General features: G+C 44.6%; 1 protein-coding gene across 8 annotated transcripts; it reads right to left on the reverse strand.

Moving 5' to 3' along the window:
* Positions 1 to 5,432: 5,432 nt before the first annotated feature.
* On the reverse strand, positions 5,433 to 37,384 carry tle3b (TLE family member 3, transcriptional corepressor b). 8 transcript variants are annotated; one of them, XM_072671786.1, is made up of 21 exons: positions 36,931 to 37,384; positions 35,973 to 36,087; positions 33,473 to 33,573; positions 33,040 to 33,103; positions 30,757 to 30,801; positions 22,476 to 22,538; positions 21,701 to 21,775; positions 15,673 to 15,874; positions 15,002 to 15,018; positions 12,186 to 12,305; positions 11,556 to 11,606; positions 11,165 to 11,317; positions 10,483 to 10,615; positions 10,215 to 10,375; positions 9,855 to 9,931; positions 9,366 to 9,615; positions 7,966 to 8,213; positions 7,409 to 7,556; positions 6,913 to 7,063; positions 6,380 to 6,456; positions 5,433 to 5,873 (listed from the first exon to the last, which is right to left on the reverse strand). In XM_072671786.1, the coding sequence occupies exons 2-21, from the start codon at positions 35,994 to 35,996 to the stop codon at positions 5,766 to 5,768; spliced, it is 2,268 nt and encodes a 755-aa protein (XP_072527887.1). In that variant the 5' UTR covers positions 35,997 to 36,087; positions 36,931 to 37,384; the 3' UTR covers positions 5,433 to 5,765. The 8 variants fall into 8 exon arrangements, with proteins under 8 accessions (XP_072527887.1, XP_072527885.1, XP_072527886.1 ...); XM_072671784.1 differs by having other exon boundaries at positions 10,215 to 10,378; XM_072671785.1 differs by having other exon boundaries at positions 15,673 to 15,877.
* Between the last annotated feature and the right edge of the window lie 34,705 nt (positions 37,385 to 72,089).

A 72,089-nucleotide genomic window follows, 5' to 3' on the forward strand; every position in this document is an offset into this window, starting at 1 on the left:
AGGGTCTGGTACTGTTAGCTTTTAGTCTAGCATCCAGCAACCCACTGCTTACTTCCAGAGACACTATAAATGAGGAGACCGGACACTGGTCGAGAAATGAACGGATTGAGACCTTGGAGCACCTGTTGGATAAAGTCTCACCAACATCATTTTCAACAAAATGAGCCAATCAGCTTGCTGGTTACACTGCAAGTAGAAGAACCCCTCCTCGATGTGGAGTAGCTAGAAGAACCTGAGAAATATAATTTTTTGGGCATTATTGAGCCAAACGCTACAAATGACTCATTAGATCTTTGTCAGATTTTCATTTGACTTTCAGATTCCAGTATTTTTGGTCTCTCCTTTCCATTCAGAGAGATAGAAGCCTGGTCTCGAATGAGTGGAAATAACTGCCCTGTGTTGTTGCAAAAATGTCCACCAAGTTACAGACATGCCTGTATAGTCTTTGTTACTTCTCTCTTGGCTGCGGCGCTCTTTTTTTTTTTTATCAGTATCAGGATTCTGTTTCTGTTTTCATTTTTGTCTCTCAAAGTTTCACTGTGCACTGAGCTGAGCAGCTGAATATTTTGTACAGGAGAGCTTAGCTAAAAGGCCAGAGCTGATGTTTGGAGCTCAGAGAGTTTTATACAGTGGCTAAATACGCTACTACAGCATTCCCTCTGTGACCACAGAGGAAAAGGACAGGTTTATTAAGACCAGGTTAGAGGTGGACTGACCATGTTGTGAAGTCCATATGGAGCTTTTCTGCTGGGCGTAAGCAAGCTTGTTTCTCTGGACATACTGAGAGAGCAGCACAGCGCCCTACTGACAGTGCATCAGCCCTCAGCAGGTCTATTTCTCAACAGAGAGACAGACAGTGAGAGAGAGATCCACTCAAGTCAGCACTGCAGACACCCCAGCCAGAGTGCAAATGAGTTCAAGGGCTGCCTGTGGCTTACTGAGAGACAGAGAACCCTGGGCTATGGTGGGATAAAGAGAAACGAGAAGAAAAAGAAAGGAAATGGGATAAAAAAAGGGAAACTAGACGTAGAGATGAAGCAGATGGATAAAAAGAGTGATAGAGAAACTGAAGACTGGTGGGTCTATAAGCTGAGTATGTAGACTGAGATAAGGATCACTGTGCTTCATCATATATTGTTATGTCTCTGATTAAAAGGGCTGCCATGATCTTCTCAATGCATCGATAATGATTTGTCAGTTTTCAGGATAATACATACATACAATACATAATACATATTTCACATTATTTTATCCAGCCCTCCTATAGTGAAGAACAGACCCTGTGGACTTTTGACAGTCATCAATATAAAGTGTGGACCACGCTTGCTTGGCTGAGGCAAGGAAGGAGAACTCGAGAAATTTAGGCTGGAGTTCTGGGGGGCCTCGAGCTGATGGGACCCAAAGCAAGGCCCCCACCTTGCCAGGCAGAGGTCAAGCATGATTGGACCATCAGGAGGAGCAGGGGTGTTGGTGGGGTGCGGATTTCCGTCACAAGAAGGAGAGGGGAGAGGAACGGTTGTATTGTAGTGTGTAGTAATTGAGAGGAGGAGTTTGGGCGTGGTTCTTCTCCCCAAACTTTTTCATTTTTACATAACGACACTGAAATGGCTTAAAGTCTCATGTACAGCAATGAGAAAAAATTTGGACACCCTATGAAGACGTAATGTGAAATGAAATAAATAGAAATGCAGTTTCAGTCTGAGGAAAAAGTCACTGAAGTCTTTACTGAAGACTTCGGAGTTTACCACAACTGGTTCGATAGTTTACCTGTGTTACCTGTGTTTTATGACGAGTCTAACCAAAATATGTCTTACTTTTATGCCCCAGGTTAGCATTATTAGCATCGTCTTAATTTAGCATTGGTAGCGAAACCATTGACAAAAACACATTTTGTTATTTCGCTCATCTTAACACCATGGAAACCAATGTGAGTTGGTCAGCACTGTGTGTATGACTGATTTAATGAGACACAATCAAGCCAACACGTCTATGTGGGACCTGTATGCGTAGCCCAACTAGGAGGTCCACATATGGATGCCCACCAGTGACAGAGTTGGGACCAAGAGGGGTTAAACATGGGCCACATCTGGGATGTACACTGCAACTGATCCGGTTTCTTCTGCACAGAAAACACTGAGCCTGCTAGACCCAAACCTCTTCAAGCCAGCTCACCGGACACACTTTCTGACCCCAAACTCCAGTTGAGCCAAGGTAAGGGAGAGCCTGTATACGTGTGGGTGTTAATGTGTGGGTGTGAGCATCTGTGACGGGAGGACTGCGGGGCAAAATTTGAGTCAGCTAGATCTGTGGTTACAGCACAAAGCTGAGCCAGCGGAATCTGTCTCTCTCTCTCTCTCTCTCTCTCTCTAACACACACACACACACACACACACACACACACACACACACAGCTACGTGTCTCAACTTCCCCTATCAGTCTTTTCAACAGCCTGACACCATGTTGGAATATTTACTTATGAGTCAGACCACCAATGCACCCCCCCCACCTTCCCCTCTCTCCCTCTCTTCCCTGTGCTGGAGCAGCAGTTGTCACAGCAGTGGACTCCGGTGCAAAGCCAACACACAGCCGCCCAGTCACCTTCTGACTCAAGCCGAATGACCCGTGGTTGAAGTAACAGTAAAAACAGCTGCAATTCAACAGTATGGAACAAACGCATCCGTGCAGTTGCACCCCCGGCTTCCTGACGTATCTGTAAGTGAAAACCCACCTCTTTTACACAGGTGTGTATTCTTGTTAACTTAAAGAAAGTAAAGCCGTAACGGGGGCATGTGCAAACATTTGGACACCCTTTCCCTGTTTATGAAGTTCTTAGGACTGGTTATAGGGATCGCCAGATGATTTCATAATCCCATAATTCCAGAGCCTAATAAATTCCCTGACTCATCAAACCATGTGCAAACCACATGCATCTACCAGGAGATCCTGCAAGCAGCTAGCAGAGGTCCATAAAACAGATCACAGACCACCTTCAGCACAGCAGGTAAAAGTGGCCCGACCTTTTTTCGTCATATGTGACACAGATCAGTCGTCGGTGTGAGAATGTGAGCAGCAACATACACACTGAATTAAACCTTTTCACTTCTGATTTGGGCCACATTCACAGCCAGATCGAAATTCATAAGACTTTTACGGCAGTTCAACTTAACATTCACTGATGAGAAGAGAAAACGGACGACAGCAGTGAGGGAGGTTTTCAGTGGTGGGATAGTGAGGTTAACATGACTCATAAATATTTGGAGTGACATCTCTACTACTAACTAAATCAGAAGGCCCATATTGCAACAGTGTTCCAACGTGTTTGAAGAAATTTCTAAAGAAATGTTTTAAGACGGCCACAAGAGGACGAGGCTGCAGTGTCAAAGTAAGAGAAAAAGCTTAAAAGCGAAGGCAGTGTTTAAAAGTGATCAAGGACGTAAACTAAAGAAGTGGCCAGAAGTGGTTGAATAACATGCCCTTTTAACAGTGAGCTCGAACATGTTCACGGTGATGAGCCCAGCTGACAGCCACTGGAACTCCTCGTTAGCTACTGTGATGCTGGCAAAGATAAAGCTGAAGATGATGATTAGTTTAGGACTGTTCATGAACTGTTCAGACAAATGTCACGTTAAAAAGATAAAAAAAAAAAAAAAAAAAAAACACGCACAAACATTGGATTTGGGACACACTGCTGCGTAAATGTGGCCAGTGATCCAAACTTGCAACTTCCAATGTTAAGAAATGGCAGTTGAGGGTAAATCAAGATTGGACGTCAAGGCAAGTTCTGGAAGCTCTCAGATAGAACCGCTTATACTGTGCTAGAAAGGCCACACAGATCCCCTTGAAAAAGCAAAAGACCTGTAGCAAAGGCCCTTGATAAGAAGTACCCTTTGCCAACTGTTAAGTACAGGGGTGGATCGATTATGCTATTATGATTGGGGTTGTGTGGCAGCCAGTGCAGCAAATGTATGCAAGTTCTGGAAATAGACGCAAAAAATCTATCAAGAAAATGAAGTGGAAAGAGAGGCTGAATTCTACCATAGGACAATTATCCATAAATATCCAGTACCTGCAAGCTGAGAGGTGGGCATTACTACTTAAATACTTAAGCATTTCTTTGCACCTTTTTTTTTTTTATAAACAATGCTTTTGTCAAACACCTGGTTTGAATCTTAGCTAATTTTAATTTAATGGACACTAGCAATTTTTATGCAAACCACCTTACCAATTAGTGCATGAGCTTATGAGCACATGTTTTTTAAAACACCACAACTTGGAATGCATAGCAGTTTTCTACTAAAAAAGATTTATTGGATTATTTATAGCTGTACACGTCCAGTGCTGACAATTTGCTACACACTTTGGTGTGGAGTCACCAGTCTCGTGGCAGACAGAGGCAGGGGAGTTTATTTGTTGGTGGCAAATTCAGAAGTCTGACTATTGTTTTCATCCTACCAAAACTCATTCCATGCTCATTCCACACCCCTTTAGCTTCTCACCAAAGCAAAGAGCAGGTTGTGAAAAAAAAATGTTCTCGGTTTTTATTATTATATTAAAAAAATCCCACAAAAAAAATAAAAAATAAATCAAAACTCAGGTCAAACGCCACCTGTGCTCTGCATGGATCCTGCTTTCAGTCATGAGGCTTCCCCACTCATCAGCAATTAACCCTGCTGCTGGGCTAGGTGGGCCAGTTTTCAGCAGATCCTCTGGGACGCAAGGAGCTGTAATCCACTGATGGTAGTAGTCATTAGTTAAGGTAATTTCGACCTTCTGCCCCCTACCCGAACCCAACAAGACACAAGATAGTGTCCCGGGCACAGAAAAGCAGTACAGTTAGTTAATTCTCCAAGTTTAATATTGATTTTAATTTACAAACATCTTTCCCACGATCCTCTGGGTGTGCTCTGGCACTTGGCAGGGTTCAACACCATTTGGCATTCGTCCATGGAACTACCATCCACAATGTCCATCAAAAGTTCAAGTGTCCACGGCTGCCGAACAGCTCATGTTCAGGCTTCTCTGCTCAACCATTCCAACCAAGCTGTCAAATGTCCTCTTTAAACGCTGCCTCAGAGACTTCCCAGTCAAATGGCAACCCAGAGAGAGTGCACTTACAAAAAAAGAAAAACAAAAAAAGGACAAATCCATCTTAAAAAAGTAGGTCCTAATCTACATTTATCAAGCATTGAGGACATGAGGACAAAGAAACCCATCACAAGTATACCAGGACGAGGAAATATATATATACATATAATCATATATATTTATAAAATGTTTTTATTACTCCATATATACACTTTTCACAAGTCGTCCAGGGAGCAGGAGGCTAAAAATGAAGCACTGCTTCATGTTGCATCACAGATCATTTGCTTTTTGAAGAAAGAAGAAAAAAAAAAAAAAAAAAAAAAAAAAAAAAAAAAAAGAAGGACAAATGAACGGAAGAATAGGCACACGCACCCAGCAAATCCTGTGAGCAGACTTGAAAGTAAAAGGCAAGACAATATCTACTTCTTTAGTGCCATCCGGGAGAGGATCCTCAGATACACCGGACTGGACAGCACAGCACGTCTCCAAAAAGGCCCTGGAGCGGACTGTTCCGGCAACGCAAAAATCTAGCAGATGCTTATTCCAAGTTGATAAATTGAACCCCGACAAAGTTCCCTGTTCGGAGGTCTTTGGAGGAAAGGGAAGGGGCTGCGTTTGTCCCAATTCAGCTTCCAAAGTGGCCAAAAAGAGCAGCTCCAGTCACAGGTCTCTCCTAAATCTAGTAGATTACTTCATAAACTGTGGCCTTCTTGTCACCGGATCCAGTCACGATGTATTTGTCGTCAGCAGAAATGTCACAGCTCAGGACAGACGAGGACTCCTTGGACTGTACAGAGATGGGGGGGGGGGGGATAAAAAAAGAAAAAGCTTAGTCATGCCATCATACTCGCAGTCATAATTTTCAAGTTTTCTACTTCCACACATCACCATACACCAGTCAAGTCCTATCTAAAACTGTAACACTGTAAATAACAGTAACAGTGCAATCACCCCTCCTTCAGTTTCTCAAATGCACAAGCAGTTTTCCCTCATTTGCACTTAGACTTTACACCCAGGTTGTCCTCATCATCATAAACACTCCTCTCAGTAAATGCATTAAAAGCATTCGAATTACCATCCCAGACTGCATAACTGCATGTAAAGAACACATCAATCACTGCCCCATCAGAGCTGCGCTGGGCCTATTGCTGACAAGCTGGGAGGAAGCCGGGGGTGGGGGGCGGGGGGCACCTGGCTGAGCCTTTACTTTGCCCTTCCGGAGAGGAGCACATTCTGAGCACGTAATGCTTCGCGTGGGAGAACAGGAGAGAGCAGGGATATTGACTGACGTACCTGGAAAATGCTGGCGCCATAGGGAGTCCTCCAGGCATTCAGCAGATTGTCCTTCCCTGTGCTCACGAACCATTTACCTTTACGGCGGAAAGGAAACACATTGGCAGTCAGTGCAGGGGAAAAGAACGAAGGCATACATACACCTGCGCTGAAGGAAAAAACACACACTCTAACGGGCAAGGACAGTGCCAAGGTGAAGTGGTATTTTATTCAATGCAACAGCACCTGCTTGGTATGGGTATAGACTGATAGTACGAGCAGTCGCGTGTGTGTGTGTGCGCGCATAGAAGGACAAAAGAGAGAGATCAATGGAGAAGAGACAGAAAGGAATAAATGGACTACTGCAGGTTGCTCAGATTTAACTTCACCTTAAAATAAGTCAAAGATTAAGTGGATATTTTCAATTCTAAACACCTTTAAAGCTGCGGTCATTTACGGTCTAAAAAAACCTCCAAAGGTTAACGATGCATGGTTTGTCATGGCTTTTTTTTTTTTTTTTAAGCAAATTAAAAGCAACAACATGAGCATCTTACCACAATAGGCAAATTTGAGGGAAAGCACACAGCTCTCGTGCAGGTGGAGCTGGTACTTGTCTGGCTTGGTGTGGTGAAGCACCTCCACGTTACTGCTCTCCATCCCTACAGCCAGCCACTCGCCAGTCGGACAGTAGCCCAGAGAGAAAATCTGCAGCACAAGTAGGAAATGGTTACTTCCAAACATACTACAGTCTGGACATCAGGGTCAAGCCTACACTCAGGATTACTGGACATCTATTGAGGCATCTGTTTCAGTCTGACTATACCTTCAGACCAACTGCTGGTACTAAAGAGCTCATAAAGTCATGAACACCACATGTACAACATACCACCCCATGGCGGCATAACGCCCTTCTTCTGCTCAAACACTTAATATTCCCATTACCTAAATCACCAACCCCTTCTTGAGGACCAGGAGAAAACCATGTGACCATGTTTTAAACTTATTTAAAGTACAGCTAAACGTGTGCATGTGTGTGTGTGTGTGTCTTACTTGTGAGGTGAAGTCATGTTGCTGGAGCTGTCGTCCCTCTCTCAAATCCCAAGAACGCACAGTATTGTCTAGGCCTCCTGTCCACAACTTGGTACCATCATGAGAGATGTCTATACAGCTGGCTCCATCTGTGTGCCCCTGGAACTGCCTGGAGGACCACCAGCAAAAACATTTCATTTCTGTATTATTTACTGCTTCAATTTATCTTCCTGGACAAGCCAGCACATCTACACATGTTAGGAAATCAATTTCCAATGCAAGCCCACATATTAGCAGCGGTCGACGGAATACTAGTTGGCACTGTGTGGCGTACAGTTACCAACAGAACTTGTAGACAAAAATAAGGACTAGTCACCACGCTGTTGTTCATACAGTGTCAGAAACCACAGCCAAGTTTGTTCTAAGTGGCACTATAAAAACTACAGAAGACCACACTGGTCAGAAAACACTTCCAGACCGGCCGACTACATTTAAGACCAAATGAAAATTGTGCAAATTTGATTTTTGCCTTAATCACCATGACCAGAGGAGACACAGAATGAAGGTACTACACCTACCTGACAAGGGTCTGGTTGTGGAGGTCCCATACCGCAATGTTGCCATCACTGCAGCAGGAGAAACAGACCTTGGCGTCAGGGCTGATGGCCAGAGCATAGCAGGCTGGGGCCGAAGAGGTCAGCTCGGCCTTGATGCGAGGTGTCTGAGAGGCTAGGTCCCAGATCGTCAGAGTGCTAGCCTCACCGCCCACGATCAGAGTACGGCCATCAGGGAGTAGCTTACATGAGCGAATGTAATTATCCCTGTTCTAAAGATAGAAAAAGAGAGGGAGAGATGGAGAGAATGTGAACACAAAATGAATGGGTAAAAAGGCTAGTTAGCAAGAGGAATTGTTTAAGAGAGAAATTGTTCAAGTACCCTGAGGAAATTTCTCTGTAATTTAATATAATTTTCCCCTTCCAGTCTTTTGTCACGCGCCTCCTTTTCTACTCTCAGCAATAATCGCCGCTTCAGAGGAGGTGAAAACAAAATGGCAAGGCTTCAAGCGAACCGGCAGCCTCTGCGCCTTTCTTCCCTCAGCCCTACCCACCCCTTCAGTGCTGTGATTATGAAGGTTAATGGAGAAGGAGAAAAGGCTGATAAGAGGTTGCAGAAGAGAGCACACTGGGGGGCGGAGAGCTTTTAAAAGGTTTCTGGTTGCAGTTCCAGATAGGATGCAGCACATTTTCAGATTAACAGCAGAAGGTTGGATCTCTCGCCGGGGCAGATCGATATCTGGGAGCTTTCAGACAAATTAAATCACTTTATGATGGCCACTGAACAGCTCATCAAATCCACACTGCCTTCCATCCATGCTGTGGAAAAACGGAAACCTAACACTCCAGAGGACTACAGCTCCATCCGCTGAAGAGGATAATGGAGGAATTATGGTCAATTAAACTGAAGAATTACAACACCATTATTACTCATTCATTTCAAAGAAGGGCCCATCCCCCATATCAATATAACAAAATACACAGTAACTGACTGATTGACAGCTAGATGGAAAAAGGCATGCATGCAAATGTTGAAGCAACAAAACAAGACTGCCATGAACTCATGCCCTCTTAATAAGGGCCATCTCTATCCACTGTGGCACCTTAAAATCAAAGGGTGGCTCATGACTACATAAATCACATAACAGGTCCTGAGTAATTATAGCTTTTACTGAATAATAAGCAAGATTAATAATTTAACAATAGGTTAACATTTTAAGGTGTTAAGCTGGCCTTGGTGGTACTTGCAGTGCACGATACATCACTAACCAATATACACCTTTCAATAAATGGAAAAACTTCAAATATTAATGATAATCAAGCCAATATTAGAATTAGTTGATAAATCACAACTGTACTTGTGTTTACATCTGGAGTCTTCCTCCATTTATTTATTTTCATTAATTTTATTAAAATATCTTTACCAGGCAGTCCAGCTGAGACACAGGGCTCTTGCTGCCAGGCTGGCTGATGTCCCAGATCTTCACACAGCCCTTTCCACCTGTGTAGACGTGACGCGTGGGGTTGCTGATGGTCACTGCGCACACCACCTCTCCATGGCTCAGTGTGTTGATCTGGCGGGCATGGCGAGGGATGCCTGGGCCGATCAGAGCATCTGGAGGAAAAGGCACCGGCTGCATCTGTCCATCTGCGCTCACGTGAAAGGAATATGCTCTGTTTTGGGACAGAAACAACAGGCTTGTTTCAACAAAGACTGCACCTCAAACAATATTGCAATGCAATCTAATAGTCATGTGCTCTAATGCTCGATCACTTTCACAATAAAAAAAAAAAAAAAAAAAAAAAAAAGACATGCCTAAGCACAAGTAATCAGTAGGATTCCAGAGAACCAAGTCCCATGTACAAATACACAAACACACCCACAACGATCACATTAACAGATCAGCACTCACGGTTTTCCTCCAGAGATCGACGTCAGGCTGGTTGGAAGCCCTGGAGCCCGCATGTGAGGATGTGGATCGAATCCCGGCTATAAAAACATAAAAACAGACGAATGAACAATATGTCACAGCTTGCATCTCCACCTTTCTCTCTTCATTATAGAAAGGCTTGTTGAAACATGAAGGTATCATTTTTCTGCCTCCAGCCTATTCACACCCACTTACAAGCCTCCAATTAACAGAGCTCCTTCCCCTGCTGCCAGACAGCACACCGTCAAGCGGTTCAAATGCAGAGGCAATATTTAACCAGTAAATGATCTCAACTATGCACAACAGGCCCAGGGTGGTGAGAGGACAGAGCAAAAATCTCACCATGGGCGAGCGGCCATAAGCGGCGGCGGCTGCTGCACTCATCTGAGGAGAGATGTGGAGGCCATAGACTCCTGGACTGGTCAGAGAGCCGTTCATCTCTGGGTGGTGACCCATCATCGCAAACGGAGTTGCGTAGGACAGAGGAGTCCGCAGGGCAGGAGCTGCTGGCGAGTTCACAACACGCACATACACACAAGACATGAATTCTTAGACTCAAGCTGTTGAAAGGTACTTTAAGATTCAGAATGCACTGAATGTGTAAGCTTACCCAAGGCCTCCATACCGAGAGGTTTGCTTGGGATGGGCCTGAGGCCAGGGGTGGTGCTGGTTCCCGGTGTAGGGGCGTCGTTACGTGGGGTGGGGGTGTTGGACTTCAGGCCTGGGGTTGAGGACTTATCGTTCTGTGCAAAGAAGTGATGGAAAGACAATTCTAACCACACATCTTGCCACATTGAGTGATAGCGAGAGGGACAGACGACAATAGGCAGACAGACAGAGAGAGGCGGAGGCAGAGAGAGAAAGACTAACTGACTATCAGAGCTCCCTTCAACTAATACAATCAAATCCTGACAGCTTATTATGACCAGGACAGAATCAAAAGCTCCCACACACTTAAAAGATGAGAGAGAGGAGGGAGAAAGGGAGAGAGAGAGAGATTCATCTCTGCATTTTTCTTTAATCCCACCCTCTCTCTCTCTCGCCTTCTCCAGCTCTTTCAGTTGCTCCCAGACTAGTTCAAGGCCAGTGAAACAACGGAAAAGGCTGAGACAGAAGACAAGCTCTTGTATCTGATGTACTTCCAGTCAGCACTGAACCAGACAGATGCTTAACCCAGAGCATTTATACCAAAATAAGAGGTAGGAAAAGCAGCAGAGCCCTCTAAATCCCCCTAAACTGCCCAAAGTGCCAAGACACAAGTAGTGTTGCCAATTTCTCAGGCCAGTCCTTACATGAGGGTGATCCTTGGCTTTGGAGGATGGGGTGCTTCCAGATGAAGCCACAGAGGCTGGGCTGTTGGGGGCATCTTTCTTCAGTGCTCTGGCTTTGTCTAAACCATTCTCAGGAGGGGAGTGAGCAGGGCTGACCCTCGGAGTGGCTGGGTCCTACAAAAAGAATAAAATATGCACATCAGCCTGACCAACACATGTCCACATAATGTAATTTCACTCATCAGGTCCATTTCTTTATTAAAGTAGAAGCACCCAGGACAATATAATAACTACATAATGTGGTCAATAAATTAATAAAGCTAAAGACTAATTAAGAACAAACAAATCAAGAAAAAATCCTAGAAAATAATTAAAGATTTGAATCAAGACTTAGTGATTCATATCAACATACCTCATTGGACACGTCAACCACCAGGTCATCACTTTTGTCCCCGTCACTGTCCTATAAGGCACATGGGATAGAGACAAAAACCCATCAGCATATATTACTGAATTTTTTTTTTTTTTTTCCCCCACTTTTTCTTCCCATTTTGGAACTGCCAATTAACCCATCCACTCATAACCCCCCCCCCCCCAGCACTAACAATTCTGACATTAGGAGGGTATAGAACACATCTTCTCAGATACATGCAAAGCCAGTTACAGTCTTACAGGGTTTTTTTTTGACATGCTTTGAGGAAAGAGCCGGGTGCCCAGCTCCACCACAACAGCTAACAGACACCTGTGCCGGCCAACATCGTTTAAGAGTGATGAGAGGGGGCAGTGCCATCTACCCAACCAGAGAGAGTGCGGCCAATTGTGCTCTCAAAGCGACATGGCAAAGTGACATGGCTCCAGATTCTCGAACCCTAGGCCATAGTGGCAGCACATTAAACCGCGGAGCCACTTGGAGCTCTTACTGATCATTTTAATTACCCTTATGAAATACATATCAAAAACTCACATTTTTATAGACCAAGTCTATACTAAAACATGCTGAAAATGACAAATTTGGTTGATCAAGGTGACCAAGCAGACTTACATATCTGCTCATGTTGTCCTTCTCCTCCATTTTGCGTTTCTTCGGGTCCAGACTGTAGTCAGACGATCCCCTGTGCTTTTCACTGGCCCGCAGGCTGTCTGACGGGGACACAGAATTGTTCTGCAATGATAAGAGCATAATTGGTGAGAATGTTTTATAGCCATGTTATAACTACACATGTCTTGATTTGTTAAGAAACACTCAATATTCAGTAGAGTTTAATGGAGCAGAGCCAAAAATAGCTACAAACTTAAAATACCACCCCAATACAGAAATCTCTTCATCATGGCTGCCTGGTCTGGAGTTGTAAATAGCCAGTAAAGCCCTGGACAGACCGGGCTCTCAATAGCCCTAACACAAATATCAGAGGCGACTTGGGGCCACCGGGGGCTTTGAACGAGGCGTGTGTGTTGTCGAAAGTAAACACGACTGGAGCGGAGGGTTAAGCTCCGCACCGTGTTGGATCAGCACTAGACTGGCAGCCAGGGAGAAGCTGTGTGTGCGTGCACGCTCACGCTTGGGTGTGTGTGTGTGTGTGCCTTCCTACAGAACCCTACAGGCCCAGTGAAGCAAAGCAGGCAGGACAGCTGAGCAAACTGGGGCTGAAGAGAGGAGCTCCCAGCCCAGGCCAACCGCACTGCACTTCAAACAGTCTGGCCTAACCCTACAGGCCTGGGCAACCGGCATGGAGCCTTATCCAGCCACAACAAGCCAACTGGACAGCCGCTTCGGGAGGAAAGTGATCCTGACAGCACAGGGACGGAGGGATGGAGGGATGACGAGATGGTGTGTGTGTGTGTGTGTGTGTGTGTGTGTGTGTGTGTGGGGGGGGGGGTTGGGGTTGTAACGGAGCGAAACACAAACAAGCTGAACAGAATCAACAGTCTCCCTCCCTCCCTGAGAGTTAACCAGCCAGAGGACAGCTTGTTTTCCTATCCTCTGGCAGGCCCCTTTAAAATCCCCCACACCAAAAACACAAGCCAACGGTTAACCTTTCTCTACACTTAGCAGGGCTGAGCAGAGAGGCAGCAGGGGGACAGCCTGTATGTGTGTGCGTGTGTGTTTCTTGCCCATGCTAGTCGGCCTTCTGCCAAGACCACTCACTCATTTATTGCTCTTGGTGGGTTTCCACCCAAGAAGGGGAGTGAAAAAAGTGACAGGAAGGGGGGGGGGGAGGGTTAGAGAGAGAGAGAGAGACAAAGTGGGCGAACAAGGAGGAGGAAAGAAACTGAATGAGGTACTTAGATTGAGTGTATGTGTGTGTGCATGCCTACTGTTTGAGTGAGAGATGCATACTAGAACACTGAGGCCCAGTATGGAGGAATCAGACAGAACTAGTTGATGAGCGAGGAGGAAAGAGGAGGAGGTAGAAAAGAAAAAAAAAAAAGGGGGGGGGGGGATTGGCAGTCATGTTGGCTGCCCATTGAGTGGCACTGCCTCTGTGGGCATGCCTGGGCAGGATGGCATCCTCTCAGAGCCAGAGAGACAGAGAGACACAGGGAGGAAGGCAGTGCCAGGGCACACATGCCAGGGCCAAAACCACAGTGCCAAGCCCACGCACTCTTTGCCTGACAGCCTTCTATTCATCCAGAGAGCGAGACAGAGAGGCAGAGGGAGAAAGAGGGATGAAAAGGAGGATGTGGTTGGGCCAGGGGAAGTGTTCTGCAGGCAGGAGGAGGAAAAAAAAGGGGGGGGATAAATAAATAAATAAATAAATAAATAAAAGCAATCCCTCCTGGACATGAAACAAAAGATGGCCCGGCGCAGACCGTCTCTGCCACTGCACAGTGCTGGCCAACACGCACTTCAATACGGTCCTTTGTCAGTGCGGCCCATCTCCGCTTGGGTTTCGTCCTTATCCTAATCCTCAAGTAATAAATAGATCTAGACTGCATCGACAGCACGAGATGAAGGGAGTGTGTGTTGTGTGCTTCTGTCTATGTGCATGGGGCTACTACTGCTCCACAGTCGGTTTAATTGGCTGCCTTTTTAAGGCAGGCTTAACATCACTCAATAAGCGAAGCTGGAGCAGCCCTATCAGATGACCCGTGACAAGCGGAAGACCAGGCAGCCGTAGAGCGGAATGGACGCCGCAGCGCTAATCAGCAACAGGCTCTGATTTCTGCAGACATGACTGCACCCATTCAGAGCGCACACACACATACACATACACACACACAGTCAGAGGCTTTGCTCGTAGCCAGCTTAATGGACAAAGAGAACACAAACAGGCATTTGGAGGATATTTAACAGATAAGGGCAGAAGGGAAGGATCAAATGATAAGACGGGAGTGAGGGAGGGGGAAGAGAGCGCAAAAGAGAGAGAACAAGAGTGAGCGAGAGCACGTGAGAGAGAGAGAGTAAAAGAGAGAACAAAAGAATGAACAAATGAATGGAGGAAAGGAGTGAGACTGGCTGAGACCAGTCTCCGACAGCGACAGTGGGGCGGAGACCAGCCAGAAAGAGAAAAGTGGAAGAGGGGGGTGGTGTGGGGAGGGGGGTAAATTGGGGTAGTGCAGAGGACAAATCCTTTAAGACACAGAGTCAAAGTCTTTTTTAATTGTGATGAAATTATAGAGCTGCTAATCCCTGGCCTGCGCCGCCGCTCATTTTTCACCTGGATTAAAGGCGGAGCGGGATTAAACTGCAGACTCCATTTCCCTTTCATTACTTTATTTAAAAGGGCTTAGTGTGCAGTAATGCAGCCGGGCCCTCTCCCGGCAGGCCTCGGCTCTCTAATGCCGCACAAAGAGCCCCCATCAGCAAACAGAGAGCCTCAAAGTCAATGTCAAGCAGACATCCTCACTGCCACTCACCGTGCTCGACTCCCGGTCTGCATCCGCGCCGGCGAGAGGAGAGGAGGACGGGATGGGAAAGAAAAGGGAAGAAAAATAATGAGAGACAGTAAGTACATGTCCTTCAGCGTCTTTATCTCAATAGTGATCTGTCTTTTGTGTGAGGATACCTGAGCAGTACTGCACATGGACCAATTAAATGGGACTAAAAGATGGCCACAAACTCTCAGCGAGCTTTTCAAGTCATAGAACTGGATCTTCATATCATAAGAAAAACATTGTAACACTGAAATGGTAGCATTACGCTAAGGATGTGGTTGTTCAATTAAAAGCATATGAAGGGTTTCTTTATAGGAGAATGCATTGAAGTCAATGAGCAGCTGCTTCAAAAATGGAGTCATTTTTCTATAGATTTATACTGATCTATTCACTACAAAGTCCTCAGGCACTAAAGGTCAGCTAGCATTTTCAAATGGTGTAAAGTAAATAAATATATAAAAGAAGACGTTTTCCAAAAGCAGCAACGACCGTATTCTCATGGTCTGCTCACATTTCTAAACATTTCCAGTAAATTCTTTAAATTCTTTACTCCACTATTAAACCACAACCTTCAAACATTCAGCTTCAAGTCCTTATAACAGTGTGTGTGTGTGTGTGTGTGTGTGTGTGTGTGTGTGTGTGTGTGTACATACCTCTGTGCTCCAGATCGTGATGGTTCTTCTCGTCTTTGACTGGAAGGTGTGCCTGGCTGCCCAGAGCTCCCAGCGCTAGAAGTCCAGAGCTGGAGCCTGTGACTGGGGGGATGCCCGGGGGCTGCAGGCCCGAGGGGTGTGGGGGCAGCTGCACAGGTGGCCCGTGGGCAGCATGAGAGAGGTGCTGTGCCTGGAGCTGCTGCTGCTGTGGAAACACACAAAAAAAAAAAAACAGAACCCCAAGTGGGTCGGCGGGAAAAGGCACAAGGACGGCAAACGCTGGAGGAGAAGGATTAGCATACATGCACACGCACAAGCATATGTGCACAGGCGCAAGCCAATGCGCACGGAGGGGCATTAGCACCTCGACACGTCTATTAGTGCTCAGATCAAAGCAGGACGGCCCTGACATGAGTGCGTCCACACAAACGCACACCCACACAGACTCCTTCTCAGATCATGCAACACCCGCTGGCTTGGGATCACATCTGTTCCACTGTCTTTGCAAGTCAGGACACACATCCACAGCGGAAATGCTACATTCCAGCAGACGCGATTAGTGACGGGAAAATTCCAGGCGATAAAACGGGACTCGAATAACCCTAAATGTTGTAGGTTAGGAAACGCACATACAGCTCCAGCCACTGCGGATAACTAGATCTGAACTCCTGCTAATTTCCCCCCTCAACACATGTTGATACACAACAGAAAAGTGCAACTTCTCTAAAAACAGCTCTAGAAAGTGTCTGCAGTCCTTACTGGTTCTTGGATGGCCAAAACCTGCAGCTCCTGCACTGCACTAAAAGCACGAAGAACACAGGGCCTCCTTAACAACGTGCAATTAGCTGCTACTCTGCACTCTCATTAATTCCATCATCAATACTGTGGCCAGGGCAATGTCCCTGTTTATGAGAGAGAAGGAAAGAGGTAATGATGGGAAGAGAGAGACAGGAGCACAGGAGAGTGTGCGCCACAAATCTGCCTCATTACACACACACACACACACACACACACACACACACACACACACACACTATGGTGAGGTCCATAAATAGTTGGACATCAAGTTAGCATTATTTTGGAGGGAGTTCAAATCAAACAATGATCATGAGCTCACATTCTCACTTTACCTTGAGAGCTTTCACACCCAAGCCATGTGACTGGTGTAAGAATTACAACCACCCTCATACAACAGATTCCACCTTTCACCTGCTTACTTGTAAGTGAAATAATAAGGGTATAACAACAAACATCATAAATCATGGAACAGCTGAGAAGCCAACTGTCCTGCTCCTTTTGCGCTCTTAAAAATGGAAGGGCCAAAACCACAGGAGACCTCACGAACACTCTTGTTGCTCCAAAATCTAGTAGAAAGCCTTTCTTGGAGTTAATCCTACAAAAGCAAAAGGTGTCTCAAAACATTTGCCCATATAATTGACGTTCCAGTTAGAGCTGAAAGTCTGCACTTTGAGCTCACAGTCATTATTTAACTTCAACTCCAATATGCTGCGGTCGAAGCGAAACTAACCAAGTTTAGTGGACATGCTACTACTGTGCTAAAAGCACACACAGCTCACAAATGAACATACAGAGCTGTTAGGTGCTAAACAGTGTCCTCTCTCTAATTTTTTTTTTTTTTTTTTTTTTTTTTTACACACACACACACACACACACACACACACACACACACACACACACACACACACACACACACACACACACACACACACACACACACACACACACACACACACACACACACACACACACACACACACACACACCAAGCGGTTTAAACACTGACCATCAGCGCCGGGTACACAGCATGGGCCTGCTGCTGTGGAAATGAGCACAGATGGAGGGGAGACGGTTACCAGAACAAAAGAGGTTACATTTCTTGTTGCTTGAGCCATACACCTGATCTACAGATAAAGCCTCTCACCCCACTGACCACTGTATGTAAAACAGGCCTGGGTTATCAGAACAAGGCCAATTCAACCCATAGACTTCCATGGAAAACTGAATTTGAAACCCAAATGTGCAGCAACAGCATGCAAAGCGAGCATGGGGTTCCTCATTACAACAAAGTCCACAGCAATAACAAACCCAGGGCGGTTTTACCTCCTGGACTGGGCGGGGGTGACTACATAATTGCAGGGTTTACCACTAACATGAGCTACAATGGAAAACCACGGTGGGTCTTTTCAAAGATGTATGGGTGTGCAAAAACAATAGCCTTTCACGGTGTGACCATCTCTATAATCAATACTGTTAAACTCAACAGTTAACAGTCAAACATGCAGCTGACCATGCACTGTTTGGAGATGGAGAACAGTATCAGCTTCTATTTAGAAGGCCAACCATCACCGCATTTACTCTGGTAGGTTCAGCGGTCTAGTTCTGAGCTTGAATAAAACATGGGTTTCCACTCTTTAGGAAAACCACTTCCAGGCCTTTACATGTATATGAGGGCACACACTCAACAATCTTATTAACCCCTTAAACCATTTTTAGGCCCACACTTTATTATTATTATAATTTACCTTACTTTCATAGGCCCTTAAATAGAACCCTGTGGAATGCCACAAATTCTGATTAACAGCTACACAACAGTTGTCACTTCAGGATTATTAACTGCTTAATTGGCCTAAAAGTTTAAGAGGTTGAAAGCCTATTAAAAGAAAATGGTTTTATAAACATTATTACTGGATGTACTATTCATCAACCACATGCAAATCTTGAAAAATGCAAATCCGTAAAAACTTCCGGATGTTAGCTTGCATGTTGAAAAGTTGCTGACAGGTAAATAATTAGCAATTACTGAAAATTAAGAGACAGCGTGCCAATGTGTGTGAGACACGCCTGTTAAAGTGTGCTATTAGTCAATGACCTATTGTATAAAGCAGGGGCACAGATCCATTTCTAACTCTAAACACTGTAAAACATGGTGTAATCGATCTGTCCATATGCAGTATTAGATTGGACACCAGGAGCTAATCTCAGTTGCTCAGGAGCTAAACCACACATAGATCTTGCTTAATATATGTAGACATTTTTTATGCAGTGTTTCAAGACTGAAAGAAATGGTCTCAAAGTCCTGGTTTTCCAGGAAACATGGGAACTAGTGTAAAAATCTCCATCTAATTTTTCTAGTATCCCAAAATGTAAAATGAAATAGTTTGAATGATGTGGTCCCAATGCTCTGAGCAACACACCACAGCAATGTGACCGTCAGCCACCTGGCAAAACTTGCTTCTCCTTTGCATAAAACTGGGAAATCGCAACTTTTTAAATCTCCATTCTTACTCGTATTTTGTCTACCGCCACGCCTACAGTCCACCACGCCCAAGCGCTGCATAGAAGAAGACTGCGGTGAAACACAAATCACTCCACTGCAGTGTACACAGAGAAACGCAACTGCATCGTTTGACCACCAAAGGTAACCAGGTTTGTCACAACTTAAGCCCACACCAGCATGTCCATCGTCATGTCACACTCCTCCACCTTCCAGCTGTATAAAGTATGATTGAACAAAATTCGAAAGAGAAGGTAATGACTTTTCCAAATTATAGAACCCTATACCAATACCATCCATCATGAACCCAGTACTGTGAACTGAGTGCGTCATTACACCCCTACGAGAGATCATACACTGCTTTGGAGTTCAGTAATAGAGGCCCATTCCTCAAACATTCCTCAAACTATCAACATCCCAGTCATTTATTTCCTTCATCAAGTCTAAAGCCAGTTATGTCATCTAATCAGGCCAAGGACCCAACATTACCTGCTGTTACGTACCAGCTTTTGTTTTGTTTTAAACATCCTCAGAAAAAGGACCAGCAACAGTCTCATAACTGGCAAATGAACCACGATTTGAGTAATGACTGAATTTACCTGCCGCTCAGCCATATTCCTCAATACGATTCACACCATTTCCTACAGGAGGCTGTCTGCAACTCCAAGAGTGTTTTAGTGGCTCATCATTACCCTTCTTTTTAAAAAAAAAGGGGGGGGAAAGCTCCATCCCTTCTCATCCACTTTCACCTTCTCCAACATTCCTCCTACACTAAAGGAAGACCAGTGCTAGTGGAATAGGCCTCTAGTCCTTAAAACAAAAAATTAATAACCAAAATGCCAACAGTTATAGCCCTTAAATAGCAAAAGCCATCACAGTAAGTGCCTGGGCGCTATTTGGATATTGAAAACAGACAAGTGGTCAGACCGTTTCTCCCCATTTACATCCCTAACAGTCACAGCACTCAGGAGTGGAGCCTGCCAGAATAACTGCAGCAAACCATCTTCCCCTTTATTTCATCTATTTCCTTTCCTTATTTAATCTCTTTCTCTCTCTCTCCATCCCTCCCTCCCACCCTCCATTTCTCTGCCCTTCTACTTTCCTCAAATTTTCTATTCCATGTTTCTTTACACCCCCTCCCTCATCTCCCTCACTCTGTGAGTGTGGGTGTGTGCGCGTGTGTGTGTGTGTGTGCCAAACACTGCTGGCTCCCGATTAACAGTGAATCTTTAATGACCCCCATCACCCCTCCCTTTCCTCTTCCACTCACAGCCAGGGCACACAGATTGATCTTTTGCCATCTCTTTATCCAACAAATAAAAGCTTGTTTTTCCAGCCGGTGTGTGTGTGTGTGTGTGTGTGTGTGTGTGTGTGTGCATGCGCACGTGCATGCATGTGTGTGTGTCTGTCTGCCACAGTGGAGCGTGTGTCTGCCTGACTGCCTCCCTCTATTTTCCAGCCATCATGATAACAAGGAGACACAGAGGGCGAGTGAGTGAGTGAGTGAGTGAGTGTGTGTCTGTGTGTGCGCTAGTATTAGAAGTCACCCCCCTCCCCTCTTCCCTCCCCCGACCAATCCCCAACTCCCCCCCCGCAAAGCTGCTCTGCTGAATGGCCGTCTGCTAAATGACGGAGTCCTGTGGACAGTTGCATTCAGCTGGATTGGAGGAAGCAATTACCTTGAAAATGGGGGTCAGAGTCTTGGCTCATTTGCTTTAATTGAATTCCAATATCTGGCTCCAGCTGCCCTGACCCAGCTCAGGGAGTCCGAGCAGCCAGCCAAGCCCCAAGCAGGCTAATCACAGCAGGGTCGGCTTCTCTAGCCACTTTGCCTAAACTTCAGAGCACGGTGATCATCTCCGTAACCCAAAAATGGTCAAAGGGTCAAACAAACAAAAGCCACTCATAGCGATCTGTGATTTTACAGGTGAAGCTGCTCTTGTTTGGAATCTATTGGCCTTGGGCTGAAGTGATGACTGAAATTAAGTGAGTGGGGGATTTGCATGAGCGACATAGCCAGATACACAGTCTCACACCCCTGTGTAACGCAGTGTATTTAAACAGAGAGCTACTCTGCCTCGTTAACGGTATTTGGATTCACCAGCTCTCATACACGGATACAGACTGCTCAGCAACACCAATACCCCTACATACACAAAATGGCCTTAAAGAAAAGCAAAAGGTTAATGATACCACGTGGTAAAACAGTCTGAGGTTGATGAGGCACATAAACAAAATCTAATGGTGTCAATACAGAACATCACAAATTAAAACAAAAATAATAAAAAAAATAATAATAATTAAATAAAAAAAAAATAATTAAAAAAAATAATAATAAAAATCAGACCATAAACGGCAGGGGCAAATCTGCACACAGCAACAGACGGGGGCCAACACTCCCTTAAACCTCTCGGCCTTGACTCTCCTGTTCTAGCACAGGCTCCAAAAGGCCTTATGATGTAATTCAACCTACCAGATTAATCCAAATAAAACTTGCTCCGACTTGCGTCACGAACACAAAGGCTGATCACAAGTCTCATTCCGAAACGCAGCTTTATTGGAAGATAAGGCGAGCAATAAAGCTGTAAAGCGCTAATCGAGTCTTGCCGTTACAGCCGTTTGTGGAGGCTGCTTTCTCAGCTCAGCCTGTGCAGATTTACCCCTGGCCCTGGTCAAATGAAGGAGTAAGAGGGGTATACACACGGTGAGAGGCAGATTGGGAAGTCCACGTACCCCGATGATGGCATTCAGCTCGGTCATTGTCACTTGCTTAGCACGCTCAACAGCCTGGGCTACCTGCTGTTGGTGCTGCAGGAGAGACAGAGGAGAAAGAGAAAGACCCGTTAGCACACAGCATTTCAGCAAGGTAAGCAGAGCATTAGCATCTCACCCACTGCCCGGGGGCGATGACAGAAATACAGCCATTATGACTTACGGAAGCAAGTCTGCTGTAGTCGCTAGATTTAGCAACACGCATGTATTTCATACACTGACCAGCCATAACATTAACACTACCTGCCTAATTCTAGCAGAAAAGATCTGATCATTTGAGGCATGGACTCCACACAACGTCTTGGCGCAAGATACCACAGGACAACTGATCCTTCAAGGCCTGAGGTGGGACCTCCATGGATTGCTTCAGTGAGCCTGCTCATTAAGCCAGTCCCAGGTTGGTAGGAATCGACCACTGCATGACCTGCCTGATGTTTTGCAGATGTTTTTATGCCGTCGTCTAGCCGTCACAGCTTGGACCTCATCAATGATTCTCAGATCCTTATACTTGCCTATGTATTAACATCACATGACTGTTCACCTGCGGCCTAATATATCCACCGCTTGATAGATTCCACTGTAGATTAAGATAATTAATACCCCACCTGTCACCGGTCAGTGGTATTAATGTTATGGCTGATCTGTGGATAAAATCTATACAATGTTGCCATATGAACTGTCCAGTAAAAACAAGGTAGCACAATTAGAAAGGATGGCATAAAAGATGTGTTTTTACCTCTTGTGACAGAAAAGGCATGATTTGAGCTAGAATTGCGTTGAGGCGCTTTGCAATCTCCGTCTGGAAGAAAAGACAAGACAAAAAATGACTAAAAAGCAGAAATGACACTTTTCTCTTCACACCCCACCAACTCTTTCAATTTAATTCATTTGACTCTTCTAAAATACTTAAATTCTAATGACCAATTATTCCAATAAAGCAAAAATGTGCACACTGCATCATTACACATGATCAAAGCCAGTCCTGCAATATTGCATCCAGTCAGTCCAAAGACTGAACCAGGACTAATAGGACTGTCCAAAAGGTAACAGTGGAAAGTAAGCCAAATACGTCTGGCTGGGCCTGGGTTCCTGCTGCCCATTTGGCCTGAGGAACAGGGAGAACCAACACATGCACATAGAGCGAGAGAGCGAGAGAGAGGGAGAGGCAGGCATCTGGCTTCAGCTCCATAGCTCCCTCTCCCTCTCTCCCCCCCCCTCTCTCGCTCTCTCATTACCTAGACAGATTATTTCATTAAGATGCTGAAATATGCTAATGCTGATTTGGGGCTGAGAGATAAATGATGGCAATGCTGAACAATTACCATTTTCTAATTCCCCCATATTCCACATGCAGCACAGCCAGCCAGTAGTGGCCACCGCCAACACAAGGACAGCGAGAATAAAGGAGAATGTGGAGGAGATGGATGGAGGGAGGGGTTGAGGGAGAGGGACAAAAAAAAAAAAAAAAAAAAAAAAAAAGGAGGGGGGGGGGGGGAGTAAAAGAGCAAAAGAGAGACGAGAGTGTCAGAGGGTGGATGAAAAGCGAGGTGGTGAACAAATTGATTATAGAACAGAGCAGATGGCTCAGCAGGTGAGGGAGGAAAGAAGTCTACTTTCCGTCTCTGTCACATTCCCCTCATTTTTGGCCACTTTGCCCTCGAGGTGGGGAGGAAAGGGAGGGTGGTGTTGACTATCCCACTACTGCAGGAAGTCAGTGCGGAGTGGAGACTCTTGGAAATGCCTAATTCAAGTCTAATTCAAGATCCTGATGTTTTTTTTGCACATACAGTATTAAAGTGGTTTAATTAGAAATGTCTACTAAGGGTGCTGACCAATTGCATACTAAATACAGAAGGGGGTGGGGGTATACTCAAACACCCATAATGCATACTTAGAACCAGTCAATATTTGCATTGTGGGAAATGACAAGATTATATTAAAATAAAAATATATATATAAAAAAATAGAATATAGGAAAAATATATATATAAATAAAAAAGAACAAAATATGTTGCCATAGCAAATCATCACTTCCTGTTAGTTAGTATGAAATGGATCAGTAAGTTAATACCTGCCAATCCTGCACTATTAATATTACTATATAGTTTATACCTCATAGTATTAATGTGTAGTATGCAACTGAGACACAGCCTAAAAACCTAAAATAGCTTATTTTGATTGGACGGTTTGGTCGCCTTGTTTAAAAACAACCCCAAATTGGACTCTTGCTCCGTATTATAACATTAATGAACAGAAAACAGTTTTACAGACAGGACACTTCTGTCCATTTCATGATAAATGCATTCTGCTTTTTTTTAAGCCATGAATGCCGCTACAATTGAAAATCAATACTGCTATGTGATACCGATGCCAATACACAAATTTCCCAGCAGAAAGCAGATATACCTCACACACACACCTGAAAAAGCACACACACAACACCCGTGCCACTCTCCTGCACATCCAACGCGCGCGCGCACACACACACACACACACACACACACACACACACACACACACACACACACACACACACACACCTCCCACCCTCCCTCTCCACCCCCCTTGAGCTTCAGTGCCTCCATTCCTGAGCCACTCTCCCAGGTTGCCCCAGCAACCGAGCTGGCCCCATCTCCCTCTAAGATCATTATGGAAATTGGAGCGCTGTTTGACCAGAGCAGGCAGCAAAATCATATTATGCGCACAGGGGCGGGTCATTAAACCAGATTTTCAGCCTGTCCGTCAGATCAACTCAGCCAATTAATGTGGATAAACGGGTCAGCGGGGGAAAGGGGGGTGGGGGGACCAACGGCTCCTCTTAAAGGGGGGTTAAGTGTGTGTTTGTGAGCGTGTGTCTTTCTGTCTGTGCAGGAGAGGGGGGGGGGGGGGGGGGGTAAAGACCAGAGCCCACTGACTGAACACACACACACACACACACACACACACACACACACACACACACACACACACACACACACACACACACACACACACACCTAACAGAAGAACTGATTTTGCATTCTACTACACTGGAAGCAAAAGAAATACTGATTAGGATGCCGTCACACCTACCTTTTTGGTCCGGACCTTCTGCCTTTTCAAACTGAACAGCACCACGGTTCCCACTAAAGGCCCGATATTTGGTCTGACCAAAAGAGGTGAACTCAAGTCTGGGAACGGCAACCTGCCAATCCCTTCTACAAACCATTCAATATCAAGTTTAGGGAGACAGCCCACAAAGGTGATGTAGGTTATCAAGTTCAATTCAGCAAGTTGCTAAATTTGAGTCTTTAGTGCAATTTCGTTTACATTACATTTAGCTAACGCTCAAACAGGGCGAATTACAGGGTTACTAGTATTACAGAGGCAGCCCAGTGTAGCGTTAAGAATTTTGCCAAAAGGACTATACACCGGATATTGGTGTAGTGCAGCATAGTCACCCAGACTGGGAATCAAACCACTCCCAAAATGTGTAGGAGTCACTGACAGGTAGAGGTATTATTATATGATAATCTATGATGATAATATGATAATGTCTATGATAATCTATGTCCCACACAATAGCTGCTGCATGGCTACACAGCCTAGACGTTGTTCATTTGATACGCAGATACTTGGGAAAACTGTGGCCATGCAAAGAAGAAAAAAACCCCGCACACAAACACAACTGCACACCGTTCTACTGAGACGCTTCAATGTAAAATTTTCCATTCAAATCTGCACCTGATCAGAGACATTCAGTTAAGTCCACCATTAAACACTGAGCACAAGCTGACATCTGGACACAATGATCATTAGAAAACCCCATAATCAGCTCAGACCAAGACAGACAGGTCGGTTACCTCCATCATTTAGAGTACTGAGTGCAGTGGGTGTCTGGGGGATATCTACTTCATCGTGAGAAACCCGTACTGACCCTGGCTTGTCGCTCCCCGAGTGCTGGGTTTTTGCCCTCAGCTATGTGGACAGGGTGAAGCAGTGTGTGTATGTGTGTGTGTAAAAAGAGGGGGGGGGGTGCTTGTGGGTAGTTTCCACCGAGGCGTGTTGAAAGCTTTTAGTGCTGCTCCGTCACGCGGCGCGATAAAAATAGGGCGCCATCACTTTAAGGCTGTGAAAACAGAGCCCTTGAGCGCTGAGGAGGCTTTTTGCTCGGCTTCACAATTCCAGGTGCTCAGAGCTGTCTAGCACCCCGTGAAGAGCACTCACTCTCTCTCTTCCCCCCTGTTCCACACACACACACACACACACACACACACACACACACACACACACACACACACACACACACACACACACACACACACACACACACACACACACACACACACACACGTCAGTGGAACACAGAGCCATTTGCCTGTTGCTACTGGCGTTAGCCAAGTGGAGGGAGACACTGATGAGGATTAAATATGGGCAAAACAACAAGGGACTGAAGCAGCCATTCACTAATGAACCTAAAGAAAGTTTTAGACAAAAAATTAGCATTTAAAGCTCACTGCTCAGATAAATGTTTTTTTTTTTATTATTACTTAGACTAGAACACAGAGAGCTCACAATAGGTAGTAACTGTGCACAAGCCATGGTTTAATCAATGTCAAACTTCTTTATAAGGACCCCCACTAGGTTCTGTTTTTGGGGCTGTAAAAAAAAAAAACCCTGTAATTGCAACAGTAATGTATTTATGAGCGAGTGTGGGCCAATATACAGGGCCTAAGGGGTTAAGGAAGTGTAGTATTTATAGTAGTCATCCAAGTTCAGCAAATCAACACTTCATTATGTTCAATCAAGTGCGCTGGTGATGGAATTTAACAAAATTCCCCCAAAATCAGTAGTATTTGTGATAATTGCATTTATGCTCATTATCTTAGTGATCTATGGCGTTTCCACATGCACAAAACAAACTTACTGCCAAGATTAAAGGTTTAAAAAGTGAAGTACTCTTTAACCAACACTGCATGTAGTACTGTAACCCCAATGACGCCAGACTTCAAATAAATCCATAAAAGAACCGGCCCAAAAGAGTGCATTCACCCGGAGTACACTGCAGTACTGCTGCCACATGCGCACGCATACACACACTTACTCACTCAGCCAGTTTCCAGCCCCACCCCCTCTACTAGTCTAATCCCCTCTGGCCTGAGGCAGAAAGGCTGTATTGAGCGGTGATGCTGTGCAAGTGGGGGAAGATGGCTGCTCTCCTTGGGCCATTGTTAACGTGCAGCAAATCCTGCTCTAACTGTTTATTGATGTCTGTGTTTCCCTGAGCACTGATCTCCTGGGAGCGGGGCCAAGGGCCATGGCCCCAACGGACCAGGTCAGGTAGCAGAACACTGGGCCAGATGCTGCTGAAACCTTAGACACACACACACACACACACACACACACACACACACACACACACACACACACACACACACACACACACCTCATCACTTTCTAATGAAATCCTTGTGCCTTCTCATCATCATTATTATCATTATTAGCATTATTATTATTATTATTATTATTATAAAGTAGTAGTAGTAGTAGTAGTAGTAGGATCTGTGCTTGAATTTAAATGAAAACTTCACGAATACTGGCTCAACAGAAACAATTGCTCAAACGCACCCCGTCGCTAATCCACGGTGGCCAAAAGTCACAAACCTGCATGCATTTTCAGGACATGCCATTCCAAAACCATGCACATCCATGTAACAACTTTCCACCCAATTCTGAAGCATGTATGGAGGAATTTGTGGCCAGGGACTGATGTTGGATGAGAAGGCCTGGCTCACATCCTCAATCAACGTTCCAATTCATCCCAAAAGATGTTCTGCGTGGGTTTGAGGTCAGGGCTCTGTGTGGCCGCTGGAGTTCTTCCACACCAGACTCGTCAAACCATGTATTTAAAGGACCCTGCTCTGTGCTCAGGGGCACAATCATGCTGGAACAGGAAAGGGCCTTCCCCAAACTTGCCACAAAGCTGGAAGCGTATAATTGTCTAAAACGTCTCTGTGTGCTGTATCATTACCTGCTAGATTTTGCATGAACTAGGTCGTCCACATGCAACATACGTATGATTGTGCATGACACTGTGAAATATATGGTCCCTGGTACCCTATAAGGAATGTCCAATTGTGTGTCTACACTTGCTGCAGATACAACAAACATCTATCTGACAAAGTTTAAACCCACATATTCTGGAACAGCCAATAAGGCAGACCAACAACCAAACCGCAAATACAAGGTCGAGAAGGAACAAGAAGGTCATCCTCCAGCATATACTGCAGAGATCCTTTAAGATCAGTTAAACACATTGTTTGGAAACAGCATTGACACACAGTAAGGAGCACTCGCAAGCACATTGCTTGGTCACGGTTACACCACCTCCTTGCAAGGATGTTACCACACGGTTTCAAAATTGCTCCTGCAAATTAGCAAGCTTTCAATTAGGTAACCTAAAGAGTGACTGCAGTCCCCTTGGCGCTGCAGAGCAGGGCTCTCTTTCCACCGACACAGCACTCCCCACACACACACACACACGGAACGACCAGCCGCTGCCCTCAGTCAGCAGGTCAACAGCCTGAGAAGTGTCTGCTTGAATTCTAGCAACAACTTACAGACCAACTATGAGCATGAGTGCATTCTGTAGCCGCGAGCGCACACACACACTTGAAGGAAGACTGCCACACTCTGAGTCAGTTTACTTTGGCTCATGGACAAGTCGACCATCATCACCTTGGCAAACAATTCCTGGAATCCTGAATAAATTATTCATCTGAACAAGCTCTCTCGGCCCTCTCTCTTTCTGAACACGCCCTCTCCTTCTCTCCATCTCTCTGGCAAAGAGAGATTCCCCTAACGAAGCAGAGTTTCTGTGCGATCTCGTCACTGATCATCGACAAGCTGGAGAAGGCTCTGAACAAACCAGAAAACACAAACACCCACATACACACACCTAACCTTCTAAGCATAGCTAGAGAGAAAAAAAATGGAGAAAATAGGAGAGAAACCGGGAGCGTTCTCTGCTTTAGACCAGCAGGGTGCCGCCGTCGCAGGGCAGCCTAATGAGGCACGATAATTAAAGTCCCGTACTGACACTCGCCCCACTGCCCTCCTCCTTAACGACCGTCTGCTCCCTCCCTAATGACGCCCTGCTACTCGCCCGGCCATCCTAACTTGCCTCAGGCTCTAACGGACAACTGGACCAGGCCGGAGTCTCAAAGTCGGAAATGTTGGTCACTTTGCTACCAGGTGATTTCTTTCTTCAAATGCAGTGCAGTTGCAGAGGAGGTTGCAGCACTACTGCAGGAACATCAACTGGTTCTTCTACACAAATATAGTCAGTAATATCAACCAAGATATTGCCGTCTCAACTATTTTTATTCCAAGTCATTTTGGAGCATTCCTATTTGTCCATCATCATGACATTCTTACAACATAAAGAACTACCAGATTCAGACTACACCAAAAAGTGAAAAATGGAGACATGGGACCACGACAATATGTTGAGTAAAAGGCTTGTTTTTTCAGGTTTGCAGTAGAGCTACAAGGCTGCCAAGTAATGAAAGCTTATACCTCACCAATTAACAATGTGTAAACGGCATGCTCAAAACCACACGCTGCCTCAAAGTCTAGTTATTAAGTAATCTCAAACAGAACAGCTAACGTGATTTGACAAAGTACGACAAACTGCAATCAACGCAACGCTGCAAAAATACAGACGCCACCTCAAACCCTTGTTCGAATATTTGCCCAGAAACAAAGCAAAGACGTGAAGACACTCAGACACTAAATGCACGGGCTTATGGGCTTTGTGTTGGTGGGTAGGTGGAGAAGCACATTTCTACACAGACTTCAGTCTCAGTCCTTAAGCTTCAAACTTATATTAGATTTTTCTCCAAAATAATCCTTTCATGAACCACCAGCAACCCGGAACCCTGAAAACGCAGCAGGTTTGCATGGGCGGATTATGACTGGGGCAGCAAGGCCACTCTCGGATGAATAATGGATGTGCTCGAGTCCACTCACTCAGGGCTTTATTGATAAACAAAACAGGAGTCCAGAAGCAGGCCAGTCGATTAACCTGTTTACTCACTGCCACCGCCAATGGAGAGGAGATAGACAGAACCTTTTTGGACATTAGCAACCAGAAGGGGTGCTTGCTCACATGCAGCGTGACTGAGGCTCCAAATCGCGGCCGTTTTGCTAATAAATTACACTTGTAAAGCCTTACAAGGGGTGATTGGTGATTGGAGGGGTGAGTGATAAAGCCTCTACAAAAAAAAGAAATGGGCCTCATTAACCACCATTGTGAATAAGAATGAAAGGACAACGGATCAACTATCTGGACACTGAATCCAGGTTCAAGTGCTGGATTTTGTTCACACAGGAAGTTAAGGGGACAGTTAACGTAACTGATTGGCCACGTAGTGTCACACCTATCAAAGATTATGAAGTCCAGGACTGGAAACATGACTCGAGGTCCAGATTTCCAGACGTCAGTCCTAGAGGATTATACTAAAGGATCTCCACATGAAATACAATTGGTAATCTGAAATGTACTGTACTCTTATTAAACACCTCGCATCATTAGCAAAGCAATTCCAATATCAGCAAGCTCCATCTTTTCCGAGCCTGCATCCCACTCAAAGCTGCTGATGTTCTATGATTTAACTGGTACGGCTGCTCTTCTCCTCTCAGCAGCTCTTTCTCTTGTTTATGCAGTGCTGTCACAGTGCCAGAACCCTGCATGTTAGTCAGATCATATTCAGGCCCAACACAACGAATGCACAATACGCGTTAGCTTGTCAGCTTGCCAGGCTGCCTCCCTGTGTGCAGGGGTGCTCTGTCCATACTGATAGGTTATAAAACAAATAAAGGGATGCCTGTGCTATATGGAGTGCATTCAGGTTGCTTGCTAATTGCATTCTTAATGATCGTTTGCACTTAAAATAACAGATAAGAAGGAAATATTGAGAAGTGTAACCATTAACACATGGATAAGTCAAGGAATATTGCATGAAAGGGTCACATACCTGTTTGTGCATTTCAATATTGAGCCCATAGGACATCTCGTAGTACTGCAAGAGAAGAAATGGAGAAGAAATGAATAAGCAAGCAAGTAAAGCAACTCACAGCAAAAATAGCCAACAATTTCATATGCTCCGCATCTGAACATTTGTGCTGTACGCAGACACATGCACTACATGGACAAAAATATTGGGACACCTGCTCATTCATAACTTCTACTGAAATAAAGGCTCTCTCACACACAAAAAATAACCCTGTTTCTGTTGGAGTAACTGTCTACACTGTCCCAGGAAGGCTTTCCACAAAACTTTGGAGCATTGTTGTGACAATTTGATTGCATTTAGCAACAAAAGGCTGTTAATGATCACCACCCCAGCTCATCTCAAAAGTACTGGACGGAGCACCATCCTTCCAAAACTCACTATTGACTGGGGGCTTTATACTCCTCTACCCTACGCCTGGTAATAGTCATGTTTCCAGGAGATTCAGGGCGTAACTGCTCCAGAGGGTCTTATTCTAACTCAGGACTTCATCTGTCCATCAAGACCTTGAAAGTTCTTAGCGAACACCACTTCTAAGCAACCAGCCAACTCAAAGTGGCGAACAAAGACTAATCACTGCCTAAAACACACAGGAGACTACAGCAGACATCCCAGTTGCTGTCAGTCACCATCAGAGGATGCGACGCACACCTGCTGTCGTTCTCGGTTTGAATCACAGTCTACACGAAAACAAAAGTTGTTGGTTTAGTTACTGAGTCACACGCAGTCCCATAAGGTGACCGCACTGAAACCTAATCTTGCCTCACCTGATACACCTCTGATCTCATCAAAGTCCTCAGGCAAAAAGCAAGTGCTTTTATCGCACGTTCTCATGGTATTTCAAACCAGACGAGAACATAGATAAGCCCAGGCTTAGACATTCGACTGTACAGCTAATGCAATATCCGCAAAATACACAAGCCACATTATACGGTTCCACTCCCACATGCATGTGTGCAAAAAGAAACTGTCACATGCACAAAAGGCAGCTTTGTGAGCTGGAGTTTGGATTCACTGCAGCACTGATTAGCACAGGAGCATATCCGCTCAGTCTGGACACTTGCTCAGCAGCCTTAACGCTGAACAGCCTTAAAAACTGATCCAATCTCACAGGTTTATGACTAGCTTCCATCTCAGACACAGCATGCTTTCTCCTTTGCTCCTTTTCCATCTCCCTTTCCCCTGCCATCTCTCACTTTCCAGCCCATTTCTATATAAAGAGAACCGTTACAGCTACTGCAGTGACGTTGAACAAGGCTCCATATCAGAGTTGGCTGCGCCTAATCTGTAATGGAGTGGAATGACCGTCGGCCACAGCCACTAACATCAGCTGATTTTCCCAACGTCAGGATGAACTCCCCACCTCAACCCCGTGTGATTCGCTCTGATTATCTAGCACTGCCCTCTATCTCGTTGACCCGCCTTACTATGAAAAACTAATATTTAACAAAAGTACCGGAATGTCAAGTCAATCCCAGCATGTCCAAATAAGATAAGGGAGGCTGGTTAACACAGTTCCTCCTCTTACATCACAGCCTGCAGGAACTGCCTTTCCTTTCGCCAGCTTTCGCGTTACACTCACATGCTCTGGTTCAGAGTTTCCAGAAACCAAGCACCCAAACAAAGGTGAATGGTGACCTATTACTGAATCGATCTGGATGAAAACAGCAGGGCAGGAGGGCAGCTTACTTCACATTTCGGCATTTGTTTGTGTGTGCATGCATTTATCTAGAACTTTGAGCAATGTAATCCCAAAACGCCACTGTTTTCCCCCTTTTATACTGGTTAAATAACTCATTCAGATCATTGTGTAACAAACAGTGAGACAGATTAACCCACACAAGTTCTACCCACAGCCACGTCATGTCACGTCCACATAAACTTACTTTCAGTTTTACTGTAAACTACTGTAGACTGAAGAAGAAACTGCCAGACAGCACACAAGCCTGCATGGCATTCTGTATAGGAGGAATAACACACAGCAGACAAGTGGCCCAGAAAAACGTCCAACACCCTGCCCCAAACACTGGACATCTGAACCTGCTGCCATTTCACAATACACAAACACCTCTAATCACGATGGTGATACTCTACAGCTATCAGTGCAAACACTATCAGTGTGATAAACAGGGATAGTAAACACTAAACATTAGCCTGCGTATCTGGCTGACGGCTCTGATGTTTCGAGGGACGCGGTGCAGATAGGAGCTCACTGATAGGAAAACAAACAGCACATCCGGCCCTCACCATGACATAGTGACGCTGCATCTCGGTCTTCTCGTTGGCCAGTTTGTCGTATTCCACTTTAAGACTGGAAGAAATGAGAGAACACAAGTTAGGGTATAGCATAAGCCTGTGTTACGCCTTCAAAATGTACAGAACACAGCCTCACATTATTTTTGTACCCTGGCTGTACCAACGCTGGCATGCATTTTAATGCAATTCATAGTGATTCATTATAAATACACCAGAAAGTGAGAGAGAGCTAAACCACCGCCACAAGAAGCAGTTCAAATAACACTCGGAGCTGGTTTCTTGGACAGGGCATTGGACTAAATGGTGTTTCACTCTTTAAAAACGCTATTTACTCTAGGCTTGGGCTCAATTGGCGTCTGGGAAACCAGCCACTAATGTGCAATCATTAAAACCATGCAGTGCAGAAGGGGTCAGCACTGTTTACCTGTGATACTGAGCTTGCAGGAACTGAAATTCGTCTTTGATCCTGTCACAGGACTCCGCTACTGTGAATTTGAACCCGGGCTGACCAGGCTGATGAGGTGCCTGCAGAAGATACATTCAGAACATTGTCTATCATTTACAGCACATCTTATTACAAAGTCATCCAACTGTATTTGGAGTTACACTGATTAAGGCCACACTGTATGCCCAAACGGATCCAGACCCCCCCCCCCCGGATTGCTGAGTTTAGCTACTTTAAAAGGAATCAGAATGGGCGCTCTGGAGCAGTCTCACGAGACAAGGTTGCTGAAACTTTGTTCCAAAAGTATAAAAGCACCCCCAGAGTGGAAGTACCTTCTCTGTAGTGATGGAGCTTCATCAGATACCTTTGGGATGAACTGAAAAGGAGTTCGCTTAAACTAATAATCCACCACAATAATCTTAAACTAATAATCCACCACAATAATCTTAAACTAATAATCCACTACAAGTAAACGCACTAATGCTCTCGCAGTCAAATCACACTGCAAATATTTTGACGTCTAGTCCAAAGCCTATATAGACAGCCCATGTCTAGTCCAAAGTCTCTTAAGGATATATTCCCTATATACGGTCCAAAGCCTATACAGACGGTCCCATGTCTAGTCCAATGGACGTGTTCTCACATAGTCCAAAGCCTCTAGACAGTCCCACGTCTAGTCCAAAGCCTATACAGGCAGTCCCACGTCCAGTTCAAAGTCTCTTAAGGATATATTCCCTATATACGGTCCAAAGCCTATACAGACCGTCCCATGTCCAGTTCAAAGCCTATACAGACCATCCCATGTCCAGTTCAAAGTCTATATATACACACACAGTCTCATGTCCAGTTTAAAGTCTCTTAAGGATATGTTCCCTATATATAGTCCAAAGCCTATACAGACCGTCCCATGTCCGGTCCAGAGCCTATACAGACCGTCCCATGTCCGGTCCAGAGCCTATACAGACCGTCCCATGTCCGGTCCAGAGCCTATATATACAGTCTCATGTCCGGTCCAAAGTCTCTTAAGGATATGTTCCCTATATACAGTCCAAAGCCTATATATATATATATATATATATATATATATATATATATATATATATATATATATATATATATATATATACACACATACACACAGTCCCATGTCTAGTCCAAAGCCTATACATACACACAGTCCCATGTCTAGTCCAAAGCCTATACATACACACAGTCCCATGTCTAGTCCAAAGCCTATACATACACACAGTCCCATGTCTAGTCCAAAACCTATACAGACAGTCCCATGTCTAGTCCAAAGCCTATACAGACACAGTCCCATGTCTAGTCCAAAGCCTATACATACAGTCCCTAACAGTCAAAATCTTGCAGTGACATTTCCAAACCTAGTTTAAATCTTATACAGAAACTCCTTCATCTAGTCAAAAGTCTAAACGGACACACTTACATCTCTACAGTCTACACAGACATCCCCACTTCTAGTCTAAAGCAATCCCAGAGCAGTAGAGACTGCCACTGCAGAAAAAGAGCGACAGATTAACTATTCATGTCACTCATTCCAGAGCAGGTGTCTACAAACTTTTGGACATCCAGGGTAGCGTTCCACTCTAACCAAAACAATAACACTTGGCCTTTTCTATTAGGCTACCGCGGGCGGCATTAGGGGAGACGGCGAGAGGAATATGACTCATGGTAATAACCGCTGCTGGTGTCAATAACACATTTCATGCTCCCTGATTCTCGGGGAAATTGTGTTTCATCGGCCGCCTGAGCTGCCCGTGCCTTTCCCTGGAGCTCGTTTTTAACACGGGTGGGGAATAGCCGCCATCACTCAGCAGCCTCCTTCTCCGAGACGTGGACGGGTCATTGCGTCTGAACGGCCTCGGAGAAAAAACTGTAACCTGATTTCTCCCCCCACCCCCCCCCTCTCTTCCTCCCCCCCTCCTCCTCCTCCTCCTCCTCCTCCCTGTTCGCTCCCTCTCTACCTTATTACCACAGACCCCGACTAGCCCGCATTCACGCGCATACCCTCCTTTGTGTGGTTGGAGGTGGTTTAAACGGTTTATTCGGGGATATTTAGTCACTTTATCGCGGAATTTCGCTGTCGACGTCCTCCCAGTCTCCATAACGCCGAACTCCCGTGGAAGTGAAGCGAGCTCGCCCGCTGTTCAGTTCATTGTTGATCGGGACCGTCAGCAAAACAGAGCTCTTGTCTCGTCGTAGGCTATCACGCGCTCTAATGGTCGACGGGGTAATTAAGCGAGTGCGCGAGGAGGAGGAAGAGGAGGAAAGGAGGGGGGGGATAAATGAACAGAGGCAATTAGCACTATCCTGAATGTAGTTTTAGCTGCGTGCAGAGCACCAGAACACATTATTGTAGATGCATCATTATAACTAACTGTAATATGACCAATGCACACATAATTCAGCATGCATTTTTATTTAATTTAATTTTTTTTTTAAAGCTGGATGTACTCACCGGATGCCGGCCCTGTGGATACATCCTGCCCGCACGGATCCACGCAGATGTGGCGTCTTGCAGCAGGATAAATCCGAGCAGGTGAAGCAGTAATGTCCCGCCACCCCTCCCTGCCCTGCACTCCGCGAGGGGAACAAAAAAAATAACATCATAATTTTAAAAGATGAAGAAAATCAAAACAAGGAGCACTTCGACATCACACACACACACACACACACTCCCCCCCTCCCCCTTTCAGTCCTTTCTCCTCAATTTCAGGATCCTTGTCCTTTACGAGCGAGTGTAATCAGGGGAACAACACGCACGCACGCGCACACACACACACACACACACACACACACACACACACACACACACTAAGAAAGAGTGCTGCTTTAGTTCAGAATAACACAATTAAGCCAGAAAAACGTAAAGAAAAGGCGAGGAGGGACAAAACGACGACAACCAGAACAGCAGAAGCTGCAGCAGGAGCAGCGCGAGCGGGCGGGCGAGCGGGCGGGCGATCCCCGGGCGGCTCGAGCTCCGCTCAGGCACGCGCTGCTCGCCTGGGTTTCCCTTCGCCTTCTCACAATAACACGATTTCCTGCTCAGGACGACTCGTGTTGACACAAATCCCGAAAAGGGGGGCATCTCTGGGTGCACTTACTTACACTCGTCCCCGGATTGTAACCAGCGTTTAAAAATATATCCAAACAATTAAAACTGAATATCTTGATTAAATCAATCGATCACCATCATCATCATCATCATATTAGGTCATACTACTGAACTGTGGTGCACCCCAACAGCAAAGGCAATACCGAATACCTCGACTGCTGTAACAGCAGGGCAGTAGGTGAACAACAGAGGACAGGAGAGAGGGGCAGCTTATGAGCCTATGAGGACGCTGTAGATAAGTGCTCGATAGCTAAACCAGCAGCCCGGTCGTGGATAACCAACAGATCGGGCTAATCAATACCTTTTGTCTTTTCTCCACAGTAAAAATCCCCTTTGAAGGCAGGAGAGTTCCCGAAGAATTCCCAGATATTTCCCAGAGAGGAATCGTCAAAGTCCTCCACTCGTGTGACCTTACGATGAGTGGTCTGGTCTGGTGTGATCTGATCTGATCTGGCCAGAAACACACAAACAGTCTCCCTCGACCTCTCGCTCCTCTTTTATCGTATTTCTCGAAGTCCACCAGCACGAGAACAGTGGGAAGCCTCGCCTTCCCAACTTAAAAGGTGGGTTTTTGCGCTTGTATAAATCGCAATTCACGTCCAGGCCACTCCAGTCGCCGCGTGAGAGCAATATGCGATCCTCGAAATCCAAAAATGTGATGTTTTCAATGGTTACAAAACGAAAACAACGCTGAAAAAGTGCCAATCTCCTGCAACAGCGTTCGCCCAGTTACTCCACCGCTCGCCGTACCACACACAGACTGCCCACTGACACGAGGATTCAACTGCCGCGAGAGAGCGACCCGAGACGGCCAATCAGATCTCCAGAAGGAGTTTATCTAGATCAACCAATCACGAGCGGGCGCTCCCACGTGGGGCGCGCCGCTGCCTCGCCCGCTGATTGGGCCGGGGAGATCTGACCTCATGCTCGCCATTTTGGATCTAAGCATGTTTTTCTTTCTGCCAGACAAACAGCTTTACATGAGCGACGATTGTTCGAAGTCTAACCACCAAGTCTGAAAGCTCGGGAACGTGTTTGGTGTCTGAAGGCATTAATTCAGATCGCGAAATTCACATTGTGTCCGGGTAGCGCTTAAAAAGCGCGGGGCGTCGGTGTGAGGACGCGTTAGCCAGCTAGCACTCGCTTTACCTCGGGATAGGTTCGTTTAACACGATTCGTGCTGCTAATCGAGCACTAAATGGATTAGATGGATCAGGTGGAGTGGATTTACTAGGGTTGGGAACTTTGCGAATTTTCCGTTCCACCTTAAAAAGGGCAAAAAGGCGCCTAGGGTTGCAACTGCTGCCCAAATGTAAGGTGGAACGGTGTGAAAGAGCACGAGCAGCCCGGATAGAAACGATATGCGCACACAGCAGAACTGTGGCTGGATCAAATAAAGCCTGGCTTTATAATACAGACAATAATAAAATGACATAATAATAATAATAATAAAAAATATATACAACTAGTGCAACGTTAGTTTATTTTGACATATAAAGCAGGGTAAACATATCACATATATATATCCATATACTAAAAAGCTCTCCGCCTGTTCACGCCGTACAGCCTAAATGAACAGGAAAGGGGGGAAAATCTGTGAAATCAGCCCCCATTACTTGATTCATGCTGTCAGCTCAACGACAACCGAAGCCCAACATGATGTCTGCGCCCGAGAAAAAACGAAAACAGCCGACCAATCACGAGGCGCCGTTGAGCTTCGCCCCCACGTGGGGCTCGAACGCGTCGTCATCTCGCCTCAGCCGATCGCGGCGCCTCTCATTTCCATGCACGCGCCTGATTGGCCGAGCCCGGCAGAGCCTGTCAGGCAGGGAGCCGCGTTGTCAATCAAGCCCACGAGGGGCAGAGCGCTGACAAATGCCTGCGCCTCTCAGCCTCCTGCCCGCGAATAGTGCTTGGAATGGCTGCTTAATTAGCTTCGAATGGCTTTTCCTTCCAGCTCAAACAATCTGTCACTACCATGTGGTAAAAAGAGCCTTGCGTAAAACAAAAGAGGGAAAAGCTAGTAGGGGCTAAATATCAGTTTGATTTCTCTCTCTCTCTCTCTCTGTGTCTCTACGTCTGCATTTGTATTACCGCTAAACAAAGCATTTATTCCGCTCAAACATCGCCTCGTTGCAGCCAACTGTCTTTATTTGTTTTAACTTATCTGAGCAAAATGTCTCAGAAAGCCAGCTTCATTTGATAGGCTTAATAATTCACAACTATTTTTTTGTTGTTGTTGTTTTTACTGCCTATTAAATCACGTTGTTATTGCCCCTGCCCCCCCCCCCCCCCCAAACTACCTCCATCCACCATCATTTAGGCTGCTAATTTCTGAATTGCAACCTAGGTCAAATCTGGCCAACTTAAAGGTGAAGTTCACCCACAAATTTAATTCATTCAAATTTCCCTCTTCTCCTCATATGTATTGATGGGCAAAACGTGCTTAGGGTCTGAAGTCTGATTTCTTAGTTTTGGGGCAAAACTATAAAACTAGCGTAATAGAAGTCTATGTCACCGAAATCAAAATACATGCAAGGCACTGTATATATAGAGGTATTTCTATCCCCGAGGTGCAGCCAGTTGTACATTTTTAAAATGCAAAAATGCTAAAGTTTGGGCACCCATGGATTTTGAGGTCAATACCCTGCTGTTGTAGGGAGGGCGCAGGAAGGGATCTCAACTTGACCTCCAGCGTAACGTCCTGTAACGTGCCATATCTTAATTACGTTACGAGGAAACGGCTGCCTGAAACATATACTTTACTTTTCACAGAAGTGACCCTAAGAGGTACCGTTTGATACCTTTTTTTTTTTTTAAAGAGTATACTTATGTCACATGATGATCACATGTCCAAATATTTGTGGACACCCTTTCTGCTGAATGAATTCTACTTTCAGTCTAGTCCCTGTTGGGAAGTACTGCCAATAGAATAGGACTCTCTGGAGCAGATAAACATAAACCGGTTGGCACTGTGCTCAATGCCAGGTGTGGGATAGAGAGGTATAAAGCCCCCCAGCATTGAGATTGAGCTGTGTGATGGTTGGTGCGACATCTAATACTTTTAGGATGGGGTGCCTGAATGCATTTAAACCCTCACAGCAATGCTCCAAAATCTAGTAGAAAGGCAAGTGTCCCAATACTTTTGTCAATATATATATATATTGTAGCTTTAATGCAAAAGAAGAACACTTCAGAAACCAAATATGTCTTGGCTGGTCAGTCACATTTGGGTTAAGAGGAAAATTGTGTGTATCTTTCCTTTAAACACCCTAATCTACTAATCAGCTTACCTAAGAAAAGGCTGTACTGCTATGGTATGATACCCGTGATGTGTGTAAAGAGATGATGACATCTGGTGGAAATGAAGAATAGACCTGCACTGGAAAGATTTACACACACAAAACAAGTCCGGGCAGGCCTAGTTCAGCCAGGCTGCCGTGCTTAGCTGCTAGCTTCTCTGCTAGCTTGCAAACTGCTCATCACAGCTAGCTGTAAATGTGTAGTCCTAAATATAGCTAGCTAGCGTTAGAGGAAATCATCGCTGTTGGATGTGATGTTCTAAGTAGCTATTTATGGTGAAGTAATGAGTGGGAAAACAGTGGCCTTTCTTCATAGCAGCAACTTGTTTATTGCAGCGTTCATTGTCGAAACATTAATATTAGCCCACTTTGCCCCTTGTGGTTGCTACGGCAACAAACAAACAACGCTGTTGATTTTCTGCCTACTCTACGTGGAGACCCTTGAGTTTCAGAAATTGACTACTCATGGCTGGTCCCATGTGAGTGGTCCAGCTTGAAAAAAACAGTGGTCTTAAGTTTTGTGTAATCTTGGCATGCTTGCAGTCGGCGTTGTTTAATCAGATACCTTTTAAATGTTTATGCACCCAGAGACTGCGGGGTCACTTGTCTAAGCAAGCGGGGGGAAAGGTGAGCTTACTGCTGATTAATCGTAAACGCTGGACTGGCCGGAGAGAGATAGAGGTAAGAGGACGAGTTAAGACCCAGGAAGGAAGGGGATGGTGGTGCAAATCCACTCCAGTGTGACTTACTGAGCACTGGGTGTACACATTTCATGATGAATGGGCCAATAGTGCTCTATAATGCTCTATAATAATGCTCTAAAATGACTTGGAATAAAAGCTGCACTTCGTGTCCAAATGTTTGTGGACGCCCCTTTTAATGAATGCATTTTGCTACTTTAAGCAAAAGCGCACACATACAAAAAACACACAGCTTGTCTAGTCCCTGTAGACTAGTATTGCCAATAGAATGGAGCTCTCTGGAGCAGATAAACGTATTGATAAGCCTGTTGGCACCATGCCAAATAGCAGGTGCAGGCTAGAGGGGTATAAAGATCCCTCTGCACTGAGCTGTGGAGCAGTGAAACTGTGTTCTCTGGAAGGACGAGGTGGGGTGGTGATCATCCAACATCCTGACATCACTGATGCTCTTGCTGCTGGATGCAATCAAATCCTCACAGTTTCAAAATCTATTAGTAAGCCTTTGGTCCTTGGACAGCAGAGACAGTTACTCCAACAAAAGCAGGATTAACTCTTTTTAATGCCCTTGATTTCAGAAGACAATGAATAATTGGGTGTCCCAAAACTTTTGCCCATATAGTGTAGAAAGAGAGGTTGCGGAGAACCCATCATTCCCCTCAGTAGAAAGAGTGCTATTAGAGAAAACAAAAGGAAACCAGGACACTCCTCTGTGTGTGTGTGTGTGTGTGTGTGTGTGTGTGTGTGTGTGTGCACATGTAATAGAGACCCCTGCACTGTTTATTTACGCAGTAACCCCAGATGCTGTGAAACTTCCACCATGTGGCCTTAAGCACACACACACACACACAGGCCCCTGTTTGGAGAAGTGGTTTTAATTCTTCAGTGAAAAATGATGGGACAGCTCCCCTGTCTTTTCTTTGCCTTTTTCAGACCCTCGCACTGCCCCCTTCCACAGCAACGTGCAGGTCAGTGTTAAAACAACCATAGCTCTCATTCCCTCTGACTGCCACAGCAGCAGCTGAACGCACGGCTGCCATTTGGCCTGACTGCTTTTCTAATTGACCTATCAAGGCTCCGCCCACGGACGTTCTCGCACAGCAACTGCTGCAAAGTTTGAGCCACTTTACAGAATGCTGGCTAAATCCCATTTAACATAATGCACATTTCAAATGTGGCCATGTGTAAATAAACCATCGATTATTCACATGACACTTTTCAGTGTCAAATGCTTTGCCAATAAGTCAGACAATGGTGCTGTAGCTGAAGGAAACTAGGAAAATACATGTACCACCATGTTAACGTTAGCTCCATTAGCATTTCATGACCTAACAGTGTGACCTGCTTCACACATACAAAATAAGTATGGTTTACATTCAGCTGTTGACTTATATTACCACTTAAATAAAATAAAAAGCTAAGCTAAAAAGGTTAAGGGTCTTGCTTAAGGGCCCAAGAGGGGCAGCTCAGCAATCATGGGTATCGAACCCACAACCTTGTGATCAATAACCCTGCACTACAATAACTCCCCAACTCATCTCAAAAGTACTGGATGGAGCACCAGCCATCATTCCAGTGAACACTGTTCCACTAATCCACATCTCAATGCTGGGGGGGGGGGTTATACCCCTCTAGCCCATACCTGGCATTAGGCATAGTACCAGTAGGTTTATGGTTATCTGCTCCAGAGATTCCTAGTCTTTACAGTACATGTAGTGTAGATTGGTTATCCACAACTTCAAGGAGTGATGCCATAGAAGATGCATATTTGGTTCCCTGAGTGCCATGTTAGAGCTTCATAAGGTTCTTCACACTCACACACCTCCATTACCAACATGCTTCCTTATGGAACCTAAAGTGGTACTTCTATGGCAGGGGTGGGCAGTTCCGGTCCACAGTTTTGTGCCTTTCCTGCTCAAGCCCACCTGATTGAACTCCCAGGTCAATCGCCAGGTATAGAAAGTCTGTTAGAAAAGGAAATCAGCAAACTGGGCTGGACTCCGGCCCCCACTGCCCTTCCCTTTTTTGTGGCATCAAAGAACCATTAAGCCACAGACGCACATAGGATTCAACCACAACCGGCATGTCAGCACCTGATTACTGCGTATAGAACTATTGGCCTTTCTCAGAGGATCTCAGTGATTTGACACCTAAGTGCTAACTGGTGTGTGCAGGAAAGCGAGGATGCACGCTGTGAGTGCCTATCCCACCACCAATTTGTGAGAATCTTCTGCAAATCTGTGTGGCTTATTCGCACACAGCCGTCCCCTGGCCTAACAAACAGCTCTCAGTACGTTTGCATGTTAATGCGTCTCTAAATGATAGCTGGTAGGATTATCCTCAGCATGGGAGAAATACTCTCTCCCTCGCTTTCTCACTCTCTCTCTAGGCCTCTCTCTCTCTCTCTCTGCCTGATTTGCCCGGTAGTGGAGCAGAAAAAGCCGGCCTGACTCTGCGTGGCATGCCTGCATTGTGCAGCGCCAGTGTCTCAGGATTATTGACATGCTTTCATTCGTGGGCTCCGGCTTCTGAAAAGAGACACATTCCTGTCCACAATAGCTCCAGTGTGTGCCGCCCGGGGGCCCTGTGAATGGGCCGCTGCGTATCAGGGGCGACTCGTCAAGCAGCAATCAATGCAAACAGGATGAAAGGCCTTATCAAAAGGGACAAATGCAGACATGAGCACTGTCGCCAAAATGCAAAGAGGAGGAGAAAAGGGAGGGGGCAAAAAAAAACAACAACAAAAAAAACCCTGAAAAACAAGGGCCGGCGAGAAAGATGGAGGCTTTGGCTGTAGGCCCTGTTGTTTTCCGAATGTAGAGAAAGTGAGAGAGAAGCAAGTAAGCTAGAGAGAGAAAGTGAGAGAGAGAGAGATAGATGGGGAACAAGAGCCAATGAGCACTCTGAAATTCTAATTCTCTGTCAACAGCCACGTAGCTCTATCTCGAGAACAGAAGCGGTGACATTGTCAGCACTAGCTCGCTAGCTCACGCACCGCCAACAGATTTAGCATACATCAGAAGCGGCTGTACACTTGGATGATATATCCATATAAAAGGGACTCCGTACTGGTGGATCTGTGTCTGTTAATCCGACGCTGCGATTGGGGAGCTGCCAGCGATGATGGGGAAAGAAAGGCCCGACTCTTCAGGGATTCCCCTCCCAATCCTATCGGCTCTGATGGATTTGCTCTAATCCCACAATAAAGGCACACAAAACTCCTCGCAGGAACCTGTGGAGCATAAGCCTGTTGAGAACAGCATTGCCTATCACAGCCATACGTTCTTGGCTGCTGTGTTCGGGCGTCCGTAGAGTGTGGGTGTAATTCTGGTTTAAAAACACAGCTGTCTATCTCAGTCCATCTCCGCAAGTGAGCGGCGGGGAGAGGAGAAGACTAGACGTCCCGGGAAAAGAAACAACTTGGCAACAACGCCTAACTAAGCTCTTTCCCATGTTGACCGAGGGAATCAATAGTTGCGTCCACTGCGAGGTTCAGAGACAGGTCAAATACACATTTACCAAGACCCAATCATTTGTCAAAGACTAATTCACTTAAGTAGCTTCCATGTGGGTTGTTTTTTTTTCGGTACTAAGGAGAGTGCTTTAGAAGTCTGTGTGTGTGTGTGTGTGTGTGCTGGGGTAGCAGAGCTAAAGTAGAGGGAACGTCCATAGCACTTCTACAGATCCGTACAAAGTTTGTCTGTCTTAAAACTTCCTAAATGGTTCTTTAAGATTCTAAGAAAGTTCTCTGAACCTTTTAGGACCTGTGGATGTGGAAGTTCCTCACACTTGCATATGTCATGGAGCAAAATAAGTTATATAAATTTGGCCTAAAACAACAAAAACAAAGTGTCACTTGTAGAGGTCATAACATAGGTCTGAAAAGGTGGACAATGAAGAAGCAGTAAAGGATATATTTCAGTATTGTAATGTAACAATACTTAGAAAGCTGGGGTCAGAGCGCAGGGTCAGCCATGCTATGGATTTCCTGGAGCAGGGAGGGTTAAAGGCCTTGCTCAAGAGCTCAAGAGCTCGGTGGACATGAGTATTGAACCCATGATCTTGTGAAAACTGATTGTGTTTTGTTTTGCAGAACACAGAAACAAATGTACTGTGAATGAAATTCTTTATGTAACACATTACATTATATGGACAAAAATATTTGGACACCTGCTTATTCATTGTTTTTTTGTTTTGTTTTAGAAAGTAAAAAGAGTTTATCCTGCTTTTGTTGGAGTAACAATCTTTTCTGTCCAGTAAAGAACTTTCTATTAGATTCTGAACCATTGCTATGATGATTCGATTGCATCCAGCAACTAGAAGCATCAGTGAGGTCAGGATGATGGATGATCCCCACCTCACCTCATCCCCAACTCCCCATCCATCCATCCATCATTCCAGAGAACACAGTTCCACTGCTCCACAGCTCAATGCCGGGGGGCTTTATACCCCTCTAGCCCACACCTGGCATTAGGTATGGTGCCAATAGGTCATGTTGTTTATCTGCTCCAGAGAGTCCTAATACCTCTCGAAAGGGGCTAGACAAGCATACTTTTGGACATATCTGAGCCTCCCTGATTTGCCTCAGTGTGGCAAAATGAAAGTAATGAGGCTCAACATCTAAGGGTTTTCGTACATATGGTGTGTGGAGAGTGCAATTTGGTCAGAGAGCGAGAGAGAGGGAGGGAGAGGGAGAGGGAGAGTGTCCGGAGCTCTTTAGAAAGGTAGTGTTATTTTTGGTGATTGAGACACAAGTGGTAGGGCTTTAAAAGCGGGTCAACAAAGTGGCCTGGTGCTCCATGCTGAGTGTGAAAGCATGGGGCCGGGAGAGTGGAGCACCTCTTCAGCACTCACAATGCCAAGCGCTACTATCACCTGGCAGACTGGGGGATGGGGGGATATGATGGTGCCATGGAGCTGACGCACTCTCAGTCCACACCTACACACAGACACTCATGCATACTTACACTCTCCAACGTCTGTATACTTTACTGCGTCGCTCACAATAGCACTCATCTCCACCCATACAATAGGTCTTTAAAAAGCTTTTCACAACTCCTTTCTCGACGAGTGGCTTTCCGCCATTGAAACTCGGAGTGTAAGCATGCGCTTCTGTGGTGCTAATTCTTTCCCACCACCTCTCTTTTGTCTTTTTCTTCCCTTCGCTTTTGATTGGTCGCATTCTTCCTTTGTCTTCTCGCCTCACCTGAAATCACCCTGCCTGCAGTAAACACTTCAAAGTAGCCCTGCTGGCCAAATTGTCCCCTGGGGACAATTCCGAAGTGTCAGGGCAACACAAAAAAAGGGTGTGATGGCTAATGTGTGACTGCTGGCCTTTAGCTGAAGAGACATACACTCACACCTGCCTAACCGATGCTATTGTGAACACCTTAGTCTCACTGTTATGTGCGAATGACATACGAAGCTGTCATTCTGCCCCTCCCCAGGTTGTCACGGCAACAGCTCATAACAGCTCGTCCAATAGGAATCCCCCGGGTGAGGGTAAGGTATTACTTCCCATGTCAGTGGAGTCACGCAACAAACAGAAGTAGCTCCGGTTTGATCCTAAGAGGCTCATTAACACACACACACACAGTGGAGCTGGATGGTTAGTGATCTCACACCCTTCAGAGTGTCATGGCCTACTGCAATAAGTCAATGATGAATGATCAGCTTCACAACTAACCAGATGTGCCTGTGAAGTAGAGCCTGTCTCGACTGTTATGGCAGATGTAAGACAGCTGCTAATGTCAAAGAAATGTAGGTTCATCTACCACATATAAAAAAGTCATGGATCAAGGGGTTCCGGATAAGGATTTGTATACGGTCTGTCCGGCTTGAGCATGATGACAAACAGCACAACTTCAATTGAGATGAACTTCACTTTATTAGAAAGGGTGTCCACAAACATTTGGACGTATAGTGTAAATGGCCATACATTATGTATGGCCATTTACACTATACGTCCAAATGTTTGTGGACACCCTTTCTATTTTCAGATGAAAATATACCATTTAAATATGTGGGTTATAAACCCTCCGACCCTGTATGTAAGCCCACACTCCAATTCTCCAATCTACAGCACTACAGTGCTGTCATAATTAACATCAGTTTCATAGGCCCTAAAATAGAACCCTGTGGGACTACAGAAAATACACTAAACACAACAGCTGCCAAATAATTCACAATAGAGCCTGCGTTTAGACTAATACGCCATATGCTCCTTCTAACGAATGCATTCAGCTATTTTAAGCTACACCCATTGCTGTCACAGATGTGCAAATGCACACACAAACAGCTTCTGGATTGTTCTGGAGATTTCTTTTTGCGTGACAGCGACTATGTATACACATACACAGATCACCCATAACATTAATACCACCCACCTTCACAATATTGAGTTGGTTCCCCCTTGCTTTATAGCTTCATGGACTTCTGAAGATGTACTATGATATCTGCCACCAAGACGTTAGTCCTGTAAGTTGTGAGGTGGGGCCTTCAGGGGTCGCTTCAGTGAGCCTTAGGTGCCCATGACCCCGTCACAGGTTCAACGGTTGTAGGCACGGTCTGCCGCACACCAGGAAAACCCCACAACACCTGCCTGACGTTTTGGAGGTGTTCTGACCCATTGGTCTACCTATCACTATCTGGCCCTTGTCAAAGTGGATATTGGAAATATCACCACCTTCAAGAACTGACTTCAGTTTCTGCTAAACATATTTACCCCTTGACAGATGCCCCATTTCACCATGGTGTTAATGTTATGGCCAATTGGTGTATATATTGTATTTGTTGATATATTTGAAATGTCCCATTTTTTTTAATGTCCAATTGCAAAAACAAGTTCATATATATATATATATATATATATATATATATATATATATATATATATATATTTTAAATCTATATAGTGACATATATCAGAATTTCATATAGGCCAATATGTAGTCCAGGACTAGACTTAATCCATGTCTGGAAAACTGGCCCAAAAAGTTCCAAAAGGACATTTTTGCTGGCCATCATGCCTACTTAATTTACTAGCATCCATACTTGTTAGGAAATATGAACAGAATATCAATCTATTTGTTGGGCAATGTAAGTCAGGTCAGTCTAGACCAAAACTAGACATCTATGCAGGGGTGCTGCCATGGATTTTGGGCCCCATTAAAAAAACATTACACTAGACCCCACAACTCACAACAGTTCTGCAAAAATACTCATTTAATACAGGTTTAGGGCCCTTGTCAATCACAGGCCCTTAGACAGTGCTCTTTGGGTATCTCAGAAATGGAAGCTTTATTGGAGAAAGTATTGGGCCTATTTTTTTTATTTGTCCCTCCATCATAAACTGCCCACACTTTGGAAAGAGCAACTGGTTTCAATGGTGTAAAATGTGAACATTCCTCAGTGCAAGGCAGGAATGCCCCCAGGACAGGCCGGCAGTCCACTGCAGGATGAAATTTGTGAATATGAAAACTGTAATAAATGAGTGAGGTACAAAGTTTTGATTTGACAACAAAGTTCTATTATCTCTATGCCGTTTTAGCTCTCAATGTACTTGACCTGTTTAATTCATGTGGACAGTGGGCAGTCGTTTGAATCACGTACATTCAATGCATTGCTTTTTTTTTCGGTCCACACCATTTCAGAGAAACCGGTGCTCTGAAAAGAAAAACCAACCTCACCCCTTCCAGTGAAGTGTGTTTTGTGGTTGTAACACGCCACGCTGAGACAAAATGAGAGCTGTGGATTCTGCTGTGGCTTTTTAGCGGCGGGGGAAAAAGGTCAACACTCTTTTGTTGTTCGGGTCACCAGAGCTCTACAGCCTCCCTGGCCCTCAGCTCCGTTTCCAAGGGAACAAGAATTACGGCCGAGTCCCAAAGGCCAGCGGGCAAAAAAAAAAAGGAGAAGTGGAGGCACTGCAGGGAGCACTCTGGCTTCGGAGCCATGGGGGGAATGGAAGTAGTTATTGTCTTGGAGTGAAATAACAGAAGTGGAGGACATTCTAAGAATCTTCAGGAAGCGACAATGGCAAAGGTCAGCGCGTCACTCTTCTGAGACCACATCTGCAGGGGAACGAACGCCTAAATGGAGAACAAAGCTTGAGCGAGTTTCTATGTAACTGAGTGTTGGACGGTCTAGAAGCGTAGCACTCTTTATGACAGCATTGTCCTCTTCCAGTTTCAGTCCTCCTACGCTGGCGCTCTGCTTTTAGAGAAACAGAAATAGAGGGAAGACAAAAGCTTCCAAATTCAATGACCCAGGACACGAAGCCATTGTGTAGAGCAGGCCTAACAAAACCCCATAACAAAGCACTTGTTAACTAGGCTCTTCCAGTGCAAGTAAGACAATCGCGAGCCTCGGAGGATGCGGGATTGGAAAAGAGGAGGATCTAGGCCTCTGTCTGGCCTCCTCTGATAAGGCTTATTAGAAATGACGAAGTGTGCAGAACCGGCATACCTACACACTACAGATTTACAGCCGCCTCCCGAACAACATTCATAACTCTGTCGTTAAAAGGTGATAAGGTACATTTTTCTGATTCCAGAGAATCCGAATCCAGTCAATCTATGCCACTCATTCACTTCACACCCCCGTCACCCATGCTAACAAACAGCTCTCGCTACATTAGCATGTTAATGTGCTTCTAAATGAGAGCTGCTAGGATTATCCTACTCAGCTTGGGCTTCACCCCTCCAAACACACCCCTCCCCAACCCCGCCTTACTGTTGACTTCATTGAGTGCTGCTGCTCCCCTGTTATCAGCCTCTAGTCCTCTTATTAAAAGGCTGGAGAACAGCCCAAGGTCCATCTCCTTCACTCAGAGGCTGCTGACTGCCCTCACAAACACAACACACACTCACACACAAGCACAAGGTCGCTAGCCATCTTTCGCTACATCCACCTTCATAATATATCACAGTGTATCCCTATACACACTGCCTGGAACACTATGATGAGTGCTGGAGGAATGTGTACAGCTGTGACTGTTGATTTCAGTAGTTATGAAGTGATGGAGTAATGGTTTGGGTGATTAACTGAGTAGACAGAGTTTTTTTTTTTTGTCAGAACATTTTAAAGGTTGATATATGTAATATTCTCATTCTGAGATTGTTGTAAGAATATTATGAGTTATTCAAGTTGTTTCTGCATGTTTGGGACTGATCATTATGATCAGAAACTGATCATTATGAAGATTTCTTGGAGTTTACATTAACTAAAAAGGCTTAAGCAAGTAACATTGTCCAGAAACAAGCCACAGAATTTTCAATATCTTTCAACAGTCTCATAATTAGTAATATTAGACATATTGACTTGATTTAAAAGGATTTCCCTTGCCACAATAGCATTTTTTTGCAGTGTAAATCAATAAAATGGATTCAGCTGAACAATAACAAAGCATGCATAGTGTATATAGTGACTCCAACATTTGCATAATACTATATGTAATACTAAATGTTTTGGTAACCCCTGTTTGTTGATTATCCAAGTAAAGATCAGAAGATAAAGATTGTTTCTACATGAAACAAACTTAATATGAGATTTGTAGGCATATAGTAGGACATAATTCTTAATTATTTTCTCAATGTAACATATTGAAAAAAAATACTTTTTGTAGTTAAATAAACAGTATTATGTTTAGAATATGCAGAAGTGTGTCTCTGTTGAGAATGTGATATTTAAAGCTGTCCATGTGTATAAAGAAGGACATCCAAAAGATAGTTCATATATGTAATATTCTTCTTCTGAGATTGTTGAAAGATTATTATCTTTTTTTCTAATTTGATCCTAAGTGTTTGAGGCTTTATTAGTAGAAACTGTTGGCAGATAATTATGATGCAGAACAGTACAATACAGTTGACCACAGTGCCAGTGCTTTTCCACAAGATTATATCATTGCTGTTCTTTACTTAGAATAGAAAAATAAGAAAAAATATAATTTATTTCATGGATAAAAGAGCATTTCTATTGGTTGATTTATATATATATATATATATATATATATATATATATATATATATATATATATATATATATACATATATATATATATATATATTATTTTTTATTGATTGTGTCCCTCTTGTGCTATGGTCTCCACAAGACCTATGAAGGCATCCTGTGGTATATGGGTAGGTACTGACTATTGCAAAAGTAGAAAAAACACACAAGGCCTGCCTGATGTTTTAGAGATGTTCTGACCCAGTCGTCTAGCCATTACAATTTGTCTCTTGTCAAAGTGGCTCAGATTCTTATGCTTGCCCATTTCCCCTGCTTTTACATTACCACTGTTCACTTGCTGCCTAATATATCCACCACCTGACAGATATTATTATTATTTTTATTATTGAGGAGTCACAGTTACTAGATTACCCTGACAGCCCCAGAAATATTCCAGCAAAAACTGAAACAACAGCTTTTAAGCTTTGTTGACAGTCCTGGCATTCCAGTTGAGCTAATTGTTTCTCTGAGGAATTGCGGCCTTGGCCTTGATGAATGTTACACTGACCAGCTTATCAGCGAGGGGGTTGCCAGTGTGGCTACACATCTCTCAGAATTGCCTGGATGGCCTCCATCACTCCGCAGCCAATCATGCCGTGAAGCCAATCATTTCTAATAAGCCTTATCAGCCGAGGTTAAGCGCTCTTTAATGGTCTCTGTAGTGCAAGAGGCTGACACTATGGAAGTGAGGGGGAAGAAACAAATCAGCTCCTATCAGTGTCACGGCTACCACACCACTCACACACACTTGCACACTCACACGCTCTGCTGACATTGTGTTGCTAGTCTGGATCTCACTTAATTGTCAGGTCAGGTTGGTGTTTATGCAGGGGGAATGACTGAACAGGGCTGGACAGCAGCCATCCAGGACTGGAACTGAATATCTTTTGGTTAGACCATGGATGTAGGCCCTATATTGAGAATGATTTATAGTTGTGTCAATGCTTAATGCTTTAGACATTGCTTTGTTCAAATATGAATGAAGCAATTCCTGCCTTGTACCCAATGATTCCGGGTAGGTTCTGGATGCGACCATGACCAAGAAGAAGTGGATAAGAAGATGGATGGATGAACGAGTTCATACACAAGGAACAAAAGCCAACCATTTAATTCCACAAACATTCTTTTCCCCAGATCCCCGATCCAGATTAAGCCTAAATCTGGGATCAATGGTATTCCAATTAGGACCAAGACTAGGCTTAATCCATGTACCTGAAGCTGCTACTTGAAGTCTTAGCAGATGATGAAAATGGGTACAATCAAAAGGCTCATCTCTCTCATCAACCAGTAAAAATCACCTCCCATAAGCTAACCACAAGGGGGTGATCCAGAGTGACCATTAGTAATGATCATTCAATGGGAGAATGACCCTTTAGTGGGAGAAGACCCTCAATATTCCATAAGTTTTATACAAGAGCAACTCTGGAATACAGTAGCAAAAAGAGACACTTCAGAAGAACCATCATAATACCATAATAACCTTCGTTATTTTCTGATGGATTTCCACCAGTACGGCACAGTGATGCCAAATATCTTTAGAGTCACTGTTTTGATGGAACACGGACACTTTATGCTCAAAATGTCAGGATCAGGATCTGCTTTGATGGATTCTATTTTCATTTAAATGCGTCTCCAGTGTGAACAGATGAGATCTGATTTTGATGGTTCGCACATTTCCGAAACAGCTCTATCAGAAAACACTGCTTTCATCTACCATTAAATAGTACGGCCACACACACATAACTGCACACATACTCTCTGAGCAAGAGAGAGAAGCCAAAGTCCATAATAATAATTACTCAAATTCACATTTTTTTTTCTGTTTCCGCTTGTCTGACAGAATCCGATCACCAAAAAATATTACATTTGGATGAGATCTGTCTGTAACCACCTTCGAAACTAGTCTGAATGATATGATCGAAATCCGATCACAATGCATCTTGGGAGTGTTTACACCTGGCTTTTCATTCGGACTAGTGAAATCCGAACATGATCCGATCACCAGAAATGCCGTTAATGCTAGGTGTAATGCTTCCTGACTGAACTTTCCCAGCCAACATGCTCATGTGATGGGGGGGGGGCCCATGTTTAACCCCTCCTGGTCTCATCACTAACCCTGGTGCCCGGCCTTTATATGTGGGGCCAACATGAAACCCACTGACAAAACGTTCTGGTTCCCAGTTGGGCTAATGATACAAGCCCCACATTAGCATGGTAGCCGGGTTCTTGACTTTTAACGCAAGTCAATGTAAAATAATAAATGTAAAATAATAATATAATTATTTTATATTTAATAAAATAATTTTGAACATTTTAAAATGGCAGATTAAAATGATGACAACATTATGTAGGCCCAAACTTTAGTTTCTAACTCACATAACCCAGTCTGACCTCTCCAACGTTCATCCCAACCTTGAGGTAAACTTTCAGAACTGGTCCTCAATTTTTTTTCGAACTGTATTCAAGATACGTTTACAGTAAAGTACCTCCTTTTCAAACAGAGGGCACTCAGACTTCTCTTCTTTTCCCTTTCCTTGTCTTGTCTCTCTCTCTCTCTTTCTCTGGAAAAGGCTTTTAGGGCTGTGTACAGGATCAGTCTGCAGACAGTTCTAAAAAGTAATGACTTGGCCATAACCTGTTGCTATTAGCGAGCTCCTTCCATTTGCATTATTTATGCTGAAAAATCCTTTCTGTTGCTTTTTAAAGCTTGCATTATGTTAACAAGGAGGAAAAAGTCACGGCACCGATGCTCCTCGTGCACAATAAAGAATTGATCCAAGCGGGATGGGCCGCTTTTAACCTTCATTTTTAAAGCCTCCATTAATGCTCCCTGCGAGTGGGGCGGCACTTTCCCAGCATGCACCAGCTCTAATGGCACAGTGACAGAGGCCTGGGTGGCAGGTCTGGAATGTGTGTCACCGCCAATCCAGAATCTAAAGGGCGTGAAATTTCTCTCTCCCTCTCCCTCGCTCGCTGGCACACACTTGCATTAGAAACTGGACAGCACACAGTCCACACTCATCTGAAAGGGTTATATGCTGTACCTAAAACGGATTTATGATTTGTAATGTAATGATTTGCAGAAACCATTCCTTCTATGCTACACTATATGGACAAAAGTATTGGGACACCTGCCCGTACATTGCTTCTTCCGAAATCAAGGGCATTTAAAAAAAGAATTTGCTCAGCGTTTGTTGGAATAACTGTCTCTACTGTCTAGGGAGGGCTTTTCACTAGATTTTGGAACATTGCTGTGAGGATCTAATGGGGTCAGGATATTGGACCCCACCACACCTCATCCCCAACTCATCCTGAAAGAGATTTGTAGTTATAGAGGTTTACTGATCCACAGTGGCTCCTCAAATGCTCTGTACCACTCGGTTCCCCTATGGCATCAGTGGCCTGTGGGGCACCACTGTTATGCTGTTGGGTGGCACTCAGTGTGCGAGAAATCTATTCTCACTACACCTTCACTACAGCAGCTGTAGAACATCCCACAAAGTTAGTGGTTCCTGAGATGCTACCCCAACCTTCAACTATTGTCCCAGTCATATCAGAATATTATGACCACCCCTGGGTGGTCCCCCGGTTGTAGCAGAGCACAAAGCCATCACACAGGACAATGGGGTACTGGGCAAAGGGTGATAGCATGCCTGAAACCGCTAACTCTGTTGGATGTTTTAGCGCTGTCATAGTAAGGGAATACAGAGAATGGACATCTCGCACATTGAGTGCCTCCCAACGGCATAACAGTGGTGCCCCACAGGCCACTGATGCCATAGGGGACTGACGACTCCGCCGAGTGGTACAGAGCCATCGAGGAGCCACTGTGGAGCAACTAACCTCTATACTGAACACCTTCCATCACCTAATACAGCCCATATCACAACGTCTCGCTAGCATCATCTGAGCCAATGGTGGTTATTCCCACTATTAGGTAGGTGGTCGTAATATTCTGATATGACTGTGCAGATACAGTATATAGAGAAAAAACAACCTGCTTTTTTACAGGAGAGCCATTATAGACTACAAATGTAGTGAGTTTAAAGGTAGACTGAGGCCAAAGGATCTTGCTGTGCGTCAATAGACATCAACACTGAGCAGCAGACATCAGGGACGTGTTTGCGTACTGGAATAGAAAAAGGGGTGAAAATCAGATTTCAGAGCAGTTCATTCCACTCCAGACCAATTTCTCTGAACCCAGCCACAGTTATCAGAAAAGACAGGCTCGCCGAGGACTGGGTTACAGCCATGAAATCCGATTTGTGCAAAGCATACACAAATTTGCTGATAATCGCTACCCTAGGTTAACACAAACAGGAAAAAAGGGTGTCAAATCAATGGCAGAGAGCACCACACAGAGTCCACATTGATCTAAAATATTGAACTCAATATCCACATGATACACACATCCCGCGCCAGAGAATGCCAATATGTTAAAACACAGCAGCCTGTGTGTCGAAAAGGAGGCAGAACACATTGTTTGTGCACCATCCCAGACTGATGTAATGCTCTCAATGATGTCAATGACTTTCAATAACTGTGACAGTAAAGGACAAGGCATGAAAACTACTCTACCTCTCCACTGTCAGGTCCAAATGTCCTTTTTACACCATTTAATGATATCAGCTGCCAGCTATTCTCCAAGGCAAATGGTACAATACACATTAAAGGACATGGAAAACGTAACATTTTTCGATATGGACAAAAGTATTGGGACATCTGCTCATTGCTCATCTTTTTTTCTTCCTAAATCAAGGGTGTTAAAAACTAGTTTATTCTGCTTTTGTCGGAGTAACTGTCTCTACTGTCCTGGTAAGACCTTCTAGATTTTGAAGGAGCGCTGCTGTGAGGGTTTGAGTATTTTCAGCAACAAGAGCATTAGTGAGGTCAAGATGTTGGATGATCACCACCCCACCTCATCCCCAACTCCCCAACTCATCCCAAAAGTACTGGATGGAGCACCAACCATTATTTCACAGAACACAGTTCCACTGCTCCACAGCTCAATGCTGATGGGCTTTATACCCCTCTAGCCTACACCTGGCATTAGGTATGGTGCCTATAGGTTCATGTTTGTCTGCCCCAGAGAGTACTTCTCTACAGGGACTAGACAAGCTGTGTGCGTCTGTGTGCATTTGGACATCTGTGTCGGCAAGGGGTGCAACTTAAAGTATGCAGAGTACATTCATTAGAAGGGGTGTCCACAAACATTTGGACACAAAGTGTACATAGATGTATGTGTGTTTTTTCTAGTTCTGGTTTACTTACAGGTGTTTCACTTTTGAACGAGCACACCACATTGCTTGAGGTTCACCTCCATATACAGAACCCTCGTTATTCAACTATCCATCCATCAAGCTACCTGTTCAAGGTCGCTCTGGGTCCAGAAATCATCCAAAATTATTGGGCACAAGGCAGGAATACCCCCTCGACAGGTCACCAGTCCATCACAGGGTCCCACATACACACCTAGGGTGCAGTGTAGCATACCCAGTTCACAGCAAACTCCTGGAGAGCGTTGCACCACCATGTCGCCCATTATTGAACTAGTAAACAGAGTAATTAATTTTAGAGCACCTTTAAAGAGGTTTTCTTAAAAACGAGTCAGGATGGTTGTTTTGCCACATACACACACAGATGTCATAAGCATGCTACATGAAAAATGCATGGGAAATGTAAGATATGGACCCTTTAATGTTTCCATTTTGAAGAAGCAGGGATTTGCTGTGGCAGTGCACAAAACATGAGAATCCTTTAAAAAAAAGAACCACATATTCCTGACTTTAAAAAAGCCTGCAAGGACCATTCATTCCTCCAGCACGTATCCCGCTGATGGAGGGCTTTATCTGGCAAGCCACACCGAGAGAGAGAGAGAGGGATAGAGAGAAAAGACAGACACAGCTCCATCAGCGAGTGAATGCGAAAGAAGCAGTTTCCAGGGGGATGGAGGAGAACAATTAAAGCGCGTCTGTCGGAGTCAAGCACCTCCTCTCAGGCTTTTTGCTCATTAATTGGGATTTGGGGAGGCTGAGGGCGCATGGGTTCGAGTGGCTCCCCGTGAATGACAGAGCTACTCACAGGCCTCTTCAGAGCCCGGCCGGAGCAGATGAGTTTCAGACAAAACGTGATCAACAACGTGGGGTCACAGCCAAGAGCCTCTCCGTCTCGCTATCTCGCACACACACGTATATACACTTCAGACGCGTGAAGAGCATTTCAAGTAGGGGAGGAAGCTGGGAAACATCAGCGAACGCATCGCACGCGCACACACACACACACATGTACACCCGCTAGCACTCACTTCCTCGAGGCCTCAGTCAAGCTGAAGCAATCTGCACCCAGCTCTAATTTGCACAGAGATATCCGCCTGGAGTGGCGAGTCAATCTGCCGCTGATGGGACCGGAATGATGTGTGGTCACAGCAAAAGGGAGCTTTTTCACACGGCAGGCGTATAAGTGAGAGCAGCGGGAACGCAGGCGCCGTTCATTGTGTGTCAATTGCGTCCCCGTGGATGATAAACATATAGTCTTAAAAATAAAGGTGCTACATGGGGTTCTTCCAGCAATGCAACAGAAGAACCATGTGTGTAAAAGTGATGTAGGTCTGAAGAACCCTATCAAACCTAAGGTTCTTTAATCGTAACCACAACCAATCGTACTTAACGTCTCACAGTTGTATAAATGAATGTCCTTAAATGGTTCTTGGTTTTGATGTTCAGTTCTAGGAAACTGTAATGGGTATAGAGCCTTCATGTTATAATAATGTTCTTAAATGGTTCTTGGTTTTGATGTTCAGTTCTAGGAAACTGTAATGGGTATAGAGCCTTCATGTTATAATAATGTTCTTAAATGGTTCTTGGGTTGGGTGTGCCATTCTAGGAAAACTATTTATTGAGGATAGAACCTTGACCTAATACTTAGGTTCTTAAATGGTTCTTGGCTTAGATGTGCTGTTCAGGAAAACTCTTTGATGGGTTTAGAACCTTGACCTAATGCTTAGGTTCTTAAATGGTTCCTGGCTTGGATGTACATGTCTAGAAAGATTCTCTAATGAGTATAGAACCTTTACCTGCTAAAGGTCTTTAATCTTAACCCCTATCGTTTCACAGTCTTGATGGTTCTTAAATGGTTCCTGGGTTGGATGTGCTGTTCTAGGAAAACTCTTTAATGGGTTTAGAACCTTGACCTAATGCTCAGGTTCTTATATGGTTCTTGTCTTAGATGTACATTATTTAGTGAGTATAGAATCCTCTACCTGCTAAGGTTCTTTGATCTTTCTTTGGTTCTTTGAAGCCCTATTTTACATTACATTTCTTGGCTTGGATGTGCAGTTTGAGGAAAACTTTATATAATCCTTGAACTTATGCTAAGGTTCTGTAATCTGAAACCGTATCATGCATAATGCATCACAGTCTTATAAATGAGGGTTCCAAAAAGGTTCTTGTTCTGGACATACAGTTCTAGGAAAACTCTGAATATAGAACATTGACTTCATACTGAGGGTTCTTTCATTTTTAAAAATGAAAGAGCCTCAGCATGAGGTAAAGGTCTAGCTCCATTAAATATTTACCCAGAACTCTATGTTCTAACCAAGCGGAGTTAGGAGTTAGGTTTGATAGGGTTAAGGAAGTCATTGTAAAGGTCCTTTACCCTTTCAAAGGCTCTTCATACTCACAGCTCATTTACTAAAATGGTTCTTTATGGAGCAGATAATGGTTCTTTTATGGCATTGCTCAAAGAACTCTTTGTAGCACCATTATTTGTAAGAGTGTGCAGTAATCTATACTAGAGAAGTCATTTTTAAGGGGGACATTTTACAGAAATCCACAAAAATTGGCCCTATCCCCGGCCAGTCAAGACACACTTGAGGAAACTTTGCTTGTTTAGAGCTATGCAGCTAATGCAGCTAGCAGGTAATGGAAGCTTATACTACCACTACCAGTTAGCCCTGTGCACACTGCAGCCGAAATCACACATTTGCCTCAAGCCTTGGCTTGGTGTTAGGTAATCTCAAGCAGACATGTTTCTGTGGTTGCTGACACAGTGCATCTGCTTCAGAGTAAAGGTGTTGCCACATGAACTTTACTATGACATGCTCTCTCTGTTGCCACTTAGTTAAGCCTGCTCTTTTGCGATCAGTGCTGTTTTTGCTCGATGCGCTGTTCTCCGGACGGCCTAAGATGTACACTGTATGTACACTTGTACCCATGAAATCTGACTGCAACACCGCTCATATTCAACCAGCAGCTCAACAACTGTGTTTCAGTCTTGCTATGGTATATGTGAAATGGGGTTGTTACTGTAGTGGCTCAGGCACCAGGCACAGGCCTCATCCCTGTAGAAGTGGCCTTCTTAAAGTATGAATTTTGTCAGTACTGTTGTTCATTTTACATAACAGTTTGCCATACAGGAAGCTGAAAGCCACATCATTACATTTATTTAAGATTCCTTAACACCTTGAGATGCTACTGTTCTAATAAACTACATTTCCTGTGGAAGATATTTCTTCTCGCATCCACAGCGACTCTCTGACATCTCTCCTCCTACTGATTGTAGCTGTAAGTGCAATCCTGCCACCTCTGGCACTGACTCTAATGTGTGCTGTGGAGAAGCAGAGAGCTTGGAGTAGTCCTTCACTAACTCCTTTAGAGGCACTAGCTCCAGGTGATGATTACTGAAGGCCCAGTTGCCAGGAATGAGTATTAGCACAGTGTTGAGCGACTGCACAAAATGACTGAAGTTTCCTCTGCACATGTGCACACACACATACACCACTTTGACCAGGCCTAAGGGACACAGGAGGTCCTCCGTACTAATGTATGAGAGTTTATGGTCGCCCGAACCAATGTTTAAATTGACTGGTTGATTCATTTCATGCAGGTAGAAGGCCATGACAAAATGTAGCTGAATAAATGAAGATTATAGATGCCTATTTTATTATTACTATGATATCTGTCACTCCCACCCATTTCCTCAATTCCATTCACTGTAAGCGATAGCCATTAACCACACCATCCTGCAAAAACATCCAGTAGGGACCAAATATCCAGATTATTCTGCATGGATTTCCTCATCTTTTCTACAATGTTTTTGAATATTTTCAGTCACAGCGAACACTTGGCTGATTAATCCCTTGAACTCTAGGTTTTGTGTTCAATTACACTATATGGACAAAATATTGGGACAACTGCTCATCCATTGTTTCTTCCAAAATCAAGGTATATAAAAAATTGTTGATTTTGGTTTTGTTGGAGAACAGTCCAGTGAAGGCTTTCTACTAGATTTTGGAGCATTGCTGTGAGCATTAGTGAGGTCAGGATGTTGGGTAATCAGCTCCCCACCTCATCTCCAACTCTCCAGCTCATCCCAAAAGTACTGGATGGAGCACTACCCATCATTCCAGAGAACACAGCTCCACAGCTCAATGCTGGGGGGGTTTATACCCCTCTAGCCTGGCATTAGACATGGTGCCAATGTTTAGTATATTTTCTGGAGACCCACAGGGTTCTATTTTAAGGCCTACGAAACTGATTATGACAGTATTGTAGTTACGAGAGTGAAGAACTGGAATTTAGGGTTACATACAGGGACAAGGGGGTTAATACATCATGTGATACTGTCTATTTTACAAATATCGTTAAATGCAGATTACCCAATCAGATCAGCACATCCATGTTTGTTTCTCTCGTCTCCCACCAGTGTCCCACATTTGGGTATTTTCAAATGTTAATATTATGCAAAAATGCCATTTTGCATTGCCATGTTTAACCAAAAGCCAAATATCGGAGCCATCTGACAGTAACTGAGCCTGAATCCAGCACTTATCTGTATCATTTCCATAACATAACTGCATTTATTCAAGATACTAATCTTCCCTATGTGTGTGGTCCAGCCCATTTCTCAGGCCGGGCTGTGCTGAGGCAGTATAAGTGTGTGTGTGAGCAGAGAGGAGACTGGAGCAGGCTGACATGCCATGACAATCCGGCCCAGTGTGTACCAGCCAGCCCGCGCGGGCCAGCGTGGCCCACACAAAGGCTATCTGTCCCTGCAGGGCCTCTGTGAGTCAGCCCCACTGGCTGCTAATTTCATGACCTTCCCAGAAAACCGAGAGGAAGAAAAATGGGGGAAAAAAGCTGTCTTTCATGCTCTCTTTCATGCACTCGCCTTCTCCTCTTGCTCTCTCTCTCTCTCTCTCTCCCTCTCTCACTCGTGCTTGCGCCGCCACGGCGAGATCGAGAAATCCCCCTCCAGGCGAAATTGACTTCACACAAGTACTTCCACGCCTGGTGACTGACATGAGCTCTCTAAAAATATCTCCTTCACCGAGCGATGGATTGCTTTTGAGCTGCATCTCCTGTCAGAACACACTCGAATGGAGGGCTGAGATGGAGGGAGGGAGGGAGCGAAGGAGAGAGGGTGGGATGGAGGGAGTGGGAGGAGGAATGAAGGAACTGACAGCGGTGGGAAAACAGAGCACGCTCTGAACATGGAGTTATCAAGCAGGGGTTGAGACACGGGATCAGACGAGCCTGAGGCTGCCTCACACAATCACACACACACACACACACACACACAGCTCTCCATACACTACAACACTGTGAAATGGGTCGATTGATAGATCTTTACACTATACGTCCATATGTTTGCGGACAGCCCTTCCAATGAACGCTTTCAGCTACACCCACTGCTGTGGGTGCAAATACACACACACACACAGCTTGTCTAGTCCCTTGCCAATAGAATAGGACTCTCTGGGGCAGATAAACATAAACCTATTGGCACCTTGCCCAATGCCAGGTGTGGGCTAGAGGGGTAGAAAGCCCCTAGTATTCAGCTGTGGAGCTGTGCTTTCTGGAATGATGGTGCTCCATCCAGTACTTTTGGGAAAAGTCAGGGATAAGTTGGGGAGTTGGGGATGAGAAGGGAGGTGATCATCCAACATCTTGACCTCACTGTCGCTGAATGGAATCAAATCCTCATAGCAATGCTCCAAAATCCAGTAGAAAGACATCCCTGGACAGTAGAGACAGTTGTCCCTTTACTTTTGTCCATATAGTGTATATAGCCCTAGTTCATTGCCTGGTACCATTTTTAGACAACCTTCTTCCATTGCTACGAGGTTCATTTCTGGAGATCATGTGCTCATTGCAGATGCTTTTAATGGCTGGACTGGGGTTAGCATGGTCACTCTAATCGGCCTGCAGCTCCGCAGCACATTATGATGACGTGCCACAGTAGCTTTTCTGTTGGTTCAGTCTAGACGAGATAATCTTTGTTGCCCCCACACATCGATGAACCTTAGGCACCCAACATCCTGTTGCTGGTCTGTGGTTTGTCCCTCCTCAGACCACTATCAGTAGGTACCTATATGACCGCTGACCAGGGGCACCCCACAGGGGCCTCACAGTTTCTCAGATGCTCTTTGGACTAAGGCGCTGCCATGACTTGAGGATCGCTGGTTCAAATCCCAGGTCATGCTGCCTGCCTTCAGCAACCAGAGCCTGAGAGAGCACATTTGTCCTTGCCCTCTCCACGTAGATGTCTCTATCTCTCTCTCCCCACATCACTGTAGCATGGTACCTGGGTACCTGGTGCTTTCCTCAGGTTGGCCGGTGATTGGCCGGTGATCGGGGGCAGTTCGAAAAGAGGCGATGGATGGTTGCGCATGTGTCAGTCCTCACTCTTCTAGTGTCTGGAGCATTACATGTGGGTTTGGTAAACATTAGGGTAAAATAAATAAATAAATAAATACATCCCAGACCTTTACAATCAATAATATTCACTGTACTTATGAGTGTTTTTAATGTTATGGCTGATAATTGAGTGTATAATATATTTAACAGTATCAGTATCGGTTTTGCAATACTAGCCTTACAGTGTTACAGTGGTATCACCCACACCTACCTCACCCATTCCCTTCACACACACCCACTCACACGAAGTGCTCACACACTGACTATCTCGCTCAATCTTTCCCTTCTCTCTCTCTCTCTCTCTCTCTCTCTCTCTCACACACACACACACACATACACACAAACTCATACTTCCTGAAGAATCACAAGGCCAACTCAATTACTCTTCACATCTGGCTCTTCTTACCACCTCCTTTCCTCAAAGCCAATGCATTCTCCTAAGGCCTGATAGATGCGCCATTGATCTGCAACACTATACCCCAGCCCCCCGAATTAAAACCTCCTCAGCATGCAAAACCCCACAGCTCAGATGATCCGGATATAGATTTACACGTGGAGTTTGCTGTTAGGGAGCACTATAATCATCGTTCTATGCTCTTTAAACGCAAGAGACAGAAAGCAATTAGCCAAATCAACAGAGATTAATGCTTTGACTGCGCGTGTGAGGCAAAGACCATTAGTCTTCTTTGCCAAAGAAGATTAAAAATGGACTTTCTTTTAATTCTCTAATTATAAGCCTGCTGCATGTTAATGTCTCTCCAACAAGCCTGCGGTTCCCTGCCAATTAGCATAAGCAGCACTGATGGCAAGCTAAAAACAAATAGAATATTTAGCTTGTGTTAATGGGATAACGTCGTGTAAAATTCTCTTTTACCACGGTGAAATATGGGAGCTACACAGCAGCTCTTCCATTTTCCACTGTATTAATGTTTTACCCTTGCATTGCCCTGGAACTCGTTTGTCCATTAGAGGCCTGTATACCCCAAACAGGCCGCAGTAATCTTTCCTAACTGGATGCATGCCAGACTCATTTAACACACGGCTTGACAGAGCGTGGATTCAGCTGAGGCAAACACACAGTGGGATAAAATGCACTACACATATTATACACTATATGGCCTACAGTTTGTAGACACATGGCTTTTTAAAAAAAAGGGGTATCAATAGGGATTTTGTCCCCCTCTTGATCCAGCAGCCACAACTCCTCTATATAGTGAATTACATTTACAAGAAATCTTTCTGCAAACCAAAATAAAGTTTTCACAGGACCGTGGGTTCAATACCCATGTCCACTGAGCTACCCCTGTTGGGTTCTCAAGTGTTGATGTCTCAATACTTTAGTCCATACATTTACATATATTTACACTTACTTGATATATATATTTATATAATTAGGAAATTAGATGTAATCACCAACCTACTTCACTCCCAACTCCTAATCTCATCCCAAAAGTATTGGATGGAGCATCATCATTCCAGTATATTTAATGTGTACTCTGTGGACAAAAGTATTGGGACACCTGCTCTACACATATATACTGTATATCCCAATACTTTCGTCCACTGATTCCAGCTTTTATTTGTATCAACCTTACGACAATAATCTAGCCAGAGTACAAAGCGTTCACCTAAGTAGAGCTTTTTAAAACTGTATTTATGCCTGAGTTGTTTAGCTAATACGGCACATGCAGTTAATTTAGCAACAAGAAAGAAGCATTTACCTGCCCTGCCTGTATATTACAAATGAAATCCTTTTCAACAGTCATTTAAGTTATCTTAATTATTATTCATCTTAATTATTACCTTTGTGTTTTTCACACAGCTGTCATAGAAGGGCCATAAATAGAGATTAACCTCTGCTTGCAGCAGCGAGGTGCCTTTTTTACAGGAGAATATTAAAACGTGAAATATCTGTAATGCCAATGTTTCACCTGTGTTTGCGCTAATCAGCCAACCAGCTAACCAGGCATGTTTAATGTTAGTGTGCTGTCTTTTACCACAATCAGCATGCCACCAAAACCAAGTGGGAAATACAGGGGTGTGATGTCCTTTACTCTTGAGTCACTGCTGGATAGACATGAAATAACTGGCCTAAACCTGGTGTTTAACAGCGGCTACAGCACATTTCCAGCACTATGAAATGCTATGTTATATATCATACTTAAAGCAGCCTTTGCCACTTTGCCATCGGCAGCCAGAGTCTGAGGGAGCACAACTGACCATGCTCTCTCCAGGTGGGTAGATGGCATAACTCTTAAAGCAATGTTGGCTGGCTAAATTGGGAGAAAAAAAAATTCACCAACTGCCTTGTTGCAACAGTGGCATCCTATTTCAGAATCACGCTGGATTTCAGTGAGCTCTTTAGAACCACCCATTCTTTCACTAATGTTTGTAAAGTCAGAGTACATGGCTCGGTGCTTGATATTATACACCTGTGGCAACATCACAAAATGTAATACCCAAATTCAATAACTAAAAGGTGTGTCCCAATACTTTTGTCCATATACTGTAACTGCAATATAGGGTGTTCTTTGTTATGTTTGACTGTCTCCCCCACGTATTAGATGAATTTTGCACCCCTGGGATTTAGTGGAACAAGAAGGGACTCTGTCAACACAGGATCCAAACTGTGGTTCTGAGGTAAGCTAGGTTTGGATTAGTGTACTCAGAATCAGCCGCTGATTTACAGAGCAATAAATGTTTCTGTTCGTGACCCAGGCCCGCTCCAAGTGTTGAGCTGCAAGGCTTGGCGAGAGGCTGGCGGCTCGGTTTGGGGCTGTAATCGGTGGTGTTATGATTACATTCGCAGCTGAAAGATTTGGAGCCAGGCGGAGGACATGATGTCACGAAAGCGGGTCGGCTCCATAAATCATTTCTCTTTTCTGTACTGGAACAAATCACAGCGGCCAAACAACACGTTTAAGAGGGGGGGAAAGATGAACCGCAACCGCGAGCTAGGAGTTCATATTAACGTTCGATTGCATCGTTTAGCGGCGATTGATGGTATCTGAGAAGACTTGTTTTGGCGGGAAGATTAAACTCGAATTGAGCACGAGGCTCCGGTTCGGCACAGTGGTATTTTTTTTTTTTTTTTTTTTTTTTTTTTTACCTTTCGTCGCCATGGAGACGTGCTCAAGCCGTTGCCAAGGTTACGCTGCTTGCTCAGGCACGCAGGCGCGGCAAGGCTGCTAATGAACTCTGTGCGGCTGTTGCCGTGGTAACGTAGAGAGAGAGAGAGAGAGAGAGAGAGAGAGGGAGAGAGAGAGAGAGAGGGAGAGAGAGAGAGAGAGAGAGAGGGAGAGAGAGAGAGAGATGCATGGCGCGTTCCCTTACAGCGGAGGGAGCTGCGTTTAGTAGCAGTAGCAGTAGCAGTAGGCCCACAAATCCTGGTGGAGTGGTGGTGTGTGTGTCTGTGTGCCTGTCTTTGTGCCTGTGTGTGTCTGTGTGCCTGTGTGTGTGTGTGTGAGAGAGAGAGAGACTCTTGAAGGGGGATAAATGCCCCCCAAATGATAGAAAGCATGCAGTTACTGTGGTTTTGGGAAGGTACAAAAAGAACTGTAGCTTAGCTCAGTTATGCTGGTTTATACTGGTCTTAAATTCAACACATGCTGGTTTGTACTGGTCTGTTCTGGTTGACAGGCATACCAGCATTATACATTCAACACACGCTGTCTTATGCTGGTTTATACTGGGTTAGTGTCCTTGGACCAGTATACCAGTGTACAAAACACATATAAACACGACATATGCTGGTTTATGCTGGTTTATACTGGTCTATGGCTGGCTGACCAGTATACCAGCATACAAAACACAACATATGCTGGTTTATAGTGGTCTACGTCTGGCTTTCCAGCATACATAACACAACACAGGCATATTCACAGCCAGCCATAAACCAGCATACCAGCATTCAAAACACAGCACAAGCTGGTTTTCACTGGTCTGTGCTGTGGTTTAGCAAGTATTGAGGTTAAGAGTAACACACTTTTCATGGATTTCTTTTTCCCCTTAGCTCTACTTATGATATGTAACTCATAAATAATTCACCATTGGCACTGCAGTGTATTCCAACACTAGGCTTAATCCATGTCTGGAAACTGTCCCTAAAGTCATAAAAAGAAAAGTTGGCACTTACTGTAATTCTATACAGGAGGTACGTCTCGAAATGTCACCCCAACGCTGTCTCTTTTGGGTGTATCTGAGACTTTACACTGTCCCTATTTTACAAGACAATATCTACTATGGATGAAAGCGACCACACGTCACTTCCCTGTCGTTCGAATGACCACACACTATTTTGAGTAAAAACAAACCCATCATATTGCTGCCGCCAGAGTGGGAATACGTGGCATTTAGCTCGTCCAACAACAAAACAAATAAAATCGTTTTACTTCCCCAAAGGAGAGATCTGTGGCTTCAGGCCATCTGTAGAGAGGAGGAAAATGGTCAACTCTGGGACCTGGCCAGTCAATATGTGTATATCTGTGCCAAACACTTCATCACTGGTCAGCTAATGATGCTAAAGTCAACAGTTATGATGTGAGTACAGTCAGAGCAGTCAGAGTACTGCATGTTGATGCTGCACTCAAAGTCCCAGAGATTGGTCTTGCTCATGGATAGGATGGCCATCCCTCTTCCTCCATCACCCATTGTGAAGCCAGCCAGAGCGGGTGTCTGTTAGCTGACTGTTAGCAGAATTGGCACTTAGTATTCTCCTCCAAGCGTGTTCATGCAGATGTAATGATGCTGCATTACTGCAGTGGTTGGCTGGCTTCATTCGACTCTGAGGTAGGGGGGAGTCCTAACTAGTGGGTGGGAACTGGAAATGACTACCACCACCAAAAAAGAGCAGTGCTGTATTCCCACCACACACAGTTATTTCAAACCACCGTGGCTGTTATAATAGGAACTCTAGAAGTTTGCTACAGTTTGACCCCTGGTACAGGAAGATGCCAGCAAACAGTACCAAGAATACCAGCTGGTCATAATGAAACTGACACGCTTCATCAGTGGAACTCTTGCTGTCTTCATGAATGAATCATTGTCAGACCTGAACGACTCTCAAAACCAACAAATAAAAATAGAAAATGTAAAAAAAAACAAAACGGCTTAACTGTTAATTATTCAACAATATTACGCAGGTTTGAAAGGAAACTTCTGTACGTTTTCCGTTAATCAGCTGCTGCCGTCTCTGCCGATACAGCATCAGTTTGAACCAGATTTTCTATGTCTGGAAAAGTCAATAAAGCACCTACGTACTCCTACTGCATTCTGTGTCTTTCATTCTCTTGCTCTGTTGCAACTGACTTACTCGGTCAGCGCGTGTGAATGCGTGTGTTCTCTGACACTGACGCTTCAGCCGACTGTCAGAATGGATCGGCACTCTGGGAAAAACAATGGCATGCTCGTAGATTCTCCACTTCATCCCTCAACGCGGCAATCACTGAAGCCTGGAGTCTTTCTGTCAGGTTGAGGGTTCTCAATCTGACACTGTGCGCTCAGCACCACACACACACAGAGACTACACTGTCCATCATATTCACAGGCCATTCCTGAATCCTAAGCACAAGACCTTTAACTACATGAATTCATATCGACACATGCACTGTATATTTTTCCCGGTATGTCACAGTTCATCCTCTGCAGTAGTATGCGGTGCTAACAGAAGCCCTTACAGTCTGGCATAGCTTGTTTTGATTGGACCCGGTGTATATCAGGACTGATCTAGATGATATGTCCCAGAGCATCCACTGGTACACCAATATCTGTCCCAGTGTTTACCAGTACTGATAGAGAGGATTTTATACCCAGCGGAGTAGCAGTAATGAGATATACAATATACCCTACTAATGTCCAAATGTTTGTGGACACCCATTCTAATGAATGCATACAGCTATTTTAAGTTGCATTGCTGACACAGATGTGCAAATGCGCGCATATACACACACATACACACACAGCTTGTCCAGTCCCTGCCAATAGAATAGGACTCTGGACTAGGTAAACAGGAACCTATTGGCACCATGCCTACCACACCAACCGCAGTCTAATGCTTGCTTATAAGTTCACCCATCATTTCACAAACACACACACCACCTCCACATCCCTCATGTTCCCGGTATTACACAACCTCTCTCCTCCTGTATCCTCCCATATACACAAATTCTGACTTCTCCAAAACAGTGTGTCACCCCTGAGATGGTCTTTTGGTCTTTCTCTATGTTGGTTTCTGTCTCCGCCGCCCCTTCTTCTATTTCTCCCCACAGGCAGGACAGCAAGCATGTCAAACCCAGATCCAAAAACACATTTTCGGCTCCAGTGAGCAATCGACAGTGAGGGTGCGGAGCTGCTTGGCCATCCCCTCTCTCCCCTGGCCTTTCCCCCTCTCTCGGACATCCTGATAAATCCATACCACCCCGTAACACAGCTTTTTACACACCTCTCATCCTTTTAACAGCATCTCCTTTTTAGACATATCAAAGGCTGTATGCTGGTGCAGAGAATGCTGAGTACATAACAACTCTATCACTAATTAGCTATGGGGACCAGTGATGGAGCAGCCAGAAAGAAGCTGCATCAGACAGAACTGCACACTGAGGCCTGCTAATTGGTTACTGGCTGTAAACATCTAAATTTGTCTAAGAGACACTTAAAAAAAAAAAAAAGAAAACTTAACACTGCAGGACATAGTCATACAACATGTTAGAATGTTTGTATTTAATTTACATCTAACAGCCATAACATTAGTACCACTGAAGTGAGAAACACTGATTATCTAGGGTGGCATCTGTCAAGGGGTGCATATATTTGGCAGCAAGTGAACAGTCGGTTCTGGAAGGTGATGATGTGCTTAAAGCAGGACAAATATATATATTTTTATATCAATATATATACAAATATTGAATATAGACATTTTATCCCTTATTTTTATTTTGTGATGTTGTACCTCTGAGCATTGTAACTGTCCATGTCTCTCGTGTATGTGCGTTTTTTTGTTGTTTTTTTTATCACAAAAAAGGAAGAAAGAAAGGAACAAGTGAACCAGTAACAGGGTCACTGATGCGATCTATGAACCTACAGCACTGCTTCTAACGTCTTTAAGCCATATCCCACAGAATGCCTTCAGAGGTCTTGTGGAGTCCATGCCTCAAATGGTCAGACCTGTTGAGGCAGCACAAGGAGGACCTACTCAATATTAGGCAGATGGTACTAATGTTATAGCTGATCATTGTACGCAGCCTCAAGACTCATGACATGAATCATAAGTTAATCTTGTAATCTAAACCTATTCAATCGATTTCCAGTAACAAAGAATATTTAAGTAGCATGTATGCAGTGCCCTGACATTCAGATAGATACATAACTAATGGCTCTTCCAAATGTCTTGCTTCTGAGAACATCAAGCATGTGTGGAGCAACCTCAGCAACATACAAGGCTTTTACAGCCACAATACGCTAAGGGTCTGTGTCCAGATACTTGACCCCAGCTTTCAGTTCTCCAGCTCTGAGAATTTTATGTCTTGCATTCATCATACAGACCCAAACACACTGCTCATGTCTGGTCCCTAGAAACACAGGAAGCCTTTGTGCATGTAGTTCAGTATATCTGTAGCACAGCCAAAGGGAAGTAAGCACAGGCTATGAATGAGTAACAGTTCACAAAGGAGATTTTGGAAGTTACAAGGTACTCAAAACAGAAGAGGAACTCACTGAACAAAGAAAGTAGGCTTGTTTAACTCTTATCAGATCAGCTGTTGTTCTGGTGGAATTAAAATTCCACATTACTATTAGAGCACCACATCCTCATAATTATGATAGCGAGAGAGAGACAGTTTCTTCCCATGACGTTGGGCTGACTGGCAGGCCTCAGTTTTTCTAAAATGGACGATTTCCATCTAGAAGAAAGAAATAGAAAGTATGTCCAGTTGTGCTAGATATTTTTTTCTGGCTAGGGTTTCCCTTTGCTCTCAAAACAGCCTCGGCTCTTTATGACATGGATTCCACAATGGATTGGAAAAATTCCGGTCCATGTTAAATCGTTTATTAAGAATGGTGTAATAAAGATAAAACATCCAATAAATGGCAGCTCTGAGGACGGGAACAGCTTGTTGATTAGAGAGGTCAACAGAAAATGGCTAGAGTGGTTCGAACTGACAGGAAGGCTACAGTAACTCAGATAACTACTGTGGTGAACAAAGAAACATTTTAGAATGCACAACATGTCTAACCTTGAGGCCAATGGGCTACAACAGCAGAAGGCCATGTTGGGTTCCACTTCCATCAGCCAAGAACAGAAAGCTGAGGCTCCAGTAGGCACAGGGCCACCATTACTGGTTAGTTAAAGACTGAAGATACGTAGCCTGGTCTGATTAACATCAGTTTCTGCGGCACACAGATGGTAGGGTCAGAATTTGGTGCCAACCTGGACCCAACCTGCCAGCCTGTCAACAGAGCAGGCTGGTGAGTTGATGTTATGGTGTGGGGAATGTTTTTGGTTTTTTTTTTTGGAAGAATTTGGGCCTATTAATCCCAATCAATCATCGTTTGACTGCCACAACCTATTTGAGTTTTGTTGCTGACCATGTGCATCCCTTCATGGCCACATTTGACCCATTTTCTAATGGTTACTTCTTGCATCTCAAAGTGGTTTAATGAACAGGATGATTAGTTCAGTGTTCTTCAGGGGCCTTCCCAGATCTGAATCTATTAGAACACCTGTGGGATGTGGGAGAATGGGAGAGTCACAGCATGAAAGTGCTCTGGAAAAATCATCAGGAATTACGTGACGCAATCACGTCAACATGGACCAGAATGTCAACATCTTGTAGAATCCATGCCATTAAGAACCGAGGCTGTTTTGAGAGCAAAAGGAGGCCCTACCCAGTATTAGTTTATTAGCCAATTTCAATTTCAGAACAGATTTCTGTGCTATATTAAGCAATTGTGTTCTCCAATAGCATCATCTAACCTTCAGCTATTGTTGGGAAGCTGGATAGTCATCTGAGGCCTACAGTATATGTGTACACCACCAGTTACAAGAAGCAGCATCAGAAACATCAGGCCTACTCATTATTCTCTCTGTTTCGCTCTTCTGTCTTTTGAGGACACTGAGCCGCCTCCATGTTCCACTCTCCCTCGAAGCTGTGGAGAAGACTCTCATCTCAGACAGGAAGTGGGTGCTGAGGTCAAGACTTTTCAGAAACAGAAAATGGCAGTACACAGGAAGTGCGTCACAGATTAGCCAGGCTGCAGTATGTCTCGGAACACCGCAGGCAGACCACATTTTAAAATTCGTATCTCTGACAGCGCTGGTGCACACACTGCAGTGGAACACAAACAGACCACTCGCAGCTTCAGCTTCAACCACAGCCAGGAGGTACAGGTACCGAAACTTAGCCGTTAGCAAATCTATTGTTTGCCACAGACATGGAGCGGAGTATCGCTTTGACGAAACGCTCTCACGATTGTTCTCACCTGCACCTACTCAGTGATCACCGACACCTACACACAAAGGAACCGAACAGAATGGGTTTGGCAGGGCAGCCACATTGATCACGGGGTTTTGTGGGCCTCAGACGTAGCTTGAGAGGGGGAAAAACCAATACATAAGATACAGAGAACGTGTGTTTATATTCGGCAGCAAGAATATCAACACGAAGGCGGACTGCAGGCTTTAAATAGGTGTTTGTAAACAGTCCTAACAGCTGCTAAAACCAGCACAATTATAGAGATAGAGGGAGAGAGAGATAGAAAGATGGA

The sequence above is a fragment of the Salminus brasiliensis genome, chromosome 25 (genome assembly GCF_030463535.1).
Source record: "Salminus brasiliensis chromosome 25, fSalBra1.hap2, whole genome shotgun sequence".
Taxonomy (NCBI): Eukaryota; Metazoa; Chordata; class Actinopteri; order Characiformes; family Bryconidae; genus Salminus; species Salminus brasiliensis.

Coding starts and splice junctions, on each gene's coding strand:
- tle3b (XM_072671780.1), bottom strand. CDS start 35,996: ATGTATCCACAGGGCCGGCATCCG. Junction 9,616..9,854: donor TCGATCTCTGGAGGAAAACC/GTGAGTGCTGAT, acceptor GTCCCAAAACAG/AGCATATTCCTTTCACGTGA. Junction 7,557..7,965: donor CACAACCAGACCCTTGTCAG/GTAGGTGTAGTA, acceptor GTGGTCCTCCAG/GCAGTTCCAGGGGCACACAG.